The sequence below is a fragment of the Pipistrellus kuhlii genome, unplaced genomic scaffold, assembly GCF_014108245.1.
Source record: "Pipistrellus kuhlii isolate mPipKuh1 unplaced genomic scaffold, mPipKuh1.p scaffold_m20_p_83, whole genome shotgun sequence".
Taxonomy (NCBI): domain Eukaryota; kingdom Metazoa; phylum Chordata; class Mammalia; order Chiroptera; family Vespertilionidae; genus Pipistrellus; species Pipistrellus kuhlii.
This window is the reverse complement of record NW_023425588.1, coordinates 959714-1022184: the sequence shown is the minus strand read 5'-3', so window position 1 is coordinate 1022184 and position 62471 is coordinate 959714. Positions and strand designations below refer to the sequence as shown.

Genomic DNA, 62471 nt, shown 5'->3' with positions numbered 1-62471 from the left:
TCTCTAAAATCAATAAATAAAAATAAAATGAAAAATAAAGTGGCAGCCAGGAGAGTATGCAAACTTTGAGAGCTCACACTCCCTCCCTCTCACCCCACAAATCACCCAGGGCGGTGGTCGGCAAACTTTTTAGTCAACAGAGCCAAACATCAACAGTACAGCGATTGACATTTCTTTGGAGAGCCACATTTTTTAAACTTAAACTTCTTCTAACACCACTTCAACATAGACTCGCCCAGGCCGTGGTATTTTGTGGAAGAGCCACACTCATGGGACCAAAGAGCCGCATGTGGCTCGTGAGCCGCGGTTTGCCGACCACTGACCCAAGGCCACACGCAGGAGGACACGGGACCATGTGCGCATCCTCAGCGCCGAGATGGTCTGGGTGCCGAGGGCGGGGCACTGACTGGCAGCAGAAACAGGCAGCTCTCCAAAAGTCACTGCAAGGAAACTTTCTCCCAGGCAGTAACTTTCTAAAAAGCTAATCAGTCATGGTAATTCTTTACATTTGCATGATTATACACTTCAGAAAGGCCACAAGCAGTGTCAGATGGCTGGCTTTTGTTTTCAATTCTCACCTGAGGCTCTTTAGAAAGAGAGGAAAGCAGTGATGTCAGAGAGAAACCTCCATTGCTTGCCTCCCATATTCTCCCGGACTTGGGATTGAACCTGAAACCTGGGTATGTTCCCTGACCCAGAATCAAACCCAAAACCCTTTGGTGTACAGGATGGCGCCCCAACCACCGAGCCACCCGACCAGGCTCAGGTACATATCCCTATGGCGGGAGGTCGCTAAGCGCCCAGAGCGGCAGGGCTGACCACAGAGCCCTTGAGGTTGATATGTGGGTTTCCTCTTCTCCCCGCACCCGCCACTGGATGGCAGCAGGGCAGTCGTTTCGAACTCCCCCACAGTCTGTGGCTCCGGAGCGGGTCTCGAACGCAACTTGAAACAAGGTTAAAGTATGTAACATGTACATGGACATGGAACTATGTAACGGGTAACAAGTTTAAACTATGTGACGTCTATGTACATGCTACACTGAGTGGCCAGAGTACTATGCCCACCCCATCCGCACTTCCTGGGGCCACCTTTTGCCTTCAATACTGGGCGATTCTTCTCGGCACGGACTCCACGAGCTGCTGAAAGGTGATGGAGGAATCTGGCGCCATGCCTGATGGCTAGCACTGTCCGGTCTGTGAGATTGGATGGCTGTGGAACCAGCTTCCTAATGGTTCTTTGAACTCCGTCCCACAAATGCTCAGTTGGATGGCGATCTGGTGATTGTGGGGGCCACCTAAGCAAGGGAAAGTCTCCCTCGTGTTCTGGAAACCACTCCTGCACAGTAGGAGCACAGCGGCATGGCGCATTGTCTTGTAGGAAGAAGCCATCTTCATTGGGGTCCGCCATCGACATGAGAGGATGAACTTGATCAGCAATGATACTTAGGTATGTTGTGCTATTCAGACGTTGTTCCACACGCATTAAAGGGCCCAAATCATGCCAGGAGAACATGCCCCAAACCGTAACACTGCCCCGACCAGCTTGAAGGGTTGTACTCAGGCATGTGGGGGGCATGCTTTCATGCTGTTTCCACCAAATTCTCACTCTGCCATCTGCATGATGCAACTATGTTTCATCGGACCATGTGCCTTCTTTCCAGAGCTCGATTGTCCAATCCTGTGTTCCTGTGCGAACTGGAGACGTTTTATCTTGGTGACTGCAGACATCCCATACGATGCAGCGTATGGCTAATTTGCCTACAAACGTCAGGTGGGCATAACAATCTGGCCACTCCGTGTGTATAACATGTATAATCCCCTTCCTGAAGTATAGTAAATCACACGGCATCAGGTGCAGCCCCCTGCGACCTGCCCCCAGCATCTCCGAAGCGGACCCCTGGTCACCTCAAGAAGACGGGCGAGAAGGCGCCGCCTGGGTCTGGCGGGTTTGTAGACTTGCAAGGTGACGGACGAGCCTCGGGTGCCCTCTGGAGGAAGTGCTTCCGGCGCAACGGGCCTGGGCTTCCACCTCTGTGACCTTGGACGTGGCCCCTCACCTCTTCCCAGGCCTCACACACCAACCGGAGATGAAGATGAGGCACAGGGTGGAGGCGAGATTTCAGCCAGACAGGAAGCACCCGGTGCCTCCGGCTCCCAGAGGACAGATTCCATTTTCTTCCTCTTCTCGGAGCACAAGCGCCACCCGCTCCTTCCCACCCGGCCTTCTTCCTGCCCTCTCAGGCGGAGGTGACTCAGTGTAGCTGAGGTTATACTCTCGGGCACTATTTCTCTCTCCTTTAAAAAAAAAAATTGGCCCGGCCGGGACCGGTTTGGCTCAATGGATAGAGCGTCGATTTGGGGACTGAAGGGTCCCGGGTTCGATTCCAGTCGGGGGCATGTACCTTGGTTGCGGGCACATCCCCAGTAAGGAGTGTGCAGGAAGCAGCTGATCGATGACTCTCTCTCATCGATGTTTTTAACTCTCTATCTCTCTCCCTTCCTCTCTGTACAAAATCAATAAAATATATTTTTTTAAAAATTGGCCCTAGCTGGTGTGGCTCAGTGGACAGAGCGTTGGCTGGCCTGCGAACTGAAGAGTCCTAGGTTCGATTCCAGTCAAGGGCACAGGCCCGGGTTTCAGGCTCCATTCCCAGTCTGGGGTGTGCAGGAGGCAGCTGATCAATGACTCTCTCCTCATTGATGTTTCTCTCTCTCTCTCTCTCTCTCTCTCTCTCTCTCTCTCTCTCTCTCTCTCTCTCTCTCTCTCTCTCTCTCTCCTTCTCCCTTCCTCTGCAATCAATAAAAAAAATTTTAAAAAACAAAAAAAACACCGAATCCCTGTCGGGCACACCCAGGTTCACCTTCCGTTTGAGCATTATTTACTCAGCAACTGGCCAGTTGGCTGTTGGGGAGAAGGCGTTGGAGACGGCGTGCAATGAGGTGGGGTGACTGTCATTGGGTGGGCCCATCGGAGGCGCGGAACTGCCCCCGGGGCCAAGAGCCCAAGGGGGCATTGCTCCTCTCTCATCTCCACCCCGGGAGCCTTCCTGCAGCTTCTTCCAGAACATTGTCCGGAAGTGCTTTCTTTCTCAGCGCCGCAGGTCGCTTTGTTTGTCTCCGTGGTCCTTATCGGGCCTCTTCCTCTTCCATGTGCTTCCTTTTCCGTCCAGCATCCTGACTGAGTCCCAAGTGGGTCCCGACAGCGCTGGCCCCGGGGCTTCCCCGGCCAGAAGGATGTTACTCACCGCCGCCAGCCCCGCGCCTGCACCCCTGACCGGGCATCTGCATTCAGCATGCTCTCTGGCTCAAGCGGATGCTGATCCATTTGTCAGCATCTATTTTTAAAAAGTTATATCTCTTGCCGAAACCAGTTTGGCTCAGTGGTAGAGCATCGGTCTGCGGACTGAAAGGTCCCAGGTTCGATTCCGGTCAAGGGCATGTACATTGGTTGCGGGCACATCCCTGGTTAGGGGGTGTGCAAGAGGCAGCTGGTCGATGTTTCTCTCTCATCGACGTTTCTAGCTCTCTATCTCTCTCCCTTCCTCTCTGTAAAAAATCAATAAAATATATATTTTTAAAAATAAAAAGTTATATCTCTTTATTGATGTCAGAGAAGAAGGGAGAGGGGGACAGAGAAAGAAAAACATCCATGATGAGAGAGAACCGTGGATAGGCTGCCTCCTGCACGCCCCCTACTGGGGATGGAGCCCACAACTGGGGCCTGTGCCCTGACGGGGAATTGAGCTGTGACCTCCTGGTTCATAGGTTGATGCTCAACCACTGAGCACACCGGCTGGGCCCATGTGCCATCTTGTAGTGCTGACATGTGTTGCACTTCTAGATGTGTCCACCTGTGCATGCCTGTGCACTTCACTTGTTCACCTTCCTGCGTATTATTGCACTCTCACAAACGTGTTTCTGTCATAGTTTTATTTTCCAGGCTAGTCTCAAGTTGCCTCTTAATTGTTGGACAGTTAAGAAATGTAGTCTGGCCCTAGCTGGTGTGGCTCAGTGGATAGAGCGTCGGCCTGCGAACTGCAGGGTCCCAGGTTCCATTCTGGGTTGCTGGCTCCATCCCCAGTGGGGGGCATGCAGGAGGCAGCCGATCCATGATTCTCTCTCCTCACTGACGTTTCTACTTCCCTCTCCCTCTCCCTCCCTCTCTGAAATCAATAAAAATTTATTTTAAAAATAAAGCATGCCTCTTTAACAAAAAGAAATGCAATCTACTATCCCTCCTTGCACAGGTTGGCTCCAAGGCCCTTCCGTAGCAGCTCAGTGGTCGGCAAACTCATTAGTCACCAGAGCCAAATACCAACAGGACAACGATTGAAATTTCTTTGGAGAGCCACATTTTTTAACTTAAACTATATACGTAGGTATGTTGTTATTAACTTAATTAGGGTACCCCTAAGCTGGCCTTCACTAAAAACTCAAGGGCCCAAAGAGCCGCATGTGGCTATCGAGCCACAGTTTGCCGACCGCTGCCCTCGCTGCTCCTGCCCATTGGTGAGTTTCCTCCCGAGGTGATCGTGCCCGGGGACGCCCTGCCTCCGCTCCCTTGAGCACCGGGCACCACAGTCGCGCAGGGCACGCGGCGTGCTCCGGGAGGCAGAGGGGGTGCAGCTTGGGCACAGAGCAGGGGCTGCGACGCAGGGCAGGGACGCCTTTGCAAGATCGGCCACCCCATCCCTGGTGTTAGGGCGACACCCAGAGGCTCCCTCTGCATTTCCCGTCCCAAAGCCCGGCCACCGCTCCCCGTTGGGCGGCTCGGCCTTCCCGGAGCGCAGCGGGGAGCCGCTGGCACGGGCGCTGGGGAGCAGGTCCGGGCTTTCCCACGCTCTGCACGCACGCGTGTCCCGGGAGGAGCGGGCGGCCCTGCCACCGCCAGGCTGGCCCCGCCTCGGAGCAGCTGCGCTCCCGCCGGGCGGCAGCCTTTGAAGCGGCGCCTTTGTTCGGGCTGCTTCCCAGCTGGCAGCGCGCCGCCTGGTCCCCGGGGACGGAGGCCGGTCTCTGGTCCCCGGGATGAAGGCGCAGGCGCTGAGCCCAGACTCTGCCTCAGCACCTCAAACTGCAAAGCTGGGGTGGCACTGGGGGGCGGGGGGCACCTCGGCGTTTGCACCCTGCCGTTAAGCGATGGGAAGAGACCTGGAGAGCCGCCACTAACTGGGGGGAGAGGGCAAAGGTGTCTGCTTCTGGGCGGCCAGTGGACCTACCGGTTTATTGATGGTGAGAAAACAATAGAGGCGCTGGTGCTTTGTTTTTATTGATTTCACAGAGAGGAAGGGAGAGGGAGAGAGAGAAAGAGCGATGTGAGAGAAACATTGATCAGCTGCTTCCTGCACGCCCCCCACTGGGGATGGAACACGCAACCGGGACCAGGAATGGAACCCTGACCTCCTGGTTCATAGGTGGATGCTCAACCACTGGGCCTCACCGGCTGGGCTGGGTTTTGTTTTTATTTATTTTAAAAATATATTTTTTATTGATTTTTTTTATAGAGAGTTAAAAACATCGATGAGAGAAACATCCACCAGCTGCCTCCTGCACACCCCCCACTGGGGATGTACCCGCAACCAAGGTACATGTTCTTGAGCGGAATAGAACTCGGGACCCTTCAGACCGCAGGCTGACGCTCTATCCACTGAGCCACACGGTCAGGGCTGGGTTTTGTTTGTAAACAAAGCTTGGGTTAGTAGAGCCATAACCTGGGAGAGGCTCTTTCATTTTCAACCATAAAGAGCTTTTAAGCTTCAGTCCAGTATGCTTAGTACTCATACTGATGTAATTTTGAAACTTTTATGTGTCTGGAATCAAGCATGATTTTTAATGTATAGTGACCCATGCAGACAATCACAGCAGCTAGGAAAACCTGGATACACTTGAATAACATTCTTTTCTAAACAGAATTGCTCTTGGAAGTTCCTTTCAAATGTCAAAAGCGAACCTACACCGCTGAGTAACGAATGGAACAGATTTGATAGGGAGCGTGTGTGTATGTGTGTATGTATGTGTGTGTGTATGTGTGTGTGTGTAGGGGGTGGGGTTAGGCCCAGTGTCCCTTTCTTTAAGGCTCATTTGTTGATTTTAAACGCAGGCGCGGCCTCTGTGGCCTGTGTCCTTGGGGGGGAGGGGGGGTGTGCAGCGATGGGAAAGCACTGCTTTCGAGCAGCCCACGTTGGTCCAGTCCTGGTGCCTGGAGCCTTCTAATCAGAAACGTCAGCGCCCTCGGGAGAGGCCGGGCTCACCAGGCAGCATTTGGGAAGATCAGCGAGAGGGGATGGAGTTTGCAGGCCCGATTCCGCAGAATCCCGCCCCTTGGAGGCACGGTGAAAGGGGAGAAGGCTGACCTCCGACTTCTGGCGCCCCTCCCCCACCCCCTCAGGATCAAGCATCGCCCTCGTGAGGCCTCGTGGCCGCACAGGGCGCACAGCCCCCACCCACCAACCCCCACCGCGCCTTTTCTGCAAAGTCCAGCGTGGGGAGGGGGGCGGAGAGGAGGGGAAGCCCAGAGCACATGATGCCCCCCGCCGGGCCGGGCCGGCGCACATGACCCAGGCGGCCCGCGGGTCCTGGCAGACCTGGGCCGCGGCTACGGCACGACATGGCCTCCCCGCGCCTCGGGACCTTCTGCTGCCCCACGCGGGACGCCGCCACGCAGCTCGTGCTGGGCTTCCAGCCGCGCGCCTTCAACGCTCTGTGCCTGGGCAGCGGCGCGCTCCGCCTGGCGCTCGGCCTCCTGCAGCTGCTGCCCCGGCGCCGGCCCGCGGCCCCCGCCGGGTCCCCCCCCTCCCTGCCGCCGGCCCGCGCCCCCGCCTCCACCCGAATCCTGCGCGCCGCCCTGGCCTGCGACGTGCTCGGCTGCCTGGGTAAGGGGCGGCCTGGGTGGCCCAGCTGAGGCACAGTTAGGGCGCGCGGCCCGCGGGTGGATCTGGTTGGTAACTGGGAGAGGGAGCGGGTGGATCTGGTTGGTAACTGGGAGAGGGAGCGGGTGGATATGGTTGGTAACAGGGAGAGGGAGCGGGTGGATCTGGTTGATAACTGGGAGAGGGAGCGGGTGGATCTGGTTGGTAACTGGGAGAGGGAGCGGGTGGATCTGGTTGGTAACAGGGAGAGGGAGCGGGTGGATATGGTTGGTAACTGGGAGAGGGAGCGGGTGGATCTGGTTGGTAACTGGGAGAGGGCACGGGTGGGACCTGGTGGGTAACTGGGAGAGGGAGCGGGTGGATCTGGTTGGTAAGTGGGAGAGGGAGCGGGTGGATCTGGTTGGTAACTGGGAGAGGGAGCGGGTGGATCTGGTTGGTAACTGGGAGAGGGCGCGGGTGGGACCTGGTGGGTAACTGGGAGAGGGAGCGGGTGGATATGGTGGGTAACTGGGAGAGGGAGCGGGTGGATCTGGTTGGTAACTGGGAGAGGGAGCGGGTGGATCTGGTTGGTAATTGGGTGAGGGAGCGGGTGGATCTGGTGGGTAACTGGGAGAGGGAGCGGGTGGGACCTGGTGGGTAACTGGGAGAGGGAGCGGATGGGACCTGGTAGGTAACTGGGAGAGGGCAAGCGGCCCGCATGGGGCAGGGCATCTGCGTGCTCAGGAGCACAGAGGGAGAACCGTTCCCTGGGGAGGACAGGAGGACTAGATGATCCTCAAAATGAGACAGTCCCCACAAGTTACGGCCAACAGCCTTAGCCAGCATGGCTCAGTGGACAGTGTCACCCGAGGATTGAAGGGTCCTGGGTTCGATTTCGGTCAAGGACACGTACCTCGGTGCAGCAGGAACTTACAGGAGGCAACCAATAATATGTCTCTCTCACGTTGATGTTTCTCTCTCTCTGTCTGTCTGTCTCTGTCTCTCTGTCTCCCTTCCACTCTCTCTAAAAATCAGTGGGAAAATATCCTTGGGTGAGGAGTAACAACAACAAAAGTTATGTCCAAGAGACATTTGTTGCATATAGATAGGTAGATGATAGATAGATAGATAGATAGATAGATACATAAACACATACACATACAACCGGGTCTTTGCAGGTTGTGCAGGGTTATGGCCAGGGTGGCGTGGAGCCCGGCCAGGGCAGGGGGTGGGGGGTGCCGAGGAACAAGCGCGCAGCCTAACCAAGACCCTCAACCCACGCTTGCAGCTTGTGTAGTGTGTGAGGAGGATTCCATGTCTGTGTCTAATGGGAATAAAAACTCACAAGTAATGAGTGTGGAAGGAAGTGGCCCATAGCGGATTTGTGAAATTCTTCCATGTGGTTGTAAGATAAGGTGACCAGACTGTCCCGCTTTTGGCGGGACAGTGCCGATTTTTAACAATTTGTCCCGCATCCCGAGACTTTTTTAAAAACACAGCGGGACGCGGGACAAATTGTTAAAAATAGGGACTGTCCCGCCAAAAATGGGACATCTGGTCACCTAATTGTAAGAGGATGCAGCAAGTTTCTTCCTGAACTTCAGCAGTGTGCTCTTTCTAACACTCCTTTCTGTATGAATACGCCGTCAACACGGACATCAAAACTATAGCCAGCCCAAGAGGGTGTGGCTCAGTGGATAGACAGCCTGCGGACTGAAGGGTCCCGGTTTGATTCCGGTCAGGGCACAGGCCCGGGGCTGCAGGCTCCATCCCCAGTAGGGATTGTGCAGGAGGCAGCCGATCCATGATTCTCTCTCATCATGGATGTTACTCTCCCTCTCCCTCTCCCTCTCCCTTCCTCTCTGAAATCAATGAAAATATATTTTAACATCTATATGGTATATAGCCAAGAAGGAACTGATTTGCTATTTTCGTAGTCACTTCTTTTTTTAAAAATATATTTTATTGATTTTTTACAGAGAGGAAGAGAGAGGGGTAGAGAGTTAGAAACATCGATGAGAGAGAATCATCGATCAGCTGCCTCTTGCACACCCCCTACTGGGGATGTGCCCACAACCAAGGTACGTGCCCTTGACCGGAATCGAACCCTGGACCTTTCAGTCCGCAGGCCGACGCTCTATCCACTGAGCCACACCGGTTCTGGCTCGTAGTCACTTCTGAACTCCACGCAAAAACACAATACAGGAACGCGCGTATGGCTGATGGAGGTTTGTTAGTCAGTCCATGGCTTTGCCTCATCGCAGTTACTTTCTGTGTTCAGACCGACGTGTGTGTTACTCCCTCCTCTTCCTCCCCCTTCTTTCTCTCTCCCTTTCTGTCCATCTGAGAATCGTCCGTCCATCCGTCCGTCCATCCATCTGTCCATCCATCCATTCCTCACAGAGCAACAACTCAGCTTTAAATCTGCATCAGGACCGGTAAAGGACGGCTCACTCTCCCTCCATTCCCGCCTAGGTATCGTGGTCCGCGCGGCGGTGTGGCTGGGACTCCCTGACTTCGTTCAGAACCTGTCTGTGGGGAATGGGACAGACATCTGGCCTGCCGCCTTCTGCGTGGGGAGTGCGGTGAGTGCGCCCCCTCTGTCCGCCCCTCCTCCCTCGCTGAGCGCCTGATGTGCCCTGGTTTTCAAAGAGCCTCTCCCCCCCCCACTCCTCCTACTCCCCCCCCCACTCCCCCTACTCCCCCCCTCAGACCCAGCTCCCTCCCCGGAACTGATGACCAGGGGCCCTGGGGTGGGGTGCGGGCCTCTGTGATTTTACGGTGGCCTCTCCCTCCCTCACCCTCGGCACATGCACGCACAGTCCTGCAAACCTCACTTTAGGCTGCAGTCAGAACCAGCTGGCTGAAAGGGGGGAGGGGAGAAGGAGGGAGGAAGGGAGGGAGAGAGAGAGAGAGAGAGAGAGAGAGAGAGAGAGAGAGAGAGAGAGAGAGAGAAAGAAGAGAGAGAGGAGGAGGAGGAGGAAAAAAAGAAAGCTACTGTTGCATTTTGCCTAGTGAAACATATATTTAAATACACATGGTCTGCCAAGTTAACGCCTAGTGAGCGCTCTCGGCCCACGGAGGCTGCCTAGACCCGCCATCTGTAGAGAACTGTCAGCCCGCCCCCTCACAGCTGCCCATTGCATCCCCGGAGCATCCCCACTGCATCCCCACAGCATCCCCACTGCATCCCCACAGCATCCCCACTGCATCCCCTCAGCATCCCCACTGCATCCCCTCAGCATCCCCACTGCATCCCCTCAGCATCCCCACAGCATCCCCACTGCATCCCCACAGCATCCCCACTGCATCCCCACTGCATCCCCACAGCATCCCCACTGCATCCCCTCAGCATCCCCACAGCATCCCCACTGCATCCCCACTGCATCCCCACAGCATCCCCACTGCATCCCCACAGCATCCCCACAGCATCCCCACTGCATCCCCACTGCATCCCCACAGCATCCCCACAGCATCCTCACTGCATCCCCTCAGCATCCTCACAGCATCATCACTGCATCCCCACTGCATCCCCTCAGCATCCCCACAGCATCCCCACAGCATCCCCACTGCATCCCCACTGCATCCCCACAGCATCCCCACAGCATCCCCACTGCATCCCCACAGCATCCTCCTGCATCCCCACAGCATCCCCACTGCATCCCCACTGCATCCCCACTGCATCCCCACTGCATCCCCTCAGCATCCCCACTGCATCCCCACAGCATCCTCACTGCATCCCCACTGCATCCCCTCAGCATCCCCTCAGCATCCCCACTGCATCCCCGGAGCATCCCCACTGCATCCCCACAGCATCCCCACAGCATCCCCACTGCATCCCCACTGCATCCCCACAGCATCCCCACTGCATCCCCACAGCATCCCCACTGCATCCCTGGAACATCTGCTCCAGCTTCTCACACAACAGCCCCCCTTCCCCTCCCATGAGAAGGCCTCTCCTTTCCTGCCCGCACCCCTTCATTCTCAGCAAAAGTGCTTCTGGCCCCCAGACCCGTGAGCCCTCGGGCGGTGCACGCCCACACTGAGCTCTGGCTCTACGGGTACCCATGCCCAGTGCAGGCGCTGAACAAAGGCGCGCACCTGTCCCCGCCACACCCGCCCTGGTTGCCAGGCCTGCCCCGTGTGTCCCAGGCTGTCCTGGCGCCTCCTGGCGTCAGATGGCATGGAGGCTCAGCTCCGGCTGGGGGCAGCCTGGCGCCGGGGCCCAGGGGTCCTGATGGCCGCCGCCCTGCCCACAGGTGTGGATCCAGCTGTTCTACAGCACCTGCTTTTGGTGGCTGTTCTGCTACGCGGTGGACGCCTACCTGGTGATCCGGAGGTCATCGGGGCTGAGGTAGGCGGAGGAGGGGGCCGCTCCGGTGCCCTGGTCCCGGGAGAAGTGTGCGGCCATCAAGCAGGCCTCATGGCCAGACAGACGCCTGGCCTCACAGGGACAGCTCCTCCCCTTTGAGCCCGACCCCAGGCCCAGTGGGGGAGGAGTGTGCATGCACCCGTGGCTGCGTCTCTCACATCGGTGTCTCTCTCTGTCTCCCCCCTCCCTTCCACTCTCTCTGAAAATACCCTTGGGTGAGGATTAACAACAAAGACCCACTGTCTTTAGCGAATTCCCGGGATTGTGCCTCGAATTCCCGGGATTGTGCCTCCATCGCCATCATCTAGTTTATGGCACTTTAACTCTCCCTCCCCCCAATGTCTGTGCCAGTTAGTAGTCACTTGTAGCCTCTTTCAAGTCCCGCGTGGTTCAGGGTTCCGGTTCAGGGTTCGGGTACTAGAGGAGGCCGCTCACAAATGAAAAGAGACTGGAAAAGCATTCATTTGGGAAATGGGGGCCAGGCGGGAGCCCGAGAGAGGCCTGCTCCTCCATCCAGCCTTGCCATCCCTTCCATTAAGATTAAGATGATGGGCTACCCCCCTATCCCCCAGGCAGGAGACCAATAACAGCCAATCAGCGAATTTACTTCAAACTAACCGGTGGGGGCTGCTTCCACTACCAATGCCTAGTGACCCTTCAGAGCAATCAGGCTGACCAGCCCTCAGGACTCCCTGCCCACGGCTCTCCGTGAATAAAACAAAGATCGACTCCCGCAGTCACTGTCCATTCCCCCTCCTCGGCCCCCTCAGCTGCCAATCCACTCTCTGAGTCTAGATCTGCCCGCTCTGGACAGTCCCCACAGACGGAATCACAGCTGCACAACCTCTGTGTCGGCTTCCTCAGCTTCACGTAAGGTGTCCACGGGGCGCCAGAGGGCAGCAGCTGTCAGTGCTCACGCCTGCTCGTTGCTGAGTCACGTCCCACCGCAGGGCCCTGGGCACGGGATCCGCTTATCACTGATGGGCACTGGGGGGGGGGGGGGGGGGCGGGGAGCTGCTCAGGCTGGCGATCAGGAATAGAGCTGCATGACGTGGACGCAAGTGGGCGCGCTTCCCTCACACCCCGGGTGGGAGCTCGGGGCACAAGGCCCAGAGCTTAGCCGCGGGAGGAGCTGCTGAGCCGCTCTCCACAGGTGCGCATGCGCTTTCTCAGCAGCTGGGCCGATGGCGCTGCTCTCCCCACGTCCGTGCTAAGGACACGCGTTGCTTTCTGTGTGTGTGTTTGGTTTTGGGTGTTAGCCGTCCTGGTGTGCGCAGTGGTATCTCACTGTGGGTTGGCTTGTGTGTTGTTTTGTGTTTAATCCTCACCCTGGCTCAGACAACTGGATATCAACATAAAAAAGAATAAAAGTGTGCCTTTTCCTCGCCTACACAAAAATCATCTCTTCCACTCTCTCTAAGTCATAGGGGTGGCGAACTCAATCAGAGAAGGGGCCAAAATCTAAAATCCAGCCTAAATCGCGGGCCGAATGGTTTACTGAACAGTCATAAACTGTCATTGTGATGGAAACGCAGTGGAGTGCAGTGATGACAGCGCGGTGCGGGCCACATTGATAGGCCTGGGGGGATGGATTTGGCCCGCGGGCCTTGTGTTTGACACATGTACTCTAAGAAGTGGAAGAAAGAGATAAAGACAGAGAGAAACATCGATGTGAGAGAAACACACCGAATGGTTGCCTCCTGCACGCACCCTGACCAGGGCGAGGGCTGGGAAGGCGCCTGCAACCAAGACATGTGCCCTGGACCGGAACCAAACCCAGGACCCTTCCGTCTGCACGCTGATGCTCTATCCACTGAGCCAGACTGGCCAAGGCTCACTGGTTTAGATTTCCCGGATGACTAATGAGGGTGAGCATCTTCTGCCCTTACTGGCCATTGGCGCTCCTTCTTTGAAGAACTTCTATTCCATTCCTTTGGCCATTTTTTTCAGAATAGGTTTTTTTATTTAATTTTTGCAGAGAGGAAGGAAGAGGGATAGAGAGTTAGAAATATTAATGAGAGAGAAACATTGATGAAAGAGAAACATCGATCAGCTGCCTCCTGCACACCCCCTACTGGGGATGTGCCCGCAACCAAGGTCCATGTCCTTGACCGGAATTGAACCTGGGACCCTTCCGTCCGCAGGCCAACGCTCTAGCCACTGAGCCACACCGGTTTCAGCTACAAGTACCTTCTTATTCCTATAGCTGACAAACACCTGCCGCCAATCGGTGGCTTGTCTTTCCACTTGATGACATGTTTTGGAGCACAGAGGTTTTCATCTGGATGAAGTCCAGTTGTTTGTTTTTTCGTGGTTTCACTGTCACCTCACGCAGGGCCACAGAAATCTGTCCCTGTGTCGCCTTCCGAGAGTTTATGGTTTGTGGCCTGGCTGCCGTCTCTGACCCATTTTGAGTGGATTCTGTGTGCAGGAGGAGAAGGCCCCCTTATCTTTTCTGTGTAGCTATCCAGCTGTCTGAGCAGTTTGTTGAATGAATTCACTTTTCAAACCGATACAGTAACCAAAGAAGGGTGCAGTCACGCTGTAGAACACATCGGGCACTTTTAGATCCCTGCTCTAAAATCGTTGCTATTCCCTATGCGCATGGCATCATTAAATAATATGACATCATCTATATAGATAAAAGCCTCAGCGACCATTGCAACCGAAAGGATGACCGAACAGGCTGCATGGGGTGACTAGGTCAGCATGGGGGGTCAGTGAGGGGTGACCAGGCCAGCAGAGGGGGCAGTGAGGGGTGACCAGGCCAGTGTTGGGGGCAGTTTGGGGCAATCAGCCTGCAGGGGTGGCAGTTAGGGGCAACCAGGCCAGTGGGGGGGGGGCGGTGTCAGATGGAGGTGACTAGGCCAGCAGGGGGGGGCAATTGGGGGTGACCAGGCCAGCAGGGGGGGCAGTTAGGGGCAATAAGGCAGGCAGACAGGTGAACAGTTAGCAGCCAGTGGTCCTGGATTGTGAGAGGGATGTCCGACTGGGGCTCCCGGATTGGAGAGGGTGCAGGCTGGGCTGAGGGGTCCCCTCCGCTCCCCCTGCACAGGGCCTCTAGTTAAGTCATAAAATAATAATGGTATAAACAATAGGGGGATCTCTGTATCATACTTAAAGAGGCCTGAGGCAGGCAACCCAGGCCTCATGATGGACATCAGGGACCCCAGCTCCTTTCTTCCTGCTCCCCAATCCCATTGTGTGGCTTGTATCCTCAATGTCTCATGGCCCAATAGACTGCTGAAGCGCCAGCCATCACATCTGCATTCCGGGGAGCAGGAAGGGGGAAGGGAGCAATGCAAAAGGCTCCTCCCTCGAACCAGCCTCCTTGGGAGTTGCACAGGACAACCCCTTTCATAACACTAGTTTCGTGGCCACTCAGTGTGAGAAGCAATCAGAATGTGCTGGTAGCCAGTCACACTGCCACCAGGGGAGGCAGGAAATACGGCTGTTAGCCCAGCTGCCGCTCTGCGTGCCATCCAGGCTGTTCCAGAGGAAGAAGCTTCGGGTGGCAGGCAGCTGCGTGAGCAGCCCTGTCCCCAAAGCCAGGGCCAGCGCGTGTCCTTGGCTGATGGGGCCCTCAGTTGTGGGGGGATCAGAGCTGTGACACAAGCACAGACCCACCGGCCACCAGTTACCTGGACCAGAGGAGTCTTTGAACACCATCCTAGGAGGGTGCACTGCTTCCCCGCACCCCGGGGGGCTGGGACCTGAGCGCTGTCTGCATCTGGGGGGCAGGTAGAGCCCTGAGGAGCCAGGACCGGAAGTCGGGGCGCCCTCTTAACAGCGCATCATCTTAACAGCGGCTCTCTCCTAGCATCATCCTGCTCTACCACCTCATGGCCTGGGGCCTGGCCGCGCTGCTCTGCGCCGAGGGCCTGCTCATGCTCTACTACCCGTCCCTGTCCAGGTGAGGCCCCCCCCCCCGCTGTCCGGCTCCCCCTCCCCACCTGACACTTCGCATTGCCAGCTGTGGTCCCCCAGCTCCGCCAGCACAAGGGTCTTTGCTTTTTGTCACCTCCTGCCACTAACTAGCTCTTCCCCTCCCCCTGCTCCTCCCACTTGCCCCTTCCCCTCCTTCTTGGGCCTGAGCAGCCCTCTCCCCTCTGCCTTTCCTTCTCCCCGCCTCTGCCATTCCCTCTCTGTCTTCTCCATCTCTCACCCGGTGAGCTCCCACCGTGGGAACACACCTGGGTGGCCCCCAGCCAACAGGAACCCCTGTCCCTCTCCCTGGAAAGAGCCACGGGATGCTGAAACCGGTTTGGCTCAGCGGTAGAGCGTCGGCCTGCGGACTGAAAGGTCTCAGGTTCGATTCCGGTCAGGGGCATGTACCTTGGTTGCGGGCACATCCCCAGTAGGGGGTGTGCAAAAGGCAGCTGGTCGATGTTTTTCTCTCATCGACGTTTCTGGCTCTCTATCTCTCTCCCTTTCTCTCTGTAAAAAAATCAATAAAATATATATATTTTTAAAAAGAGCCACGGGATGACGGCTCCCAGGAACCGTGAGAGCCGAGTCCGCTGGCCGCCTCCGTGCGCGGCCTTGGCCCGTGGGCTGTGCGATGGCCCGTGAGCAGAGACGGGGCGCGTCCACCACCCAAGCCTTCCCATTTCTCCATTTCCCGGGGGACTGTGGGGGTTCCAGGCCTTCCCGTCCCAGCTGAGCGCTTTCCAGGGATAAGGCCCCCCACTCCCCCCGCCCCCCCCAGGTGTGAGCGGGGCCTGGAGCACGCCGTCCCGCACTACGTGAGCGCCTACCTGCCGCTGCTGCTCGTGCTGCTGGCCAACCCCGTGCTGTTCGGCAAGACGCTCTCAGCAGGTGAGGCGCGCCCACGGGGCTCAGGATGGGGACACGCGTGCACCGGCTCCCCCCCGGGGCTGCCCTGGCCGCCCGGAGCAGCTGGGGAACAGGAGGGGCGGGAGGGCACGGGAAAGGGGAGGACCGAGGGCGGCTCAGCCACAGGAGGCAGGAGGCAGAGCACAGGTGAGCCTGAGGTCGGCTGAGGGGCGGGCAGCAGGATGCACTGGGAAGGGTCTGGGCTGGGGCAGCGGGAGGCGCGGCTCCACCCCCACGGGAACCTCTCCCCGCAGAGTGACACCGGGGCGTGAAGGAGAATTTGAAGCGTGTTTTTTCAATCCTCACCCGAGGATGTTTCCCATTGACCTCCAGAGAGAGTGGGAGGGGGAGGGAGGGAGAAACATGGATGTGCAGAGACGCACTGACTGGCTGCCTCCCACACGCCCCTGACCAGGGCCTGGGATGGAACTTGTAAGCCAGGTACGTGCCCTTGGCCAAGGAATTGAACCTGTGACCGTGGGCCAACGCTCTATCCACTGAGCATGCCAGCTAGCGAGGGCTCATTGTTACCACGGAGCATGTACATCTTTAAAACGTGGCTCCTGACCTAGTAAAACCCAAAGAAAATCTGGTTTCTTCAGCCCTAATTGGTGTGGCTCAGTGGATAGAGCATCGGCCTGCAGACTGAAGGGTCCCAGGTTCAATTCCGATAAAGGGCACGTGCCTTGGTTGCAGGCACATCCCCAGTGGGGGGTGTGCAGGAGGCAGCTGACCGATGTTTCTAACTCTATCCCTCTCCCCCCTCTGTGTAAAAAATCAATTAAAAAATGTGTTTTTTTTTAAGTCCGGTTTCCTCACGCCGGGACAGAGGTCGCCAGGTGGTGTGAGCTGTTAGCATGGGCCGCTCCAGGGTCACCGGCCTGTCCTGAGCGGCGCTCGCCCTCTCTCCGCAGTGGCCTCGCTACTCAAAGGGCGGCAGGGCGTGTACTCGGAGAAGGAGAGGCGCATGGGCGCCATGATCAAGACCCGCTTCTTCAAAATCATGCTGGTCGTCGTCGTCTGGTAACCTGCCTTCTGCTCCTCATTCCGGTCACCGGGAAGCCACATGCAAGCCCTGGCCCATTTGCTGAGGGGCCCAGAGGTCTAGAGGGAGCAGTGTGTGTGTGTGTGCGTGTGTGTGTGTGTGTGTGTGTGTGTTTTGTTATTGATTCCAGAGAGGGAGAGGGAGAGAGAAACATCAGTGATGAGAATCATTGATTAGCTGCCTCCTACTGGGGAGGAGCCCAAAATCCAGGCATATGCTCTTGACCAGAACAAATCCTGGACCCTTTAGTCCGCAGGCCGCCTCTCTAGCCACTGAGCCACCCCAGCCAGGGTGCAAGGGGGGAGTCTTTGGAGAGGAAACATTGGCTCTGGGCTTGGGGCCTTGGGAAAAATATGCTCTTGGAGACACGTCCTCATCAGGGGCGGCCATTGTCTTCTCACAGCTGGTTGTCCAACATCATTAATGAAAGCCTCCTCTTCTACCTGGAGATGCAACCGGACGTCGAAGGAGGCGCTTTGAAATATGTCAGAAATGCGGCCAAGACCACGTGGTTTATTATGGTAGGTCACTCCCGATTTGACATGTTCCTCTTGCCAAATAAAAACCAGCCCGGCCGGTGAGACCCAGTGGTTTGAGCATCCATCCCCGCACCGAAAGATGCCGGTTCCATTCGCGCTGAGGGCACATGCCCAGGAGGGGGGCATGCAGGAAGCGGCCCGTCCCTGTTTCTCTTTCTCTTCCTCTCTCTAAATGAATGGAAAAATGTTTTAAAAGATTATAAATGTAGCCCTGCCGGCTTGCTCAGTGTCCCTCTCACATCGATGTTTCTTTCCTTCCACTCTCTTAGGAAATCAATGGAAAAATTGTCCTCTGGTAAGGATCATTAAAAAAAATTATAAACGTAAAATGTTATACTAGGCCCTGGCCGGTGTGGCTCAGTAGATAGAGTATCGGCCTGCGGACTCAAGGGTCCCAGGTTCGATTCTGGTCAAGGGCATGTACCTTGGTTGTGGGCACATCCCCAGTGGAGGAGGCAGCTGGTGGATGTTTCTCTCTCATTGATATTTCTAGCTCTCTATCCCTCTCCCTTCCTCTCTGTAAAAAAAAATCAGTAAAATATATATTTTAAAAGATGTTATACTAAACACAGCTAATAATAACACACATCAAAACATATTGGCTGGAAATACACGCGATGGTCAGGTGGAAGCACATGGTGGACACCCTTCTCCCTGGCGCTTCTGTTTGATGACGTTTATAATGAAGATAGAAGCACCAGCTCAATGGTTGAGCATCAACCTAGGAACCAGGAGGTCACAATTGGATTCCTGGTCAGGGTGCAGCCCGGGTTGTGGGCTCCATCCCCAGTGTGGGGCGTGCAGGAGGCAGCCGGTCCATGATTCTCTTATTATTGATGTTTCTCTCTCTCTCCCTCCCTCTCTAACATCCATAAAAATAAAAAAATACAAACAGGAGCTCTCGGTGGAAAAACACACGTGTCCTACACAGGATTGATTTTGATGGCGCTTCAAAATTGGAGGAAATCTGGTTTGCAAGGACTTGAAAGCGAGACCAGCGCTCCTGCCTCCCCCGGGCTGTGCCTGGCAGTGGCTTGGTGCGGTGGCTCAGCTCTTGTGTGGGTACTGCCCAGAAGTGAGGACCAGTTCCCTGCCCGCTGGGACCTCAGGAGCCTGTGACATCAACCCGCTGGGCCACTCCAGGCGAGGCCAGCAGGGGGCGCCTGCAGCGCCCAGGGTCTCACCGGCTGCCCCGCTCACCGGCTCTCCCTGTCTCCTCCAGGGCATTCTGAATCCCGCCCAGGGCTTCCTCCTGTCGCTGGCCTTCTACGGCTGGACCGGATGCCGCCTGGACTTCCAGTCTCCCCGGAAGGAGATCCAGTGGGAGCCCATGACCAGCTCAGCCGCCGAACGGGCCTGCCCGGCCCACCAGGGCCCCTGCGTGCCCGGGGGCAGCCCCGCTTCCAGGAAGGTTGCACGTGGGGGCGGCCACACGTCAGACGAGGCCCTGAGCATGCTGTCTGGAGGTGAGCCCCTGGCTTCGAGGCAGGCGAGCTGCGGGGTCCGGGGCTCCCCCAAAGGCCGTCAGCTACCAAGGTGATGCGGGGTGGAGGTGGTGTCTGTGATGCCCCTCGCGCCCATCGGGGTGTACATGGAATGTCTCAGTGCCCACACTGTTTGTAGTTCATCGTCTGCCCCTCCTTTCAGCATTTAAAAACGTATTTCTGATTTCAGAAAGGGAGGAGAGAGAAACACCAACGATAAGAGAAACATGATTCGGCTGCCTCCTGCATGCCCCCTTCTGGGGATTGAGCCCAGAACCTGGGCATGTGCCCTTGACCAGAATCCAACCTGGGACCCATCAGTCTGCAGGCCGATGCTCTATCCACTGAACCACACCAGCTAGGGCAGGATGTTTGCTTTCATTTTATTGATAACCCACTGCTCTCCCCCAAACCACGCGGCACCCCCCCTGAAGGACCCTCGGAGGGATGTGAGTGAGACAGAAGCGGGTCTCCCTCTCGTTGGGCTCCTTCTGGAGCGGAGTGCAGCGGCCAGGCAACCGCGGCACCGTGATCTCGTTCACAGACACGTTGCTGAAGCTCATGCCACGCCCCCCAGGGCAGCACACCTCGCGGCCTTCTCTCTCCTTCTCTCCAGGGTCCGACGCCAGCACAATCGAAATCCACATCGCAAGCGGGTCCCGCCAGACGAATGAGGGGGAAGCCGTTCCCAAAATCCAGGGAGACCTGTGACGGGGAAGGGGCCCGCCCCCCATCCTCCGACTCTGCAGCCCTCGTTCCTCAGAAGGGCGTCCTCACCTTCCCAGCTCCTCCTCAAGGTGTCCCATTCCCCGGCTCACTCTCATCCCCAGGGCAGAGCATCTTCCCCCGCCTCTTTGTGAAAAGAGTGCGTGCCCTCGGGGCTGAAAGACTGCCTTCTAGGCCAGCGGTTTCCGCCCTCTGCGCCACGGGAGAATGCACGACACGCAGCTCCTCCCTGCTTAGTCAGGCGCCGGCCTCTTGCCCTTAGTTTGTCAAATTAAAAAAATGACAACAGCGACCACAATAGCCTTCGGGTGTCATTGAATCAAACGTATGGCTGTTTTCTTTGTCAGATGGGCAAAAGGTGTATTTTGGGGGTTGCCGCCGAATTTTATGTGCCACAAGGTTTTGAAAAGGTAAATTTCGCTGTTCCAGACCAAACGCTGCAGTGCAATGCCACGTCCACATCCCTGGGAAAGTTAATAAAGTCATTGAAACCAGGCTCCCGGGCTGGCTTGGGTTCCTTCCGAATAGCAAATGCTCTCTGGTCAAGTTATTGATGAGGCCAAAAGGGCAGCAAAGTGCTGAAGCAGCTGAGGCACAGGGCGTGCTGATGGGCTACGCTGCATGTTCTTCATGAACCACAAGAGGGCGCAGAAGAGACGGCTCCCATCAGGAATTCAGCCTTTGGTGCACACAAAGGGCTGCATGTCCCTCGTTCACCACAGGAGGGTGCCAAAGAGCCGGCTCCTCAGGAATTCAGCCTCTGGTCCTGGGGTGGGGCTGCATGTTCTCTGTGCATTACAAGAGAGCTCAGAAGAGGCAGGTTTGATCAGGAATCCAGTGTTTGGTTCATGCTGTTGAAGACTTTACCATTATTACTCTGAACTCTATATCAGATACATTTCTTTTTTTAAAATAGAATTTATTGATCTTTTACAGAGAGGAAGGGACAGGGACAGAGTTAGAAACATCGAAGAGAAACATGGATCAGCTAGCTGCCTCCTGCACACCCCATACTGGGGATGTGCCCACAACTGAGGTACATGCCCTGGACCGGAACCAAACCTGGGACCCTTTTGTCCGCAGGCCGATGCTCTATTCACTAAGCAAAACCGGCTAGAGTCAAATTAATTTATCTCCATTTCACTTCTCTCTTCTGGAGAATTCTCTTGTTCTTCCATTTGGGGTTGTTTTTGTCTTCCCATTTTGGCTGCCTGTTCGAGTTTCTGACTATGCATTAGAATCTCTAGTGCAGGACAGTGCCAAACTCCTTCTAATTGGATCAGGAAAAGATTCAAAGCCTCCAGAGACCGCCTCTGCCTGCAGACCGGTTGTATTTGGTCTTTAATAGCCCTTAGCCCAGCAGTTTTCAAATGACCCTTTCATAGGGGTCGCCTAAGACATCCTGCATATCATATTTACATTACGATTCACAACAGTAGCAAAATTAGTTATGAAGTAGCAACAAAAATAATCTTATGGTTCGGGGTCACCACAACATGAGGAACTGTATCAAATGGTCGCGGCATTAGGAAGGTTGAGAACTACTGCTGCAGAATGTAAGTATTTCTCTCTTTTACCGTGTCCAGCATGGCTGGAGTAGGGGTGGCTGGGGATTGAGAAAATGAAAATAAATAAAGACACAGAGACAGCAGGGAAAGGCTGCCACCAGTTGGGACAGCTGGCCCTTTGATGGAAAGACAGTGACCCAGAACTGGTGCAGCGTGTTTAATTATAAAGTATGATTCCAGGAAGTTTTACTAGAGTTTAAAAGAAAGGAAATTATGTGGAATCCTGGTTAAAGATCTTCATTCTTGTGGCTTCGTTGTAATTGTCACTCCTGGCTAAGCCCAGATAATTGCCTCTGTTCTTTGCGCCTACCTGGCTGAACTTAAGTAATGAAACCCAACCCCTGACACATGAGCTAAAGGGTCAGGCTGAGCTGAAACCGGTTTGGCTCAGTGGGTAGAGCGTCTGCCTATGGACTGAAAGGTCCCATGTTCGATTCCGGTCAAGGGCATGTACCTTGGTTGCGGGCACATCCCCAGTGGGGGGCGTGCAGGAGGCAGCTGGTTGATGTTTCTCTCTCATCGATTGTTTCTAGCTCTCTATCCCTCTCCCTTGGTCTCTGTAAAAAAAATCAATAAAATGTATTTTTTGGAAAAAAATAAATAAAGGGTCAGGCTGACAACACTCCTGCCTCTGGCATGGTATGTTTCCGGGACATGGTGCTGCCAATGCCACTGGATTCAGCTGAAAGTAATGTAAGAAATGCTCATGTGCCTTCCTCAGAACCATAAAGAGCAGGGCAGGGCCCTGGCTGGTTTTGCTCAGTGGTTAGAGTCAGCCTGTGGACTGAAGGGTCATGGGTTTGATTCCCTGTCAAGGGCATAAACTTCAATTGCAGGTTTGATCCCAGGCCTGCGTGAGGAAGCAGGTAGATGCCTCTCACATCAATGTCTGTCAGTCTCTCTCTCTAAAGATCAATGAAAACAATATCTCTGGGAGGATTAAAAAGAAAGGCCGGCAGGGCCCAGCGCCCGCTTGGCTCCCACGCAGGATCGAGCTGCATGTGCAGGAACATGACACCCTGACCCGCTTTGTGACTCAGGGCAAAATGCAGCCTGTGTCCCCAGGACCACTGCCGCCTGCCCCAGGGCGGCACACCGATGCAGGAACAGAAGCCATGCCCACTAGGGGTGGGAGTCGCCCTGGGGCTTCCCGTTCTGCAAAGTCCTCCGAGTTCATCGTGGAACGGAGTTCCCAGCAAACCACCAGGGGACAGGCGGAAAGTCACCGACTTGGACTTTCCCAAATGGCCGGCCAGAAATCACCCTGCCCCTCCCCCTCCCCCTCCCGCCGCCGTGCAATCTAGTGACCAACATAACTGAGGAACCCAAATGGGTCCAGAGACATAGAAGCAAGAACAGACTGTGAAACCTCAGAGTGAGGGTCGCACCAAGGTCCCTTCTGTGCCCGCTCCTCGGGGCGTCCTGGGCCCCAGGGGCCGAGCGGGAAGAAAGCACACAGACCACGGTCCCTCGTATCAAAATAGAGCGATTTATTCAAGACGCTGAACAGGACCTGCTGGTTCTCTGGGAACAAATGGCTACCACACGCAGGGTGATCATTATGTCGGAGCGCGTGAGGGGACGTGGGGGGGGGACAGATGTGGACGCGGACATGGGCGCTGGCGGAGCAGTGGGCTGGCACACCTGGCACAGACGACAAACACCGCTGGGGCCAGAGCTCCCAGCCCCCAGGAGGGGCGGAGGGCACGCTTGTGCATTTGACCTGAAACACGGTTTGTGAAGGGAAACAGGTGGAACTGGTACAAGAGGAGAGGAAGCAGGAGAAGCAGACTCGGCGCGGGACTAAGTGCACTTCCCCACCCTCGACCGATGTTAGGGCAGAAGGGAGACCCCAGCCCCCACCGGGCTGGTGTGGCTCAGTGGTCCAGCAGCGACCTGTGACCCAGGAGGTCTGGGTTCATTTCCCCGGCAGGGCACAGGCCTCCATAGGGGCCGTGCAGGAGGCAGCCCAGCAGTGAGTCTCCCTCATCATGGTTTCTCTCTCTCCTCCTTCCTTCCTCTCTGAAATCACTAAAAACGAAAACTTATTTAAAATGAGAACTCCAGTCCCGGGGTGAAGCCGGTCACTGCCGTTCCCGCCAGCCCCGCTCATGCAAACGCAGCGGAGACTCCGGGAGGCTGGGTGTGGGAGGATCAAGGTCACCGTCAGCATTTGCTCAGTCAGCGTTAGGGCGTAAGCTGTCACTGAGGGCAAACAGGCACAGGCCGCCAGACCCGACTTCCCGGGCTCAGCTGCCCGCTGTCATGGCGCCTGGACACTCGGGCCCGTGTGGCTGCGGCAGCTCGTCTCCGAGGCCAGGGGCAGGAAGCCGGGGCCGCGGAGTCCCCATGGGACTGAGCCGCGTGGCCGGGGTCCCCCACCTCACTGCGGCCAGCGGGTCGCGTGCACCCCACACCAAGGTGTGAGGATTGTCTACGGAAGCTCCGAGCCCGCAGGTGCCCCGATGGTGCCCCGATGGCGCCCCGACGTGTCCCGGCCCCCGGCCCCCCGTGGGGCGGCGATGCCCAGCTGCAGAGACGCGCCCGTTTTTAGGGGCTGGGGTGTCAGATGGCGCTCCTCAGCACCCCCACACACTGCGCCCCCAACGTCCAGACTTCTCCGGGCAGAGAGGACCTGCAGGCTGGGGACCAGAATGGTGACCAGAGACCCCGGGCTCCAACGAGGCCACGACCCAAAGCAAGCATCCAACTTGGCACCGGCATTTTGGGGTCTTCTCTGGCAGGGGCTGGAGGATCCACGGGGAGCCCCTTGATGACAGCACAAGGCGGCCCCACGGACCCAGCCTTCCAGGTCTCTGGGACTTGCACACCCGCCCTGAGGGTGGGTTTCCAGCTCCTCCCACCAGTGTCCTGTCTCCGGGATGGACCCTGCAGAGCTGTCGGTCAGCATTAGGGTTTATTGCCGCCCCATCCCCGCTGCGCCCCAATGCGATGGCCCCACCCACTGCTCCCCGCGAACCAGCGGGGCCCAGCGCAGCCGGACAGCCACCTCCCGGCGCACAGCCAGGTGCACGATGGTGACCTTCCACCTGTGCTTCCCCTCAGGGCCTCCCTCCCCGGCACCTCTGAGCAGCCAGACCCAGCGCCCTGGGGGCAGCCGTGCCAGCCCCCTTCCCAGCGCCCCAGGGCCAACCTACAGGGAGCAGAGCCTCTTGTGTACTGGCTTCGGTGCCTCTTGGTTGGGGACTCGCTCCTGAGGTCACCAAGGTCCCTGTGCACCTCCTTAACTGTGCTCCTGCGGCCGCCCAGGCAGAGCCCGGGGACCGGGCAGCGCCCTCGGCTCTGCCCCCCACGCGTGCCCTCCCACCCGCCACGCACCGCTCCCCGGAACCGCTTAAAACAGGAAACCGCACAAAGCTCTCTGTCTGACGGCCATTGTAAGGATTTTAAAATCGTTTTCACATAAAAATATCTTCTTTTTTCCAAAAATACTCGGGGCTCTCTCTCATAAGTCTTTTTTCCTCTCCTGTAAAAAGCCCCCTGCCCTGCCTTCCCACATAAAGCACTTGTTTTGTGAGGAATGTGCCCTGGAGGCCTGTGGTGCATAGCACACAGCTCTGACCAGGGGTGCGGGGAGGGGAGGGGGGGCACAGAGGAGGGGAGGAGCAGAAAGCTGCAGGCACAGACTTTGCCAAGTGTCCCCAAGGCTGCGTCTACAGCAAGCCCAGACCCGGCAGGGAGGACAAAGGTGGGGGACGGTCAAGGACAGGGGAGGGAAGAAGGCCCAGCAACGCCGCCGGACAGCGCAGGGTGGGGGACACGGACGAGTTGGGGTCCCCCAGGCGCATTCCCGCCGCACAGGCTGGCTTTGGAATCCCTCTGCAGCCCGCTGTGTCCAACTGTTAGGGAGCCACGTGGACCGCAGGGGAAGGGGGGTTTGGGGGGGAGAGTCTCCTACCCCTTTTGAGTGATCACAGCAGCTTTCTCTCTCCCCTTTTCTGGCACCCCCCCATGGCAGCCATCTGCACGCATCATCGGGCTGGGGGCGCCGGGCTGCCCCCCTCGGATACAACTGTGTGTGTGTGTGTGTGTGTGTGTGTGTGTGTGTGAGAGAGACGCTCGGCGAGGACGTCGAATACAGGCTCCCGGACTAGGCCCACGGGCCACGCCGCGCAGTCTGGCAGCTGCAGGATCGAGCCCCAGGGGTGCCGAGGCCCCGTGCCCACCGCTGGTCCATGACCTCTCCTCTTTCCCGGCCACCGCGGTCACTTCCGCAGATCTAACACACACACCTGCGGGGAGACGGAGGGCCCGTTATTGTAGCAAAGGGAACAGGAACGTGACTGTGAACATTCCAACGAGTGGCAATGGCAGGAGATGTTGCTTGTATGGAAGGGAGCAGAGCCGGGCGGGCAAATGATACTGCAGAGCCTAGTGATAGAACCAGGCCCGCCCAAAATAAAGTTTTACCGGCACACAGTTGTGAACATTCAGAGAAACTGCCCACATGCTGCTGACTGGGCCTCTGACCATCCTGGGAACTGACACAGGGGCAGTGGCCATGGGTGGGGGTACGGCCCAGACACCGAGGGCCAGGGACCATGACCAGTCAAGCCTGCGCTCATGGCCTCAGGGAACACGAGCGGGATGCCCTGGCCCGCCCAGCCCTCCCATCGCCCCTGCCTCAGCGGATCACCATAGGGCCCAGGACCCAGGAGACCAGCAAGGTGCTCAGCCTCGGCCCGGGTATGGGCTGCCCGGCCTTTCCCCTTTCCGCCCCGCGCCCTCATCCCCTCCCTCCCCCCCAGCATGCCGCGGGCGCTGCTTACGGAGCCGTCGGACGCACTGGCGCCCACTTTGTCCCCTCGGGCGTTCCAGCAGACCTCGAAGATGCCACCCGTGCCTCGGTAGCTGTGGACCAGGCTCCCACTCTGCAAAGAAAAGCAGCGTGAGGCGCTCAGGGGGCGGGGCTGGGAGGGAGCCAGGCCGCCGCACCTCCCCGTGGTGGCTGTACCTAGAGGGCACCCTCTCCCCCAGGACCCAGGAGGTTTGAGATCTAGACAAAAGGAATGACAATGTGATGAGGTTTCGGTCTTGGGCGGTCCCTAATGTCGGTTTTCTTTTTTAAGTATACTTTCACTGATTTCAGAGAGGAAGGGAGAGGGAGAGAGAAACATCCATGGTGAGAGAGAATCATGGATCGGCTGCCTCCTGCACGCCCCCTACTGGGGATCAAGCCGGCAGCCCCAGGCATGTGCCCCGATCGTGAGTCCAACCGTGACCTCCTGGCCCATAGATTGGTACTCAACCACTGAGCCATGCTGACTGCTCCTATGAAGAGGCACAGTGCTCCTGGGACATGGGTTTTCTGCGTGGCCTGTCTGGGCTGTGAGGCTGGCTCCACAGAGGGTCCCCCCTCACCTCTCCCTGTCCCAGAGCATGGAGCCCGGGTGAGGCAGACACTGGGAAGCCTCCCTCATGTACTACCAACCCTTGCCACCAGAGGGCATGGGCTCAATGCAGAGGTACCTCAATGTCAAACCAGCCACAGGGAACCCCAAGGCAGGCTGGATTACAAGGGGCAATCCATCCCGAGGTCACACAAACTGATCGCTGGCCATTGGCAACGGCTCTGACCATTTCTCCTCCGTTGGCAAGAGAACTGAGGGCTGACTGCGTAACATAACAGTCCCTACTCTACTGCTCTTTTCTTAAATTTTTTTTTAAAAATTTATTCTTATTGATGTTAATGTTAGGGGAAAAAAGGAGAGGGAGAGATAGACACATCCATGAGGAGAAGGATCATGGGTGGGCTGCCTCCTGCACGCCCCCTCCTGGGGATCCAGCCCACAACCCAGGCCTGTGTCCTTGACGGGGAATCGAACCAGGGACCTTTCAGTCCGAGGAACGCCGCCCTCTTCCAGTCTTTATATTCAGAATCTCTTACCCCGGGTTACCCACGCTGCCGCCCTTCACTCAAATGCTGTCTCCTCCGAGTTCTGCCAACAGCACGACCCTCTATGCTAGGGGTGTCGAACTCAATCAGAGAAGGGGCCAAAATCTAAAATCCAGCCTAAATCGCGGGCCGAATGGTTTACTGAACAGTCATAAACTGTCATTGTGATAGAAACGCAGCAGAGTGCAGTGATGACAGCGCAGTGCGGGCCACATTGCAAGGCCTGGAGGGACGGATTTGGCCCGCGGGCCTTGTGTTTGACACATGTGCTCTATGCCATACCCTTTCCTACCGAAACATACCCCATTTTCATTAGGAACTAAAATGGCCCCCCAAAGCCAGCAGGCATTCCTTTACACCCTCCAATTTGATGCGGACCGGAGGTCAGGGCCGGCTCCCCCCTTGGAAAGCTCGAATGTATGACACCTGTTCCCCCACCTTAGCACCCCGGGGGCAGCACCTCCGGAGACTAAAGGTCCGGGTTACTGTCTCCCCGTTTTCCATAGAAGGATGAGGCAGGGGACTCACACCCCAGCGGCTGCCTCGGGCCAGAGTCACAGAAACTTGGCCTCGGGCGGGCCGCTGAGAGAGGTCCCAGATTACCTGTGTGTTCCAGATGTGCACGCACTTGTCGAAGGAGCCGCTGGCCAGGTACTTGCCGTCGGGGCTGAACGCGACGCTGTACACGGGCTCCTGGTGCTTGGTGAGCGTGTGGATGCACACGCCGCGCTCCACGTCCCACAGCCGCACCGTGGAGTCGAACGAAGCGCTGGGAGGAAGCGAGGGAACGTCACCACGGACACGCGGGGCTCCCTCCCGCCTCCCCACGGCGTGCCTGCATCACACTTTCCCCATGTCGCTTTCATGTTTCTAGAGACAGTAACAGGGATGCGTCGTCCTGGCAAAAATGTGACTCGGATGCATTGACAGCAGAGCCATTGTTATAAAACAACTAATGGCCCCGGTGCACAAAATTCGTGCACATTAAAAGAGAATTAATTAGAGGAAATATTTTTACATCGCTATTTGTCCTTTTTCTGTTGGGAGCCATCAGAGTTGAGACAAGCAACTCCGTCTTAAGAAAATACAACTCCGTCTTAGAATTAAGTTCCTTCTAGCAGAAGTTATGCAGTGCCCTGCGGGTTTGGCCAGAAGCTAAAGATAACCTGCCGCTTAGCACATCTTGCTCCAGAAGATCTCTGCAACTCCCCTTCCTGATCCTCCCCCATAGCTAGCCCGGCCTTGGAATGTTACACCGCCCTGGCAGTTAGCCAATCCTGTGTTGCTAGGTACCTTACCACCTTGTCACCCAGTGCCTAAACCAACTATACACTGTCAAAGACCCCGCTGCATAGGCAACCCGGCCCCCCTTTGTTCCTGCTGTATATATACTGCTGTTCCAAAAATAAAGTTTGAGGCTTGATCAGAACTTTGTCTTGCCTCCATTTCTCCGTGCCCCTGTCCCTTCTTTTCATCCTCCACAGGGACCTCAGGCCACGCCTCCCTCTCCCCACATTGCTGAGCCCCGCAGGTTGGAGCAGTTCTCTATAATAGAAGTGTCAGAGATGAAAGAAAACTACTAAAATGTACATGAAAATCTTGCTCCTGTCAGAATCTGGGGCACACCCACCACCAGCACGCACTTCGAAAATGCAGGAAATGCCAAAACGGTTTGGCTCAGTGGATAGAGCGTCGGCTTATGGACTGAAAGGTCCCCGGTTCTATTCCGGTCAAGGGCATGAACCTTGGTTGCAGGCACCCCAGTAGGGGGTGTGCAAGAGGCAACTGGTCGATGTTTCTCTCTTATCATGTATCTAATTCTCCATCCCTCTTTCTTCCTCTCTGTAAAAAATCAATTAAAAATATTTAAAAAAAAAACAACAATAAAAAATGCAGGAGACCCAGACCCGTCCGGCCCTGCCCCTCCGGGACAGAGGTGCAGTCTCAGTGCCCGTCAAGCCCTGCCAGGCAGCGGGCATGACCTGAGGTCCGCTGGCCCAGAGTCAGGGAAGGGGGTGCGGCCTGAGGTCCCCCATTAAGCCCCGCTGGGTGGGGGGCGTGGCCTGAGGTCCCTCGCCCTGGCCAGGGGCCATGCAGCCTCAGGTCCCTGCTGCCTGGTTGTGATGTTTCCAGACAAATAATTTGCATATTTTTCAAATTATTCCTCTGTTATTCTTCTATATAACAGAAATAATTTGCATATTCCTCTGTTATATATCAATAGAAGACAGACTCCTGTCCGTTGCTTTTTTGCATGCTGTGACTGGGGAAACAGGCTGATTTCACATGCATTGGTTCCTGCATTTTAATTTTACTGTGTGCACCCTGGACCCCAGAGCCCAAAGCTCCCCAGCATCCCCGGCCTCAGACCTCTGCAGTTGTTTTTCTGGACGTTCTTCCTACACGCGGGGCCGACGCGGTTCTGTGCACTGCAGCCGACAGCAGCGTGGGCCAGTTCTGGGGACCCTGCTGCTGGCCGCCCTGGGGGTTCACTACAGACATGGCTGTCAGCCCTGCGAGTGAGGGGCAGCCCTTTGCTGCCGCTCAGAACCCGCGCCACCTGCAGCCCCGGGCACGGGCTCAGCTCCGATCGCTCTCTCCGTCCTGACGAAAACCTTCACAAAGCCACGTGCTGGGCGCCTGCACCCAGAACCCTCCAGCCCGGCGGGCACAGGGATCCCCGGCCCTGCTCGGTGTCCCTTCGTGGCTCTGTCATGTGGGCCTGTCCTGTCCGAGGAGCTACCCGTGTACCGTTTGAAAGGGCGCGACCTCATTTGCAACACAATTCACAAAATTCCTGTTCCTTCTGACACAAGTGGCATTCCCTAGTCAAGTTCCCGGCCACCTCCTTCACAGACCGCCATTTCTGTTCCCTCGGATACCGGAACTGTCCCAGCCACACGGAGCAGGACATGGGGGCCGCGTGGCCTGGGCTGCAGGCTGGCCCCCCTTACCTGGCAAGCATGATGCTGGCGCTGGGGTTGTTGGTGGCAGGCCCGGTGGGACTCCACTTGATGGTGTAGATCTCTTTGCTGTGAGCTTGCAGGTCATGGACACACGTGTCCTGCTTCATGCTCCAGATCTAGAGGGCACATTGGGAAGCGTGTGAGCAGGAGGAGTTCTCTCTCCAGCCGGGAATGGCTCCACATCATCACGCCGTGAGCGCTCCTCAGGGTTGGGGCCCTGGGGCAGCTCGCCCGCAGGCGGGTGGGTGCCCAGGCAGAGGGGCGGGCAAAATCCCGGGCCACCAGCGGCATTGATTAGCCAAGGGGCCATCGTACAGGCACGGGAAAAGTGTCGGTTACAAAACCATCCCCAGAGCAGCCGTGAGGGTGAGCCCCGCACAGCCCCTCCCTCCACCTCACCTTTAACGTCATGTCGTCAGAGCAGGACGCCAGCAACATGCCGGAAGGGTCCCACTTGATGGCATTGACCTCATTCTGAAAGAGAGCAAAGGATTTTACAAAGAAATGAAGGCCTGTGAGCAGGTGCCACAACCGTCCAGCAGGGGGCAGGGGCGCCCCATCATCTCTGCAGACTCTCCACGGTTTCCACCACCACAGCGCTCAGGTTTTCCTGCTGCTTACTCTGCCTTTCTCATTGAGGTACATCCACGCGCCGCGCAAAACCAGTAACCCGCATCTACATTTCTTTAAGAAAAACCTCACACCTCGGGAGCCCATGCATTTACATTTAAAAAGTACAGCACAGAAAACTGACCACCGACCAACGTGGTTTTGACATTGAAAATGACATTGAAAATCATTCTCACCCTGGCCGGTGTGGCTCAGTGGCTAGTGTGTTGGCCTGTGCACCAAAGGGTGGCGGGTTCAATTCCCAGTCAAAGGCATGTACCTGGGTTGCAGGTTTGTCCCTGGTCCCAGTCGGGGTGCATGCAAGAGGTAACCAATGTTTCTCTTCTCTCTGGCCCCCCCACTCTCTCCCTCCCTCCCACTCTCTAAAAACCAATGTTGGCGTTTTCCACCAAATTCAGGATACTGGCTATTTCTCTGATCTCTCTTATGCATAGCTCTTCTCCAGATTCCAGAACCCCTCTAGATGCTGGACCAAGATCAATAGCATTTCATGTCACCCAATGTCTGGCACCCCAGAATCTTTTATAATTTTATTTATTTATTTATTTTTATATATTTTATTGATTTTTCACAGAGAGGAAGAGAGAGGGATAGAGAGTTAGAAGCATCGATGAGAGAGACTCATCGATCAGCTGCTTCCTGCACACCCCCTACTGGGGATGTGCCCGCAACCAAGGTCCATGCCCTTGCCCGGAATCGAACCCAGGACCTTTCAGTCCGCAGGCCGACGCTCTATCCACTGAGCCACACCGGTCCCGGCTGTCACAGAATCTTTTAATCCGAGGCTCCCCAGTCCTGGCACATGCCCATGAACTTGATCCCCGTCCTCCCACTTACCGTGTGTCCCTGGAAGGTTTTGACGGGGCGGTCGCAGCTGAGCCTACAGACGTGAATGCACATGTCGGTGCTACAGGAGGCGAAGGCGGTGTTGTTCTGCCAGTCCACATCGAGGGCGGGGGCTGCGGGCGGGACAGGGAGTGGACACTGTGGTCTCTGGAGCCCAGGCTGCCCCACGTGGCCTGCTGTGGCCACAACACACAGAGGGATGTGGCTAGGCCCATGGCAGTGGCTGCACACTCCTGTGGGAACGTAGCCCCACCTCAGGGAGACCATACTCCCTGGGCCCAAGTCTGGGGATCAGGATTCCCGAACGTTCCCACCATTCCCTGACTGATGAGAGCAGCTTCTGTACTTAAACTGCAAACTAGTAGTTTACGCCAGTTCCTTCCAGGAATCTGGAACGTGGGTCCGAGCCAGGGAGAGGCTGCCTGCAGTGCCAGCCTCCGCGAGACCCTGGACGAAGTCTCCACTGAGCTCCACGTGGCCTGGCACACTCGGCCTGTCCTTGGTGACTCCCGGCGAGAAGACCACTGCCAATGCTGGATTTCACCGTGACCTCTCCCCTCTCGGCTGGCTGTGCTCTCTGTCCTTCCGCTGTGACAAACCTGAGCTGGGACTCCCCATGTGGGCACAGTCTCCGGGGTCCCCAACACGGCTCCCCCGGGCTGGCAGGAGAAATGAGGCCACACTGTTCCTGGGATTGGTTTCCTGGGGTGTTTTTCATGCTTTGATGTTGGGGACTCTGTACCGTCGACGCCTCACAGCCCTGGGACTGCAGCTGGATTCCATGAACACACTCCTTGGAGTAGACAGGAATACCTCACAGGACATTTCATGGGAACTCTGTGCTATTATTTCCAAACCAGAGGCCTGGTGCATGACATTCGTATACCAGGGGTGTCCCTCAGCCCGACCTGCACCCTCTCCCAGTCCAGGAGCCCTTAGGGGATGTCCGACTGATGGCTTAGGCCTGCTCGCCAGCCATGAGCCCGGCTCAGGGCTTCTGGCTGAGCAGCGCTCCTCCTACAGGAGCACGATGACCCCCTGGTGGTCAGTGCGTGTCATAGAGTCTGGTCGTTCCGCCGTTTGGTCAATTTGCACATTAGCCTTTTATTATATAGGATTGCAAAACCAAACCAAAAGACTCACCAGAGTGAAACGGGAACTGCTGTTTGGCTTCTCCCGTGTGGGCATCCCAAATTATGGTTGTCTGCACTCCGCAAACGAAAGGGAAAGGTCAGTGAGTGTTCTCGCCACGTTTTCTCTTGGAAAAGTTATCTTACAAGACGAGGCAGCAGCCCCTCCTCCCTCCATTCCAGTGCCGCCCAGTAAACACAGACAGGGCCACGCAGGGAGCTTTGTTTCCTAGTAAGCACTCCATGAAAAAAAGAAAGACAGAAACTGTGAAAACTGAATTCTTTTTGTTTTCTGGTGCTGGGACTTGGATATGAACTGAGGTTGCTGTGGCCATAAAACTACTTTTAAAAAAAAATATTTTATTGATTTTTTCCAGAGAGGAAGAGAGAAGGAGTGCTAGAAACATCGATGAGAGAGAATCATCCATCAGCTGCCTTTTGCACACCCCCTACTGGAGATGTGCCCGCAATCAAGGTCCATGCCCTTGACCGGAATCGAACCCGGGACCTTTCAGTTTGCAGGCCGACACTCTATCCACTGAGCCATACCGATTTCAGCAGTGAAACTACTTATTCACTACACATTTTATTTTATTCCAGTCTGGCCAACATAGTGTTTCAACTTGTGATCGACATACAGCTGCTCACGAGCTCCCGGGCAGTCTTTTATGCTACGTCTGTGGAACCCAGTGTTTTATACGCAACCAGGTGGACTGGTGGTGACTCCACAAGGCACAGCCGCTGTAGCTGATCACTGGGAAAGTACCAATATGGTGGGGGTTTCCCCTCTCCCATTACAAGTAGAAAAAACGCATAATAAAGCTTATCTACGTATCTTTCTGGCCCTTTCCCAGATGAGGAGCCGAGGAAGGAACGGGCATTTCTGGAAACGCCCTGAATCGGGGACAAAGAGCAGAGTACTGAGCCGCACACGTGGCCCCAGGCAGAGGCCTCTAAAGCAGGGAGAGGGCCGTTCCCCTGGCAGACAAGCAGGAATTCTTAGGGATCTGCTTGATGTCTGGGAGACAGGAGATCCCAGCTCAGGGAAACCAGTGGGGTTTCGCAGCCATCACCTCACTTTACTGGAACTCCCTGTCGCTGACAACAGAGCCCGTGGTTGGGGAATTGGCTGTGGGCTGTGTTGACTGCAGGCATTTCAGAGGAAACACTCGGGGCAGTGAGTTCCTTTGAAACCGGACTCTGGACATTTTGGGTCAGCTCTGGACCAACGAACGTCTTTCGTCCGTTTGTTTGGTGGGTCTAACATTTTCCTCAAAACCATCCATCAGCTGCTTCCTGCATGCCCCCTACTGGGGATGTGCCCGTAACCAATGTACATGCCCTTGACCGGAATTGAACCCTGGACCTTTCAGTCCGCAGACCGACGCTCTATCCGTTGAGCCAAACCGGTTTCGGCAGCCCACCTATTTCTTAAGAGGAAACAGAAAGCCTCAGATTTCAAAGAAACCACGATGTCATCCAGAGATTCAAGACCAATAAGCGTCTACAGATCAGAGACGTATTTCAGCAAACACTCACTTTGTCCACACCCGCGCTCAAAATGTAATTCCCCTTCTTGTTCCACTTCAAGGCAAAGATGGGGCCTTTGTGCTGGCCTAAGGTGCTGGCCAGGTTCCCTGTGAGGAAGGAAATGGACAACAAACCAGCTGACCTCAAGACCACGGCACTTCCACCCCAAAGCTGCTCCTCCCGGACCCCGAACCCCGGCCCGGGGGGGGGGGGGGGGTTGGCGGCGCTCACCGTCCTCCGTCCAGATCCTCGCAAAGCCATCGTAGGAGCCCGTGGCCAGCAGTGTCCCCTCGCTCTGTGGGCCGGAAAGAGACAGGCCGACAGAGACAGCTTAGTGGGGGCCGTTCTGACAGAGGGAAGAGGGCCTCTCACCCCAGAACTAGAACATCCTCACGTCGATAACCCGTCCCCAGCCTGGCCAGCGTGGCTCAAGGGTGGAGCGTTACCTGTGAACCAGGAGGTCCTGGTTCGATTCCCGGTCGGGAGGCAGCTGGTGGATGACTCTCTCTCATCATCGATGTTTCTCTCTCTCCCTCTCTCTTCCTCTCTGAGATCAATAAAAACATTAAGCCTAAGCTGGTTTGGCTCAGTGGATAGAGCATCGGCCTGCAGACTGAGGGGTCCCAGGTTCGATTCCAGTCAAGGGCATGTACCTTGGTTGCGGGCACATCCCCAGTAGGGGGTGTGCAGGAGGCAGCTGATCGATGTTTCTCTCTCAGCGATGTTTCTCTCTATCTTCTCCCTTCCTCTCTGTAAAAAATAAATAAATAAATAAATAAATAAATAAATAAGTAAATAAAATACATTAAAAAAAGAAAAAAAAGAAAAAAGAATATGAAGGTGGAAGTCATGTTTCCTTGGCTGTTCAGAGACTCGGGCTAATGCTCGGAAGGAGCCTGACACGACCTGGCTAGTGCTCAGGGAGGGAGCCCCACGACCCAGCCCCCCCGCACTCCCCGGGGCACCAGCACGCGGGAGGCGGCCGGGGCTTACGTTCCAGTCCAGCGAGGTCACATCCTTGTTGCTGGGCACGTCATGGCCGCCTTCGCGGATGCAGTGCCGCAGCACCAGCTGGGTGGACGCCCCGTTGCTGCTCTCGTTCAGGTTCCAGATCCGCGCCGTCGAGTCCCCGGACCTGCGGGAGGAAGCGCCTGCAGTCAGCTACCGCGTGCTCCCGGGGTTCTTCTCCCTCTTCCCACCACGCAGCCCGCCAGGGCCTGCAGCCGATGGGCAGAGGTGGGCTGGCCACGGCTCCAGGCCAGGCGGCTTGGGCCGGGCACCTTGAGACGGCCTGCCCAGTCCAACCCACAGAGCTGGTTTTTTGTTTTTGTTTTTTAATTTAATTTTTTAAAAATATATATTTCTTTACTGATTTCAGAGAGGAAGAGAGGAAAGAGAGACAGAAACATCAATCATGAGAATTATTGATGGGCTGCCTCCTGAACATCCCCCACTGGGGATTGAGCCCGCAACCCAGGCATGTGCCCTTGGCCAGAATCGAACCTGGGACCCCTCAGTCCACAGGCTGACGTTCTCTATCCAGTGAGCCAAGCCGGCCAGGGCTGTTTTTTTTAAAAATCTCAGTGGGTCTTCTCAGCACCTTCTATGCTGCACAGGGGAATTTTAAATGCAGGCACAGCCCCACCCGGGGAGACCACAGCCCGGCCCCAGGACTTCTCAATTTTACCACCGTCGGAGGTACCCCAGGAGGAGCAGCCAGGGCGCCCCAGGCTTGGGCCTGCACCCCGATGGGGCAGGTGCCCAGGCAGGCCAGAGGGAATGCGCCCCGGAGGCGGGACCGGACTGTGTGCAGAGCAGCAGGCGCCCCGCCCAGAGCGCCCCAGGCGGACGCCTCACCCCGAGGCCAGGAGGTCGCTGACGGGGTTCCAGGCGCAGATGAAGACCTCAGACTCGTGGCCCCGCAGCACCGTGGCCTTGCTGGGCGGGATCTCCACGTCCCCGTCGATCTCCATGGGCTTCGAGTGGTTATCTGTGGAGGGAGCGGAAGCCGCGTGGCTGAGCGACACGGGACGGATGTGAAGAACTCGGCGGCCTGCACCTGGTCACGGTCCCCTGCCACGGCGCTGCGCTGTGGTCGGGGGGCTGGAGGTGAGCAGGCCACGTGGTGAGGGGTGACCACCACGGCCATCTGGACCTCCAGGGCTGGGCAGCTGCACAGCTGATCCGAGGGAAGCCAACTCCACCCCGGGAAGAATCCTCACATCTGCCTAAGACACGCACAGGGGCACGTGCATACATCCACACACACGGTCACACACAGCCCAACACAGGCACATGTGTGCACAGATACACATGCCCGCACTTACTCATGGCATGGGCTCCATTCTCCTCCCCGTTCACCGTGGCTTCCCCGTTCTTTGGGGTGTTGGGCTGGGAAACCGCTGCTGGAGTCACTGTGGCCGTCGTGGCTGTAGTGGCCGCCGCTGCTGCTGCTGCCGCCGCCGCCGCCGCCGCCACACTGGCCTGCTGCTGCGCCAGCTTCTCCCGGAAGGCCTGCTGCCTCGTCTGCACCACATCGGGCATCACGGCGTCGATCAGCGACAGGGACTCTATGGGGCGGCCGTCGAACACCGTGCCATCCTGGGGAAGCCGGGGCACGGCCGTCAGCCCCGAGGCTGTTGGCACCGGGCTATGGGCACCGCAGGCAGAAAGGGGCGGGCAGAGGAGAGGAAGGGCGGGCAGTGGGCAGTGTGTGTGTGGGCTCAGCCTGGGTGCAGGACAGGGTGCAATGCTATCCTAAGTGGGGTACCCGATGTTTGGTCAATATCACACTGAACTGGGGCACTGCCATATTGCATGGAAAAGGTGCTCTACTGCAACTGAGGCACTACAATATGTCATATAAAAGGTGCTCAGTGGATACAGCGTCAGCCTGCAGACTCAAGGGTCCCAGGTTCGATTCTGACCAAGGGCATGTACCTTGGATGCGAGCACATCCCAGTAGGGTGTGTGCAGGAGGTAGCTGATCGGTGTTTCTCTCTCATTGATGTTTCTGGCTCTTTATCCCTCTCCCTTCCTCTCTGTAAAAAATCAATGATACACACACACACACACACACACACACACACATATATATAATTTTTTAAATTGATTTTTAGAGAGGGAGAGGGAGAGAGAAATAGAAACATCAATGATGAAAGAGAATCATTGATTGGCTGCCTCCTGCACGCCCCCTACTGGGGATTGAGCCTGCAACCCAGGCTTGTGCCCTTGGCCAGAATCGAACCTGGGACCCTTCAGTCCGCAGGCTGATGCTCTATCCACTGAGCCAAACCAGCTAGGGCTCATCATTGATGTTTCTCTCTCTCTCTCCCTCTCCCTTCCTTTCTGAAAAACAAACAAATAAATAAATAAATTAAACTGGCCCTGCATGAAAAACAGGCCCAACCACGCCGTGAGCCCAGTCTAAGAAGAGGGGACACGAGCAGATGAACACCATTTCCCTTTGTCACTATGGCCACTTCTCCACCAGCTCCCTGGGGAGCAGGCACCGCTCTGGAGTTAGGACAGCCACCCTGTCCCTCCCCGATTCTGTCTGCACATGTCAGGGCTGATTCTACAGAACAAATCTGAGGTCCCAGGGGAACCGGCGGCTCAGAGAGCGGGGAGGGACAGCCCTTCTGTGCTTGGCCCGGTGCTCGCCTGCCCGGAGGTGGGACACGGAGGAAGGCCAGCTGTGTTTTCAGCGGGGACACACACACACACACACACACTGCACGTGACACCGCGGTGCTCGGTCAGCACCCAGCCAGCTGTGTCTATGTATGGAGACCATGACCTGCAGTAGCAGGCCATCCATGTGTGCATGTGGAGACCATGATGCCTGACGCTCAGCAGCCATCCAGCCGCATGTGCGTGTGGAAAACACTCGGATGCCCGGGTCCTGGACAGCTCCCTCCGTGTGTGTGCCCAGGCCTGCTGTCCCCACAGCCTGCAGTGCAGACACCCCCTTATCCACCCTGTCAAGGACCTCCAGGCTGCGTGCAGGAGGGGCCTGCTGCCAGTGCCCCCAGGACCCGGGAGAGGGGCGCACAGACCTCATTGATGCTGATCTCGGCCTCCACGTACTGCAGCCCCTTCTGCAGGATGGAGATGAGGGCGGCGGGCGGCACCAGCGTCCCATTGATGTTCGACTGGCTGATGTGGCTCTCGATGCCGAAGGTGAACGCCGAGTGGGAGAAGCCTGCGGCCGGACAGGGGAGGCGGGGCGTGAGCCTGGAGGCAGGCAGAGGCACAGCCACGAGCATGGAGGGCACCGGGGCCTCACCCGCCTCATCCATGCAGGACCCCCCAGCTCTGGTGTGGGGGGAAGCGGGCAGGGCTAGGGGAGACACAGGCCCTGGAAGACCCACATTCGCCCAGGATGGAAAACAGCTTTGGGGGTACAGCCATCTCAGCTTCATTTTTATTTATTTTTCATTGATTTCAGAGAGGAAAGGAAAGAGAGAGAGAGAGAGAGAGAGAGAGAGAGAGAGAGAGAGACATCAATGATGAGAGAGAACCATAGGTCAGCTGCCCGCTGCACACCCCCTGAGCCCCAAACCCGATGAGGACATTCAGAAAGGAATAGCCCAGCCTGGCTGCAAGCCTCGCTGGTTGAAGGCTGACCTATGAACCAGGAGGTCACAGTTGATTCCCAGTCAGGGCGCAGGCCTAGATTTTGAACTCGATCCCCAGTGGGGGGATTGGAGGGATGCAGGAGGCAGCCAAGCAATGATTCTCTCATCACTGATGTTTCTCTCCCTCTCCCTATTCCTCCCTCTCTGAAATCAATAAAAATGTATTTTAAAAAAGGAGCATCTCAGCCCTGGCCAGTTTGGCTCAGTGGATAGAGCATTGGCCTACAGACTGAAGGGTCCTGGGTTTGATTCCGGTCAAGGACATATACTTTGGTTGCAGGCACATCTCCAGTTGGAGGTGTGCAGGAGGCAGCTGATGGATGTTTCTAACTCTCTTTCCCTTTCTCTCTGTAAAAAAAAATGAATAAAATATATTAAAAAAAGAAAAAAAAAGGAGTATCCCAGCCCAGCTGGCCTCGGTGAGGTGCACGTTAATGCTGGATTTAGCACCACACAAAAGGACACGATGTCCGAGCCAAGTAGGACGAACTCCAGGAACACTTGGCTTCCTCTCAGAAAACAAACCAGCAGAGTTCACCACATTGGAAAGAGAAAGGTTCTGGAACCAGATGGCGGGCCTGAATCCCAGCTTTCTGCCTTGCTGTGGTGTGACTTAGGGAACTCAGCACCCTGCCCACACCCTGGGTTTCTCCTTGTAAAAGGGGGAACAGCTCAGCCTGCTTCCTGGCTGTTAGTCGTTTCAGCTGAGACATACTTGGAATCACGCCTGGACACAGTAGGTGCTCAATAAATGTGAGCTACACACCCCTGTACCAGGAGGTTGTCCCCGGGAGGAAGCGCGATCCCGCCCAGATGTCCACAGTACGAGGCTGAGAAACCCTGACCTTCACGAATCACCTCAAAGCCTTTATTTTTATTTTTAAAAATAAATCTTTATTGTTCAGATTATTACAGGTGTTCCTCTCCCCCCGCCCCCCGCCCCATAGCTCTCCTACACCTGATTCCCCACTCCACCCCATGCCCTTAACCCCAGCCACTATCCTCATCCACAGGTCTAAGACTTTTGTCCAATCTCTTCCCACACCCTTCAGCTCCCCTTCCCCCTGTGAATTGTCCCTGATTTCATCATATTCACCAGTCCACTCTGTTCATCAAACTTTTTATTCACTTGATTTTTAGATTCACTTGGTAGGTTTGTATTTGATATCTTTTTGTTTACCTTTTTCTTCTTCTTCCACTTCTTAAAGAATACCTTTCAGCATTTCATGTAATCCTGGTTTGATGATGAACTCCTTTAACTTTTTCTTGTCTGTGAAGTTCTTTATCTTACCTTCAATTCTGAATGATAGCTTTGCTGGGTAGAGTAATCTTGGTTGTAGGTTCTTGCTGTTCATCATTTTGAATATTTCTTGCCACTCCTGTCTGGCCTGCATAGTTTCTGTTGAAAAATCAGCTGACAATTGTATAAGTTCCCTTTATAGGTAACTAGCTGATTTCTCTTGCTGCTTTTAATATTCTCTCTTTGTCTTTTGCCCCTGGCATCTTAATTATGATTGGTGTGGTCCTCTTTGGATTCTTCTTGTTTGGGGTTCTGTGCGCTTCCTGAACTTGTAAGTCTATTTCTTTCACTAGGTAGGGAAAGTTTTCTGTCATTATTTATTGTAATATGTTTTCAATTTTTTGTCTCTCTTCTGGCACCCCCAAAATTTGGATGTTGGTACACTTGAAGTTGTCCCAAAGGCTCCTTACACTATCTTCATATTTTTTAATCCTTTTTTCTTTTTGTTTTACTGTTTGGGTGTTTTTTGTTTCCTCATATTTCAGATCTTTGGTTTGATTCTTGGGGTACAGTTGAGTTTCTGTATATTCTTTATTTCAGACAGTGTATGCTTAATTTCTGACTGGTCCTTTTCCATTTTTTTAGTATTCTCATTAAGGTCCTTGAAGGTCTCATCAAGTTTCTCAGCAGTTTTTAGAAGATTCTTGAGTAACCTTATAAATGTGGTTTTGAACTCTATGTCGTCCCATAGCTTGCTTTCCTCCATTTCTTTCATTAGTGACATGCTTCTGTGTCTCCTCATTTTGGCTGCCTCCCTTGTTGATGGAGTGGCTTTTTGTGGTCGGTGACCTATAAGGGCCAGTAGCTCAGCCTCCCCAATCACCTGAGGTGGACGCTCTTGGTACACCCTTTGTGGGCTGAGTGAAAAGTCTTGGTGTAGTTAAGCCTTGATTGCTGTTGGTACACTGGGAGGAATTGACTTCCAGGCCAATTGGCTGTGGGGATCCGCTGTGTCTATAATGGAAGAACTGCTGTGCTGGAGACATCCTTATGGTGCAGGAATTGTTTCAGTGGGGCTTTGGTGCTGAGTCTGCCTCTTGAATGTGACACTTATGGATGTGAAGAGTTGAAATCTGGTGTCTCACACTGACCACTAGGTACACTGGCTTCTGGATCTCCAATGGGGTGCAGGTCAGCTACTGTCTGAGGCCACCCTGCAGGAGCTACAGCGAGAACTAGTTTTCTCCTCTTTGCTTGGAGGTTTGGGAGCTGCCTAAACTGGGTTGCGATGGAGAGATTCATATGCAAAAGCCGCTGCTTGGAGCTTGCGTGTGTTTGTAGGTTGTGCAAGGCAGGATCTCAGGGGGCCACTAGATTAAGTTAGAAAGGTGTTTCCCCACAAGAAGGTGCATTTCCCCACAGGAAGAAGGGTTTCCCCCCAGTAAGGAGTTTTTCCCCACAGAAAAATGCACTTCCACCTCAAGAAGGGTTCCCCTACAGGGAGAAGGGTTCCCTCACAGGAAGGTGGATTCACCCCACAGGAAGAGTTCCCACACAGGCAGGTGCATTTCCTGCAAAGGAAGGTGCGTTTCCTTAAAGGAAGATGGGTTCCCCAAAAACAAGATGTGTTTCCCACAAAGGAAGATGTGTTTTCCCAAAGAAAGGTGCATTTATGCAACAGGAAGAATGTTTTCCCCAAAGGAAGTTGCATTTCCCCCACAGGAAAGAGTTCCCTCTCAGGAAGTGTTTTCCCCACAGGAAGGTGCTTCTCCACCACAGGAAGAAGGTGTGTTCCTCCCATAGGAAGGTGTGTCCCCCCCCGGAAGATTAGGTTCTCACAAAGGAAGGTGCATTTCCCCCAAAGAAAGCAGTGTTCCCCGAGAGGAAGATGTATTCCCTCACAGGAAGCTGTGTTCTCTTACAGGAAGGTGCGTTCCTCCCACAGGAAAGTGTGTTCCCTACCCCCCACAGGAAGATCAGGTTCCCCCACAGGAAGATAGGTTCCCCTAATGGAAGGTGCATTTTCTCCAAAGGAAGAAGTGTTCCCCTACAGGAAGATGTATTCCACCACAGTAAGATGTGTTCCCCCACAGAATAATGGGTTCCCTCATAGGAAAGTGTGTTCCCCCTACCCCCACCTCCCCACAGGAAGATGGGCATCCCTACAGAAAGGTGCATTTCCCAAAAGATACATGTTTTCCCTCATTGGAAGGTGTGTTCCTACACAGGAAGGAGCATTTCCCCACAGGAAGGTGTCTTTCCCCTACAGGAAGATGCGTTCTACCATAGGAAGGTGTGTTTCCCCCAAAGGAAGAAGTGTTCCTCCAGAGAAAAATATGTTTCCCTACAGGAAGCTGTTTTCTCTCACAGGAATGTATGTTCCTCCCACAAAAAGGTGTGTTTCCACAAAAGATACATGTGTTCCCTCACAAAAAGGTGCCTTTCCCCCACAGGAAAATGAATTCCCCAGCAGGAAGATGCGTTGTCTCACAGGAAGGTGTGTTGCCCCCACTGGCATGAGTATTCCCCCTACAGGAAGGTGCGTTTCCCCCACAGGAAGATGCATTCCCCTACAGGAAGGTGTGTTTCCCCAGAGAAAGGTGTTTTTCCTTGACAGAAAGGATTTCCATACAGGAAGATGAATTTCCCCCATAGGAAGTTGAGTTCCCCCCACCGGAAGATGTTTTCTCTCACAGAAGGGTGTGTTTCCCCCACAGGAAGATTAAGTTCCCACAAAGGGGTAGGTATGAAGTAGGTTTCCTCAAAAGGATGATGAATCGCCCCCACAGGAAGTTGAGTTTCCTCCACCAGAAGATGTGTTTCTTCACAGGAAGGTGTTTCCCCCACAGGAAAAAGGGTTCCCATACAGGAAGGTGCCTTTCCCCCACAGAAAGATGTTTTCTCTCACAGGAAGTTGCGTTTCCCTCACAGGAAGGTTAGATCCCCACAGGAAGGTGTGTTCTTCACAGGAAGGTGTGTTTACCCCACAGAAAGATAGGTTCCCCTAGGGGAAGATATGTCATTCTACAGGAAGCTGTTTTCTCTCACAGGAAGGTGCATTCCTCCCACAGAAAGGCGTGTTTCCCCAAAAGGTACATATGTTCCCTCACAAAAAGGTGCCTTTCCCCCACAGGAAAATGAATTCCCCAGCAGGAAGATGTGTTGCCTCACAAGAAGGTGCCTTGCCCCACTTGGTATGTGTTCCCCCCACAGGAAGAAAAGGTTCCCCCACAGGAAGATGTATTACCCTAATAGGAAGACGTGTTCCCGCACAGCTGTTGTCACCACACAGCAAGATTAGGTTCCCCAACAGGAAAATAGGTTCCCACACAGGAAGATGTATTTCCCCTTCAAGAAAAAGGGTTCCCGTATAGGAAGGTGCATTTTCCCCACAGGTAGGTGCATTTCCCAACAGTAAAATGCGTTCGCCCGGGAAGATGTGTTTCCCCCATAGGAATATTAGGTTTCCCCACAGGAAGTTAGGTTCCCACACAGGAAGGTGTGTTTCCCCCAAAGAAAGAAGTATTCCCCAACAGGAAGGTGCATTTCCCCCACAGGAAGATGTGTTTCCTCAAAGGAGGGTGCATTCCCTTATAGGAAGGTGCCTTTCCCCCACAGGAAGAAGATTTTCCCCATAGGGAGGTCTTTTTCTCCACAGGAAGGTGCATTTCCACCACAGGAAGAAGGGTTCCCTCAAAAGAAGGTATGTTTCCCTCACAGGAAGATGTGTTTCCCCACAAAAAGATGTGTTTCCCCCACAGGAAGATTAGGTTTCCCCACAGGAAGTTAGGTTTCCACACAGGAAGGTGTGTTTCCCCCAAAGAAAGAAGTATTCCCCAACAGGAAGGTGCATTTCCCCCATAGGAAAGTGCATTTCCCCGACAGGAAGGTGAGTTTCCCCCACAGGAATGTGAGTTTCCCCCACAGAAGGGGAGTGGCTTTACCTGACTCCTGGAGGTAGCGATACACCAGGAAGTTCACCTCGTCGCTGGTTATGCTCATCTTAGCCTCACCTCCCAGCCACGAGGTCTGTGGAAGTGAGGGCTACCCTCTGGGAGATAGGAGAAAATGGAGAGTTTTCAAACATGTCTGTATTTCTTTTTTCTTCTGCACTTAAAAAGTTTTTATTTTTATTGTTTCTAGAGATGAAGGGAGAGGGGGAGAGAGAGAGAGAGAGAGAGAGAAACATCGATGATGAGGGAGAATCATAAATAGGCTGCCTCCTGAACGCCCCTTACTGGGAATCGAGCCCACAACCCCAGGTATGTACCCTGACCAGAAGGGAGTCGATCCCTGACCTCCTGGTTCATAGGTAGATGCTCAACCACTGAGCCACGCCAGGCTTTTGTCTGCACTTTTTGAGAGAGTGGAAGAAAGCAACTCCCATGACGTTATATCCATGAAGCTAACTTATGTCTGGTTCGTGTTATATTGCGTAATCATGTGCTACACACAAATTTCACAATTATTTATACAAAAAGAATATATCCCTCCTAGCCGGTGCTACTCAATGGTAGAACATTGGCTTGGGCACACAATGGTCACGGGTTCGATTCCTGGTCAAGAGCACATACCAGGTGGCAGGTCTGATCCCTGGCTCCCTGGTCGGAGTGAATGCAGGAAGCAACCAATCCATGTGTCTCTCACATTGGTGTTTCTTTCCTTCTCTCTCTCTCTCTTCCTCTCTGCCCCCTTCCCTCTAAAAATCAATGGAAAAATATCCTCAGGTGAGGATTAAGAAAAAATAAAGAAAAAGCATACATCCGGGTGAAATATATCCAATAACAAGAAACACTGCTGTATTCATGAGGCTGGGATAGGGTCAGGTACAAGCCACACCTTTGACCGGCCGAGCCAGCCAGAGGGACAAGCCATACAGACTCTCCTTTTCACACACACACACATGGCGAGAATGACAGAGAGTGGTTCTGGTCTTCAGCGACGTGCCAAACAGTCCATGGACCCGGAGCGGCTGTGCGTATGGACAAGGTGGCCTTCGTCTTCTCCGTAAGAAAAGTCTCAGCCCTGGCCGGTGTGGCTCAGTGCATACAGCATCTGCCTGTGGACCGAACCAGGTTCAATTCCGGTCAAGGGCATGTACCTTGGTTGCAGGCTCTTCCCCAGCCCAGGCCATGGTCGGGACTCGTGCAGGAGGCAAGCAACCCATCGCTGTGTCTCACATGGATGTTTCTCTCTGTCTCTCCCTTTCTCCTCCACTCTCCCTAAACATCAATGGGAAAATACCCTCGGGAGAGGATTAAAAGAAGAAGAAGAATAGAAAAAGAACGGGCTCAGGCAGACCTGTCACCTCCACACTAAGGGCAGCAGCCTGCTGGGGGGAGCTAGTCGTGAGGGCTGAATGCTTCACATCCCAGGCCAGGCCCCCGCCCAGCAGGCCCCAGAAGAGCCAGCGAAGACTTCATTCGGCCACCTGAGCACCCCGCAAGGGCCTCCTGGGCTGCGGTCGGCCAACTCATTAGCCCACAGGGCCAAACAGCAACAGGACAACGATCGGCATTTCTTTTGAGAGCCAAATTTTTTACACTTCAACTATGTAGGCAGGTACATTGTTATTAACTTAATCGGGGTCCTCCCAAGCTGGCCTTTGCTAAAAACTCAAGGGGCCCAAGAGCCGCATGGGGTTTGGGGCCACGGTTCTAGGGGATCAGCGGACACCCCTTCCTGACCACTCCTAAAATCCAAGAGCTGGTGGCCTCAGCACCGTGAGCTCAGGGTTTGATTCCTGATCAGGGCACAGGCCCAGGTTGTGGGCTTGACCCCCAGTAGGGGGCATGCAGGAGGCGGCCCATCAATGTTTCTCTCAATGTTTCTATCTTTCCCTTGCTCATTTTTAAAGAAGAGGAAGAGGAGAATGAGGAAGAGGAGGAGGAGGAAGAAGAGGAGGAGGAAGAAGAGGAGGAGGAAGAGGAGGAAGAGGAAGAGGAAAAGAAGAAGAAAAAAAGAAGCAGCAGCAGCAGCAGCTGGGGACTTGGACCCCCTCCAGGCCCAGCTTGGGAACCGGGACCCGCCTGCCCGCAGCGCCAGGGGACGCTGTCCGCCTCTTTTCTTTCTGAAGCAAAGAGAGCTTTCCAGCAGCGGCAGGTCCCCGGGGCCTTGAACGGAAGTGAGAAACAAAACAGATGGAAACCGAAAGGTCCAATTAGCGGGTGCCGGCCGTGTTCTCGCCTGACCCAGTTCTGACTGGAGACGCCAGTGAGGGCGATGGGAGGGCTCCGCGGCCCGGATGGGAGGGAGCCAAGAGGAACAGCCCTTCCACGCGGACCCACGGCCACCACGGCCCAGCGTGCTGCTCAGAGGGGGGCTCACACGTCCCTGCCAGCTGGCGGCTGCGCTGGAGCTGCCCCTCTAAGCACAAGGATTCCAACACAAATAATAATTTGGGCTTAAAGCTCATCAACAAACTGGAGGGAGCCCTAGCCAGTTTGGCTCAGTGGATAGAGCGTCGGCCTGCGGAGTGAAGGGCCCCAGGTTCGATTCCGGTCAAGGGCACAGACCGGGGTTGTATGCTCGATCCGCAGTAGGGGGCGTGCAGGAGGCAGCCAATCATTTCCCTCTCATAATTCATGTTTGTTTTTTTCTCTCCCTTAATGGACTGGGCAGAGTGCTGATTTCATTTTGTACACACACACACACACACACACACACACACACACTCCGCAAAGCAAGCCTCTTTGGAGTGGGTCCTATCCGTCTATGGAGTCTGTGCTCTTCCATGATTTGCAGATTTCCTCCTGGGAACTCGGCCCGCTTTCCTGTTCATTCAAACCCAATTAAAGCCGAAATCGGTGTGGCTCAGTGGATAGAGCGTCGGCCTGCGGACTGAAGGGTCCCGGGTTCGATTCCCGATCAAGGGCATGGACCTTGGTGGCGGGCACATCCCCAGTGGGGGGCGTGCAGGAGGCAGCTGGTCGATGTTTTTCTGTCATCATCGATGTTTTGGGGGGGGGGAGGGCCCCGCTTACCTTCACGGTGCCTTCATGTGGCCTCTTCGCACTGGTGGGCCCCCAGCATCCGAGCACAGAGCCCGCAGCCTCTGTCTGGGGGGACACGGAGAGGTCTGTAAGCACAAAGCAGCCCACAAACCTGTGGGCGCATTCGCCTCTCCCCTCTCCCCGTCGCTCTGTTTAATCCTTCAGATCGATGCCGGGGTTCCTTCTTCACCCCAACCCAGACGTAACCCAGTCTGCCGCCTCATCGTCTCCGAGGTAAACGTGAGCACAGACTAGGGAGCTGGTTAGCCGGTCAGCCCGGCCGGCATGGCTCAGTGGAGAGCGTCGGCCTAGGAACCAGGAGGTGAGGGTTCGATTCCCGGTCAGGGCACAGGCCCGGGCTGCGGGCTCCATCCCCAGTGGGGGGCGTGCAGGAGGCAGCCGGTCTGTGATTCTCTCTCCTCATGGGTGTTTCTTCCTCCCTCTCTCCCTCCTCCCTCCGGAACCAATAAAAACATATATTTTAAGTAGCCTGTCAAATTATTATGCCACTTGTAGAAAGTCTGAATGCTACAATTCTCACAGTAGGTGCCATTGCTTTTAGCTCAGACAGACTGTCACTTAGTGAGAAAATGCCGCTCTGAACACCTCTGGGCACCGGGCCGCACGCCCTCCACGGGAGAGAGCTCGCTCTAGCGGTGCCCACCGGCAGGCCTCTGTGTACATGCCCACCCACCTGCTGGGGAAACACAGAAACTGCACTCCAATCTTCTTTTAAAACAATGTTTGCATTGATTTCTCAAGAGAGGAAGGGAGAGGGGGAGACAGATAAAAACATCCGTGAGGCCAGAGAATCACGGATCAGCTGCCTCCTGCACGCCCCGCACTGAGGATCAAGTCTGCAACCCAGGCCTGTGCCCTGATCAGGGCTTGAACCATGACCTCCGGGGTCATAGGTCAATGCTCAACCACTGAGCCACACTGCTTAGGCCCACATTTGGGAGCTTTGCTCCCCGCTAAGGCTCCCCTAAGACATGGCAAATGGAAGGCACCAGCCCTCAGCCTCCCATTCCTGGGCCACACATGTTCAGTCCCCTGGGATTCCATCCGTCCGTCCGTCCGTCCGCACCAGTTTCTGAAGCAGCCAGGCTTCAGCCTCCTGATAGCCTTCCTGCCACACGTGCTTCTCCTTCCCAGGCCTGTGCACCCTGATCAGCCAGCCAGCGTGTCTCAGCGCCCCTCTCTTCCTCCTCCCTTCCGTTTGCTCTGGCTGTCCCCGGCTGGCTTGGCTCAGGGGAGAGAGTGTCGGCCTGCGGACTGAAGGGTCCCAGGTTCAATTCCAGCCAGGGCACAGGCCCAGGATGTGGCTCGACCCCTGTAGGGGGCGTGCAGGAGGCAGCTGATCCATGTTTCCCTCTCATGGATACTTCTCTCTCTCCCTCGCTACTTTAAAAAATCTTAATAAACATCCTCTAAAAAAAATTTTAAAAATAAAAAAATAAAAAATAAAAAATAAAATAAAGAGGATATATTAGATAAAAGAAACAACCAGGATGAATTTTTAAAAATGCAACCACTGAAAAACACACCAATAATATTCAAACATTTGCCTACAGCTTTCAGACCAAGAACCAAAGGGCACCAGAGAAAAGCAGGCACAAGGGACCACGGGTTTTGCTTATAAAGCTGAAATCATTTCATTGTGAAACTGTGCAGTGGAGACGGAACGGGACAAAACGCCTTACAGAAACCTGAAGGGAAAGCAAGTGCCTGTGTCCAGGGCTGGACTGTCCATCTGCCAGGGGAACAGCCTTATGGGGGGAACAGCCTTGTGGGGAGAACAGCCTTATGGGGGGAACAGCCTTATGGGGGGAACAGCCTTATGGGGGGAAAAGTCTTATGGGGGGGAACAGCCTTATAGGGGAACAGCCTTATGGGGGGAACAGCCTTATGGGGAGAACAACCTTACAGTGAAATTGCTAACTATCCATAAGTGTCCAAATATGAGCAGATGTCACACAATGAACCCCAAACCGCTTGAAAAGGGAGGCACTGAAACCCACAGTAATTCAGTAAGTGATTAATAGAGAAACAGTTCTTACTCCAAGCTGCTCACACACACAAAGAAAGCTTTAGACTCGAATTCTTCTTCTTTTTAATTAGGTGCAATTAACATCTTGCGTGTCCCATAAACGCCAAAAACATTGGGAAACGGGGCAGGGGTTAATGGTTCTCCTGGTGATGCAACACGGCAAAACCAATTAGTTCCTGGCCAGAAACAACACATCAAAATGAGAAACCCAACCTTCCAATCTGTCATCGCTGACCTCCCGTCATCAGTGCACAAACGGAACCACTATGGATACATGGCGCTGCCAGTATCTGTGAGAAACGCACACCACTTACACAAACACAATGCATTCTTCTGTCTGCTCGTCAGTCCTCACCTGAGAATATTTTTCCCTACTGACTTGTTTTTTTGTTTGGTACTTTAGCCAAGAATATAGTCTATACTGTCCCATTTATTTTATTTCTTAGTTTTTAAAATCTTTATTGTTGAAAGTATCACACAGGCCCAATGAGGACTGCTGTAGACACTGGGAGCTTGAAATCCGAAGATGACAGAACTTCAGTGAAGGGAACGCAAGTGTGCCGATGACACAAAAATAACCGCTCCTTTGAACACCTGGGAGCACGTGTCACACAGGGGGAACGTCACACACGGGGAACGTTAAGGTGAGAGCATGCGGACACGGGCCTGCAGACATGAGGAACCTAAAGCAAGAGCACACGGGGCGGGGGGAGGGGAGGAATCTGCTGAAACCACCCCTGCACCAGGCTGTGGGCGACCCCTTGGAGGGAGCACAGGGGACAGGCCTGTCCCTGCAGCATACCTTCCCACAGAGCTGGAAGATGGGTTTCCCCACTGGAAGGTGCATTTCCACCACAGGAAGAAGGATTCCCCCACAGGAATATGTTTCCCCCACATGAAGGTGTGTTTCCCCCACAGGAATTTGTATTTCTCCCACAGGAAGTTGTACTTCCCCCAAAGAAAGGTGCATTTCCCTGACAAGAAGTTTTATTTCCTCCACAGGAAGAAAGGTTCCCCCATAGGAAGGTGCGTTTCCCCAACAGGAAGAAGGGTTTCCCCACAGGAAGTTGTATTTCCCCCACAGGAAGAAGTGTTCCCCCAAAGGAAGAATGGTTACAACACAGGAAAGTGCGTGTCCCCCATAGGAAGAAGAGTTCCCCTACAGGAAGGTGTGTTTCCTCCACAGGAAGTAGGCTTCCCTCACAGGAAGAAGGGTTCCCCACAGAAAGGTGTGTTTCCCCTACACAAAGAAGGGTTCCCCCCACAGGAAGTAGCATTTCCCCCACAGAAAGAAAGGTTCCCCCAAAGGAAGGGTTCCACTATAGGATGTTGTTTCCTCCACAGAAAGAATCTTTACTCTACAAGAAAGTGCATTTCCCCCATAGGAAGAAGGGTTTCTCAACAAGATGTTGTGTTCCTCCCACAGAAGAATGTTTACACAACAGGAAAGTGCATGTCCCCCACAGGAAGGTGCATTTCCCCAGAGAAAGCTGTATTTCCCCCACAGGAAGAAGGGTTCCTCCACAGGAAGGAGAGATTCCCCACAGGAAGGTGTGTTTCTACCTCAGGAAGGTGTGTTTCCCCCACAGGAAGAAGGGTTCCCCACAGGAAGGTGCATTTCCCCCACAGGAAGGTGTGTTTCACCAACAGGAGAAGGGTTCCTCACAGAAAGGTACATTTTCCCCACAAGAAGAAAGGTTCCCCCACAGGAAGCTGTATTTCCCACACAGGAAGAAGGGATTTCCACAGGAAGGTACATTTCCCCAACAGGAAGTTGTATTTCCCCCACAGGAAGGTGCATTTCCCCCACAGGAAGGTGTGTTTCCTCCACAGGAAGAAGGGTTCACGCAAAGGAAGTTGTATTTCTCCCAAAAAGGTGTGTTTGACCCAGAGGAAGAAGGATTCCTCACAGGAAGGTGCATTTCCACCACGGGAAGGTGTGTTTTACCCACAGGAAGTTGTATTTTCCCCACAGGAAGAAGCGTTCCCCCACAGAAAGTTGTATTTCCCCCAGAGGAAGGTGTGTTTAACCCACAGGAAGTTGTATTTTGCCAAAAGGAAGAAGAGTTCCCACACTGGAAGGTGCATTTCCCCCACAGGAAGTTTTACTTCCCGCAGAGGAAGAAGGGTTACCCAAAGGAAGGTGCATTTCGTCCACAGGACGAAGAGTTCCCCCACAGGAAGTTGTATATCCCTCATAGTAAAGTGTGCTTCCCCTACAGGAAGAAGGGTTCCTCGCAGGAAGGTGCATTTCCCCCACAAGAAAGTGTGTTTCCCCCATACGAAGAAGGGTTCCGCATAGGAAGGTGCATTTCCCCCACAGGAAGGTTCATTGCCCCACAGAAAGTTGTATTTCCCCCACAGAAAGGTGTGTTTCTACCACAGGAAGAAGGGTTCCTTACAGGAAAAAGCGTTCCCCTGCAAGATGTTGTATTTCCCCTACAGGAAGGTGTGTTTCCCCAACAGGAAGAGAGGTTCCTCACAGGAAGATGCATTTCCCCCACAGAAAGTTGTATTGCCCCCACAGGAAGAAGCGTTCCCCGACAGGAAGTTGTATTTCCCACACAGGAAGGTGTGCTTCCCCAACAGGAAGTTGTATTTCGCCCAAAGGTAGAAGAGTTCCCACACTGGAAGGGGCATTTACCCCACAGGAAATTGTATTTCCCCACAGGAAGAAAAGATTACCTCAAGAAGGTACATTTCCCCCACAGGAAGTTTTATTTCCCCCAGAAAGAAGGGTTACCCGAGAAGAAGATGCATTTCGTCCACAGGACAAAGAGTTCCCCCACAGGAAGTTGTATTTCCCCCATAGAAAGGTGTGCTTCCCCCACAGGAAGGTTCACTGCCCCACAGAAAGTGGTATTTCCCCCACTGGATGGTGTGTTTCCCCCACAGGAAGAAGGGTTTCCCACAGAAAAAAGCGTTCCCCACAGGAAATTGTATTTCCCCTTCAGGAAGGTGTGTTTCCCTCACAGGAAGAAGGGTTCCTCAAAGGAAGGTGCATTTACCCTACAGGAAGTTGTATTGCCCCCACAGGAAGATGCATTTCCCCCACAGGAAGGTGTGTTTCCCCCATAGGAAGATGCATTTCCCGCATAGGAAGGTTTGTTTCCCCCAAAGAAAGGTTCCTCACAGGAAGGTGCATTTCCTCCACAGGAAGTTGTATTGCCCCCACAGGAAGAAGCGCTCCCGCTCAGGAAGTTGTATTTCCCCCACAGGAAGGTTCATTTCCCCCATAGGAAGTTGTATTTCCCGCACAGGAAGGTGTGTTTAACCCACAGGAAGAAGGGTTCCCCCACAGAAAGGTTCATTTCCCACATAGGAAGTTGTATTTTGCCTGTAGGAATGTGTGTTTCCTCCACAAAAAGGTTTACCACAGGAAGGTTTGTTTCCCCCACAGGAAGAAGGGTTCCTCACAGGAAGGTGCATTTCCCCCACAGGAAGGTTCATTGCCCCACAGAAAGTTGTATTTCCTCCACAGGAAGGTGTGTTTCCCCTACAGGATGAAGGGTTCCCCACAGGAAAAAGCGTTCCCCCACAAGAAGTTGTATTTCCCCTACAGGAAGGTGTGTTTCCCTCAGAGGAAGAAAGGTTCCTCACAGGAAGGTGCACTTAACCCACAGGAAGTTGTATTGCCCCCACAGGAAGAAGCGTTCCCCCACAGGAAGTTGTATTTCCCCAACAGGAAGGTGTGTTTGCCCAACAGGAAGTTGTATTTACCCACAGGAAAAAGAGTTACCACAGTGGAATGTGCATTTCCCCCACAGGAAATTGTATTTCCCTACAGGAAGAAGAGATTGCCTCAAGAAGGTACATTTCCCCCACAGGAAGTTTTATTTCCCCAAGAGGAAGAAGAGTTACTCCAAAGGAAGGTGCATTTCGTCGACAGGATAAAGAGTTCCCCCACAGAAAGTTGAATTTCCCCCACAGGAAGGTGTGTTTCCCACACAGGAAGAAGGGTTCCTCACAGGAAGGTGCATTTTCCCCACAGGAAGGTTCACTGCCCCACGGAAAGTTGTATTTCCCCCACAGGATGGTGTGTTTCCCCCACAGGAAGAAGAGTTCCCCACAGGAAAAAGCGTTCCCCCACAGGCAGTTGTATTTCCCCTACAGGAAGGTGTGTTTCCACCACAGGAAGAAAAGTTCCTAAAGGAAGGCGCATTTCCCCCACAGTAAGTTGTATTGCCCCCACAGGAAGGTGTGTTTCCCTGACAGGAAGATGCATTTCCCCCACAGGAAGGTTTGTTTCCCCCACAGCAAGAAGGGTTCCTCACAGGAAGGTGCATTTCCCCCACAGGAAGGTTCATTGCCCCACAGAAAGTTGTATTGCCCCCACAGGAAGGTGTGTTTCCCTGACAGGAAGATGCATTTCCCCTACAGGAAGGTGTGTTACAACCACAGGAAGAAGGGTTCCTCATAGGAAGGTGCATTTCCCCCATAGAAAGTTGTATTTCCCCCTCAAAAAGAAGGGTTCCCCACAGGAAAAAGCGTTCTCCACAGGAAATTGTATTTCCCCTTCAGGAAGGTGTGTTTCCCCCACAGGAAGTTGTATTGCCCCACAAAAAGGTGCATTTCCCCCACAGGAAGGTGTGTTTCCCCCACAGGAAGATGTATTTCCCCCACAGGAAGGTTTGTTTCCCCCACAGGAAGAAGAGTTCCTCATAGGAAGGTGCATTTAACCCACAGGATGGTGTGTTTCCCCCATAGGAAGAAGGGTTCACCACAGGAAAAAGCGTTCCCCCCACAAGAAGTTGTATTTCCCCTACAGGAAGGTGTGTTTCCCCAACAGGAAGAGAGGTTCCTCACCAAAAGGTGCATTTCCCCCACAGGAAGTTGTATTTCCCCCACAGGAAAGTGTGATTCCCCCACAGGAAGATGGGTTCCTCACAGGAAGGTGCATTTCCCCCACAGGAAGGTTCATTTCCCCCATAGGAAGTTGTATTTTGTCCGTAGGAAGGTGTGTTTCCTCCACAAAAAGAAGGCTTACCACAGGAAAGTGTGTTTCCCCCTCAGGAAGTTGTATTTCCAAAAAAGGAGGATGGATTTCCCCCACAGGAAGGTTAGTTTCCCCCACAGGAAGGTTCATTGCCCCACAGAAAGTTGCATTTCCCCCTCAGGAAGTTGTATTGCCCCCACAGGAAGAAGCGCTCCCGCAGAGGAAGTTGCATTTTCCATACAGAAAGGTTTGTTTCCCCCACAGGAAGAAGGGTTCCTCACAGGAAAATACATTTCCCCCACAGGAAGATTCATTGCCCCACAGAAAGTTGTATTTCCCCCACAGGATGGTGTATTTCCCGCACAGGAAGAAGGGTTCTCCACAGGAAAAAGCGTTCCCCCATAGAAAGCTGTATTTTCCCTAAAGGAAGGTGTGTTTCACCCACAGGAAGAAGGGTTCCTCAAAGGAAGGTGCATTTACCCCACAGGAAGTTGTATTGCCCCCACAGGAAGGTACATTTCCTCCACAGGAAGATGCATTTCCCCACAGGAAGGTTAGTTTCCCCCCCAGGAAGGTTCATTGCCCCACAGAAAGTTGCATTTCCCCCTCAGGAAGTTGTATTGCCCCCACAGGAAGAAGGGTTTCCAACAGAAAAAAGCGTTCCCCACAGGAAATTGTATTTCCCCTTCAGGAAGGTGTGTTTTCCCACAGGAAGAAGGGTTCCTCAAAGGAAGGTGCATTTCCCCCACAGGAAGTTGTATTGCCCCACAAAAAGGTGCATTTCCCCCACAGGAAGGTGTGTTTCCCCCACAGAAAGATGTATTTCCCCCACAGGAAGGTTTGTTTCCCCCACAGGAAGAAGAGTTCCTCATAGGAAGGTGCATTTAACCCACAGGATGGTGTGTTTCCCCCATAGGAAGAAGGGTTCACCACAGGAAAAAGCGTTCCCCCACAAGAAGTTGTATTTCCCCTACAGGAAGGTGTGTTTCCCCAACAGGAAGAGAGGTTCCTCACCAAAAGGTGCATTTCCCCCACAGGAAGTTGTATTTCCCCCACAGGAAAGTGTGTTTCACCCACAGGAAGATGGGTTCCTCACAGGAAGGTGCATTTCCCCCACAGGAAGGTTCATTTCCCCCATAGGAAGTTGTATTTTGTCCGTAGGAAGGTGTGTTTCCTCCACAAAAAGAAGGCTTACCACAGGAAAGTGTGTTTCCCCCTCAGGAAGTTGTATTTCCAAAAAAGGAGGATGGATTTCCCCCACAGGAAGGTTAGTTTCCCCCACAGGAAGGTTCATTGCCCCACAGAAAGTTGCATTTCCCCCTCAGGAAGTTGTATTGCCCCCACAGGAAGAAGCGCTCCCGCAGAGGAAGTTGCATTTTCCATACAGAAAGGTTTGTTTCCCCCACAGGAAGAAGGGTTCCTCACAGGAAAATACATTTCCCCCACAGGAAGATTCATTGCCCCACAGAAAGTTGTATTTCCCCCACAGGATGGTGTATTTCCCGCACAGGAAGAAGGGTTCTCCACAGGAAAAAGCGTTCCCCCACAGAAAGCTGTATTTTCCCTAAAGGAAGGTGTGTTTCACCCACAGGAAGAAGGGTTCCTCAAAGGAAGGTGCATTTACCCCACAGGAAGTTGTATTGCCCCCACAGGAAGGTACATTTCCTCCACAGGAAGATGCATTTCCCCACAGGAAGGTTAGTTTCCCCCCAGGAAGGTTCATTGCCCCACAGAAAGTTGCATTTCCCCCTCAGGAAGTTGTATTGCCCCCACAGGAAGAAGGGTTTCCAACAGAAAAAAGCGTTCCCCACAGGAAATTGTATTTCCCCTTCAGGAAGGTGTGTTTCCCCCACAGGAAGAAGGGTTCCTCAAAGGAAGGTGCATTTCCCCCACAGGAAGTTGTATTGCCCCACAAAAAGGTGCATTTCCCCCACAGGAAGGTGTGTTTCCCCCACAGAAAGATGTATTTCCCCCACAGGAAGGTTTGTTTCCCCCACAGGAAGAAGAGTTCCTCATAGGAAGGTGCATTTAACCCACAGGATGGTGTGTTTCCCCCATAGGAAGAAGGGTTCACCACAGGAAAAAGCGTTCCCCCACAAGAAGTTGTATTTCCCCTACAGGAAGGTGTGTTTCCCCAACAGGAAGAGAGGTTCCTCACCAAAAGGTGCATTTCCCCCACAGGAAGTTGTATTTCCCCCACAGGAAAGTGTATTTCACCCACAGGAAGATGGGTTCCTCACAGGAAGGTGCATTTCCCCCACAGGAAGGTTCATTTCCCCCATAGGAAGTTGTATTTTGTCCGTAGGAAGGTGTGTTTCCTCCACAAAAAGAAGGCTTACCACAGGAAGGTGTGTTTCCCCACAGGAAGTTGTATTGCCCCCACAGGAAGATGCATTTCCCCACAGGAAGGTTTGTTTCCCCCACAGGAAGAAGGGTTAATCACATGAAGGTGCATTTCCCCCCCAGGAAGGTTCATTGCCCCACAGAATGTTGTATTTCCCCCACAGGATGGTGTGTTTCCCCCACAGGAAGAAGGGTTTCCAACAGAAAAAAGCGTTCCCCACAGGAAATTGTATTTCCCCTTCAGGAAGGTGTGTTTCCCCCACAGGAAGAAGGGTTCCTCAAAGGAAGGTGCATTTCCCCCACAGGAAGTTGTATTGCCCCACAAAAAGGTGCATTTCCCCCACAGGAAGGTGTGTTTCCCCCACAGAAAGATGTATTTCCCCCACAGGAAGGTTTGTTTCCCCCACAGGAAGAAGAGTTCCTCATAGGAAGGTGCATTTAACCCACAGGATGGTGTGTTTCCCCCATAGGAAGAAGGGTTCACCACAGGAAAAAGCGTTCCCCCACAAGAAGTTGTATTTCCCCTACAGGAAGGTGTGTTTCCCCAACAGGAAGAGAGGTTCCTCACCAGAAGGTGCATTTCCCCCACAGGAAGTTGTATTTCCCCCACAGGAAAGTGTGTTTCACCCACAGGAAGATGGGTTCCTCACAGGAAGGTGCATTTCCCCCACAGGAAGGTTCATTTCCCCCATAGGAAGTTGTATTATGTCCGTAGGAAGGTGTGTTTCCTCCACAAAAAGAAGGCTTACCACAGGAAAGTGTGTTTCCCCCTCAGGAAGTTGTATTTCCAAAAAGGAGGATGGATTTCCCCCACAGGAAGGTTAGTTTCCCCCACAGGAAGGTTCATTGCCCCACAGAAAGTTGCATTTCCCCCTCAGGAAGTTGTATTGCCCCCACAGGAAGAAGCGCTCCCGCAGAGGAAGTTGCATTTTCCATACAGAAAGGTTTGTTTCCCCCACAGAAAGAAGGGTTCCTCACAGGAAAATACATTTCCCCCACAGGAAGATTCATTGCCCCACAGAAAGTTGTATTTCCCCCACAGGATGGTGTATTTCCCGCACAGGAAGAAGGGTTCTCCACAGGAAAAAGCGTTCCCCCACAGAAAGCTGTATTTTCCCTAAAGGAAGGTGTGTTTCACCCACAGGAAGAAGGGTTCCTCAAAGGAAGGTGCATTTACCCCACAGGAAGTTGTATTGCCCCCACAGGAAGGTACATTTCCTCCACAGGAAGATGCATTTCCCCACAGGAAGGTTAGTTTCCCCCCCAGGAAGGTTCATTGCCCCACAGAAAGTTGCATTTCCCCCTCAGGAAGTTGTATTGCCCCCACAGGAAGAAGCGCTCCCGCAGAGGAAGTTGCATTTTCCATACAGAAAGGTTTGTTTCCCCCACAGGAAGAAGGGTTCCTCACAGGAAAATACATTTCCCCCACAGGAAGATTCATTGCCCCACAGAAAGTTGTATTTCCCCCACAGGATGGTGTATTTCCCGCACAGGAAGAAGGGTTCTCCACAGGAAAAAGCGTTCCCCCACAGAAAGCTGTATTTTCCCTAAAGGAAGGTGTGTTTCACCCACAGGAAGAAGGGTTCCTCAAAGGAAGGTGCATTTACCCCACAGGAAGTTGTATTGCCCCCACAGGAAGGTACATTTCCTCCACAGGAAGATGCATTTCCCCACAGGAAGGTTTGTTTCCCCCACAGGAAGAAGGGTTAATCACATGAAGGTGCATTTCCCCCCCAGGAAGGTTCATTGCCCCACAGAAAGTTGTATTTCCCAAACAGGATGGTGTGTTTCCCCCACAGGAAGAAGGGTTTCCAACAGAAAAAAGCGTTCCCCACAGGAAATTGTATTTCCCCTTCAGGAAGGTGTGTTTCCCCCACAGGAAGAAGGGTTCCTCAAAGGAAGGTGCATTTCCCCCACAGGAAGTTGTATTGCCCCCACAGGAAGTTGTATTGCCCCCACAGGAAGATGCATTTCCCCACAGGAAGGTTAGTTTCCCCCCCAGGAAGGTTCATTACCCACAGAAAGTTGCATTTCCCCATCAGGAAGTTGTATTGCCCCCACAGGAAGGTACATTTCCTCCACAGGAAGATGCATTTCCCCACAGGAAGGTTAGTTTCCCCCACAGGAAGGTTCATTGCCCCACAGAAAGTTGCATTTCCCCCTCAGGAAGTTGTATTGCCCCCACAGGAAGAAGCGCTCCCGCAGAGGAAGTTGCATTTTCCATACAGAAAGGTTTGTTTCCCCCACAGGAAGAAGGGTTCCTCACAGGAAAATACATTTCCCCCACAGGAAGATTCATTGCCCCACAGAAAGTTGTATTTCCCCCACAGGATGGTGTGTTTCCCCCACAGGAAGAAGGGTTCTCCACAGGAAAAAGTGTTCCCCCACAGAAAGCTGTATTTTCCCTAAAGGAAGGTGTGTTTCCCCCACAGGAAGAAGGGTTCCTCAAAGGAAGGTGCATTTCCCCCACAGGAAGTTGTATTGCCCCCACAGGAAGATGCATTTCCCCACAGGAAGGTTTGTTTCCCCCACAGGAAGAAGGGTTAATCACATGAAGGTGCATTTCCCCCCCAGGAAGGTTCATTGCCCCACAGAAAGTTGTATTTCCCCCACAGGATGGTGTGTTTCCCCCACAGGAAGAAGGGTTTCCAACAGAAAAAAGGCGTTCCCCACAGGAAATTGTATTTCCCCTTCAGGAAGGTGTGTTTCCCCCACAGGAAGAAGGGTTCCTCAAAGGAAGGTGCATTTCCCCCACAGGAAGTTGTATTGCCCCCACAGGAAGAAGGGTTCCTCACAGGAAGGTGCATTTCCCCCACAGGAAGGTTCATTGACCCACAGAAAGTTATATTTCCGCCATAGAATGGTGTGTATCCCCCAGAGACAGAAGGGTTCCCCACAGGAAAAAGCGTTCCCCCACAGGCAGTTGTATTTCCCCTACAGAAAGGTGTGTTTAACCCACAGGAAAAAGGGTTCCTCATATTAAGGTGCATTTCCCCCACAGGAAGGTTCATTGCCCCACAGAAAGCTGTATTTCCACCACAGGATGGTGTGTTTCCCCCACAGGAAGAAGGGTTCCCCACAGGAAAAAGCGTTCCCCACAGGAAGTTGTATTTCCCCCACAGGAAAGTGTGTTTCCCCCACAAGAAGATGCATTTCCTTCACAGGAAGGTATGTTTCTCCCACAGAAAGAAGGGTTCCTCACAGGAAGGTGCATTTCCCCCACAGGAAGGTTCATTGCCCCACACAAAGTTGTATTTCCCCCACAGGATGGTGTGTTTCCGCCACAGGAAAAAGCTTTCCCCCATAGGCAGTTGTATTTCCCCTACAGGAAGGTGTGTTTCCCCCACAGGAAGGTTCACTGCCCCCCAGAAAGTTGTATTTCCACCACAGGATGGTGTGTTTCCCCACAGGAAGAAGGGTTCCCTACAGTAAAAAGCGTTCCCCACAGGAAATTGTATTTCCCCTTCAGGAAGGTGTGTTTCCCCCACAGGAAGAAGGGTTCCTCAAAGGAAGGTGCATTTACCCCACAGGAAGGTGTGTTTCATCCATAGGAAAATGCTTTTCCCCCACATAAAGTTTTGTTTCCCCCACAGGAAGAAGGGTTCCTCATAGGAAGCTGCATTTCCCCCACAGGAAGGTTCATTACTCCACACAAAGTTGTATTTCCCCCACAGGATGGTGTGTTTCCCCCACAAGAAGAAGGGTTCCTCATAGGAAGGTGCATTTCCCCCACAGGAAAGTTCATTGCCCCACAGAAAGTTCTATTTCACCCACAGGATGGTGTGTTTTCCCCACAGGAAGAAGGGTTCACCACAGGAAAAAGAGTTCCCCACAGGAAGTTGTATTTCCCCAACAGGAAGGTGTGTTTCCCCCACAGGAAGAAAAGTTCCTCAAAGGAAGGTGCATTTCCGACACAGGAAGTTGTATTGCCTCCACAGGAATGTGTGTTTCCCCCACAGGAAGTTGTATTGCCCACACAGCAAGGTGCATTTCCCCCACGGGAAGGTGTGTTTCCCCCACAGGAAGATGCATTTCCCCCACAGGAAGGTTTGTTTCTCCCACAGGAAGAAGGGTTCCTCACAGGAAGGTGCATTTCCCCACAGAAAGTTGTATTTGCCCCACAGGATGTTGTGTTTCCCCCACAGGAAGAAGGGTTCCCCACAGGAAAAAGCGTTCCCCTCAGGAAGTTGTATTTCCCCAACAGGAAGGTGTGTTTCCCCCACAAGAAAAAAGGTTCCTCACAGGAAGGTGCATTTCCCTCACAGGAAGTTGTATTGCCCCCAAAGGAAGCGTTCCCCCACAGGAAGTTGTATTGACCCACAGGAAAAAGCGTTTCTCCACAGGAAGTTGTATTGCCCCCACAGGAAGAAGCATTCCCCCACAGGAAGTTGTATTGCCCCCACAGGAAGAAGCATTCCCCCACAGGAAGTTGTATTGCCCCCCACAGGAAAAAATGTTCCCCCACAGGAAGTTGTATTTCCCCCTACAGGAAGGTGTGTTTACCCAACAGGAGGAGAGGTTCCTCACAGGAAGGTGCATTTCCCCCACAGGAAGTTGTAATGCCCCCAAAGGAAGAAGCGTTCCCCCACAGAAAGTTGCATTTCACCCACAGGAAAGTGTGTTTCACCCACACAAAGAAGGGTTCCTCACAGGAAGGTGCATTTCCCCCACAGGAAGGTTCATTTCCCCCATAGGAAGTTGTATTTTGCACGCAGGAAGGTGTGTTTCCTCCACAGGAAGAAGGGTTCCCCCACAGGAATATGTGTTTCCCCCACAGGAAGTTGTATTTCCAAACAGGAAGATGCATTTCACCAACAGAAAGGTTTGTTTCCCCCAGAGGAAGGTTCATTGCCCCATAGAAAGTTGCTTTTCCCCCACAGGAAGTTGTATTGCCTCAACAACAAGAAGCGCTCCCCCACAGGAAGTTGCATTACCCCTAAAGGAAGGTGTGTTTCCCCCACAGGAAGTTGTATTGCCTCCACAGGAAGGTGTGTTTCCCTCACAGGAAGGTGCATTTCCCCCAGAGGACCTTGTATTGCCCCCACAGGAAGAAGCGTTCCCCCACAGGATGGTGTGTTTCCCCATAGGAAGAAGGGTTCCCCACAGTAAGGTGCATTTCCCCCATAGGAAGTAGTATTGCCCCCACAGGAAGAAGCGTTCCCCCACAGAAAGTTGCATTTCCCCAACAGGAAGTTGTATTGCCCCCACAGGAAGAAGCGCTCCTGCACAGGAAGAAGGGTTCCCCACAGGAAAAAAGCGTTCCCCCACTGGAAGTTGTATTTCCCCTACAGGAAGGTGTGTTTCCCCCACAGGAAAAAAGGTTCCTCACAGGAAGGTGCATTTCCCCCACAGGGAGTTGTATTGCCCCCAAAGGAAGAAGCGTTCCCCCCCACAGGAAGGTTTGTTTCCCCACAGGAAGAAGGGTTCCTCACGGGAAGGTGCATTTCCCCCACAGGAAGGTTCATTGCCCACAGAAAGTTGTATTTCCCCCACAGGTAAAAGGGTTCCTCAAAGGAAGGTGCATTTCCCCCATAGGAAGGTTCATTGCCCCACAGAAAGTTGTATTTCCCCCACAGGATGGTGTGTTTCACCCACAGGAAGAAGAGTTACCCACAGGAAAAAGCGTTCCCCACAGAGAGTTGTATTTCCCCTACAGGAAGGTGTGTTTCCCCCACAGGAAGAAAGGTTCCTCAAAGGAAGGTGCATTTCCCCCACAGGAAATTGTATTGCTCCCACACTAAGGTGCATTTCCCCCACAGGAAGGTGCGTTTCCCCCACAGGAAGTTGGGTTTCCCTCACAGGAAGATGCATTTCCCCAATGGGAAGGTTTGTTTCC

The 62471-nt window shown here is 54.0% G+C and overlaps 3 protein-coding genes across 5 annotated transcripts; 1 reads left to right on the top strand and 2 right to left on the bottom strand.

Moving 5' to 3' along the window:
- The first annotated feature begins 6447 nt into the window (after positions 1-6447).
- GPR143 (G protein-coupled receptor 143) lies at positions 6448-20199 on the top strand. Of its 2 annotated transcripts, none has more exons than XM_045577122.1 (9): positions 6448-6869; positions 9321-9430; positions 11105-11199; positions 15038-15130; positions 15926-16035; positions 16968-17076; positions 17502-17619; positions 18860-19103; positions 19699-20199. In XM_045577122.1, the coding sequence occupies exons 1-9, from the start codon at positions 6605-6607 to the stop codon at positions 19830-19832; spliced, it is 1278 nt and encodes a 425-aa protein (XP_045433078.1). In that variant the 5' UTR covers positions 6448-6604; the 3' UTR covers positions 19833-20199. The 2 variants fall into 2 exon arrangements, with proteins under 2 accessions (XP_045433078.1, XP_036281532.1); XM_036425639.2 differs by having other exon boundaries at positions 6456-6869; positions 19738-20199.
- A 2685-nt stretch (positions 20200-22884) lies between these two features.
- On the bottom strand, positions 22885-24982 carry LOC123651814. The gene is made up of 2 exons (XM_045577123.1): positions 24342-24982; positions 22885-24296 (listed from the first exon to the last, which is right to left on the bottom strand). The coding sequence occupies exons 1-2, from the start codon at positions 24980-24982 to the stop codon at positions 23981-23983; spliced, it is 957 nt and encodes a 318-aa protein (XP_045433079.1). The 3' UTR covers positions 22885-23980.
- Positions 22885-47394, bottom strand: TBL1X (transducin beta like 1 X-linked). 2 transcript variants are annotated; one of them, XM_036425637.2, is made up of 15 exons: positions 47298-47394; positions 44259-44365; positions 38493-38638; positions 36762-37035; positions 36292-36424; positions 35428-35569; positions 34666-34729; positions 34444-34541; positions 32918-32978; positions 31766-31887; positions 30698-30772; positions 30287-30414; positions 27936-28101; positions 26206-26307; positions 22885-25719 (listed from the first exon to the last, which is right to left on the bottom strand). In XM_036425637.2, exons 2-15 carry the CDS (start codon positions 44314-44316, stop codon positions 25642-25644), a joined length of 1647 nt encoding a protein of 548 aa, XP_036281530.1. In that variant the 5' UTR covers positions 44317-44365; positions 47298-47394; the 3' UTR covers positions 22885-25641. The 2 variants fall into 2 exon arrangements, with proteins under 2 accessions (XP_036281530.1, XP_036281531.1); XM_036425638.2 differs by having other exon boundaries at positions 22885-25668.
- Between the last annotated feature and the right edge of the window lie 15077 nt (positions 47395-62471).

Excerpts from the sequence above, each read along its gene's own strand:
- GPR143 (XM_045577122.1), top strand. The coding sequence starts at position 6,605 with ATGGCCTCCCCGCGCCTCGGGACCTTCTGCTGCCCCACGCGGGACGCC. Across the intron at positions 9,431-11,104 it reads CCTTCTGCGTGGGGAGTGCG|GTGTGGATCCAGCTGTTCTA; the intron begins GTGAGTGCGCCC and ends CCCTGCCCACAG. Across the intron at positions 17,077-17,501 it reads ATGCTGGTCGTCGTCGTCTG|CTGGTTGTCCAACATCATTA; the intron begins GTAACCTGCCTT and ends GTCTTCTCACAG.
- LOC123651814 (XM_045577123.1), bottom strand. The coding sequence starts at position 24,982 with ATGCACCACAGGCCTCCAGGGCACATTCCTCACAAAACAAGTGCTTTA. Across the intron at positions 24,297-24,341 it reads GGGGCGCAGCGGGGATGGGG|CCGGAGACAGGACACTGGTG; the intron begins CGGCAATAAACC and ends GCAGGGTCCATC.
- TBL1X (XM_036425637.2), bottom strand. The coding sequence starts at position 44,316 with ATGAGCATAACCAGCGACGAGGTGAACTTCCTGGTGTATCGCTACCTC. Across the intron at positions 32,979-34,443 it reads TGAGCGCGGGTGTGGACAAA|ACAACCATAATTTGGGATGC; the intron begins GTGAGTGTTTGC and ends TGCGGAGTGCAG. Across the intron at positions 30,415-30,697 it reads CTGACGACATGACGTTAAAG|ATCTGGAGCATGAAGCAGGA; the intron begins GTGAGGTGGAGG and ends TGTGCCCTCTAG.